The sequence below is a fragment of the Musca domestica genome, unplaced genomic scaffold (genome assembly GCF_030504385.1).
Source record: "Musca domestica strain aabys unplaced genomic scaffold, Musca_domestica.polishedcontigs.V.1.1 14, whole genome shotgun sequence".
Taxonomy (NCBI): domain Eukaryota; kingdom Metazoa; phylum Arthropoda; class Insecta; order Diptera; family Muscidae; genus Musca; species Musca domestica.
The window spans coordinates 6,651,723-6,723,811 of record NW_026712192.1 but is presented as its reverse complement, the minus strand read 5'-3'; the positions used below and the strand labels follow the sequence as shown (position 1 = coordinate 6,723,811).

The 72,089-nt window shown below is 35.3% G+C and overlaps 7 protein-coding genes across 10 annotated transcripts in view; 6 read left to right on the top strand and 1 right to left on the bottom strand.

The window, feature by feature from the left end:
* LOC131801091 (thymidylate synthase-like) overlaps window positions 1-1,942 on the top strand; it is a 3,138-nt gene extending 1,196 nt beyond the window's left edge. The window contains exon 2 of the mRNA XM_059119157.1: window positions 898-1,942. Coding sequence (XP_058975140.1) covers window positions 898-1,709 — 812 coding nt within the window. The 3' untranslated portion in view covers window positions 1,710-1,942. The remainder of the gene's footprint in view (window positions 1-897) is intronic.
* A 7,092-nt stretch (window positions 1,943-9,034) lies between these two features.
* LOC131801090 (thymidylate synthase-like) lies at window positions 9,035-12,168 on the top strand. Its single transcript, XM_059119156.1, has 2 exons — window positions 9,035-9,777; window positions 11,124-12,168. The coding sequence occupies exons 1-2, from the start codon at window positions 9,108-9,110 to the stop codon at window positions 11,933-11,935; spliced, it is 1,482 nt and encodes a 493-aa protein (XP_058975139.1). The 5' UTR covers window positions 9,035-9,107; the 3' UTR covers window positions 11,936-12,168.
* A 3,469-nt stretch (window positions 12,169-15,637) lies between these two features.
* Window positions 15,638-18,087, top strand: LOC131801089 (coiled-coil domain-containing protein 34-like). The gene is made up of 3 exons (XM_059119155.1): window positions 15,638-16,991; window positions 17,063-17,308; window positions 17,468-18,087. The coding sequence occupies exons 1-3, from the start codon at window positions 16,849-16,851 to the stop codon at window positions 17,997-17,999; spliced, it is 921 nt and encodes a 306-aa protein (XP_058975138.1). The 5' UTR covers window positions 15,638-16,848; the 3' UTR covers window positions 18,000-18,087.
* Window positions 18,088-20,016: 1,929 nt separating this feature from the next.
* On the top strand, window positions 20,017-23,245 carry LOC101896591 (thymidylate synthase). Its single transcript, XM_059119154.1, has 2 exons — window positions 20,017-20,913; window positions 22,201-23,245. Exons 1-2 carry the CDS (start codon window positions 20,100-20,102, stop codon window positions 23,010-23,012), a joined length of 1,626 nt encoding a protein of 541 aa, XP_058975137.1. The 5' UTR covers window positions 20,017-20,099; the 3' UTR covers window positions 23,013-23,245.
* A 3,999-nt stretch (window positions 23,246-27,244) lies between these two features.
* On the top strand, window positions 27,245-28,611 carry LOC101892985 (coiled-coil domain-containing protein 34). Its single transcript, XM_005189279.4, has 3 exons — window positions 27,245-27,532; window positions 27,592-27,837; window positions 27,992-28,611. Exons 1-3 carry the CDS (start codon window positions 27,390-27,392, stop codon window positions 28,521-28,523), a joined length of 921 nt encoding a protein of 306 aa, XP_005189336.2. The 5' UTR covers window positions 27,245-27,389; the 3' UTR covers window positions 28,524-28,611.
* A 3,062-nt stretch (window positions 28,612-31,673) lies between these two features.
* LOC101892814 (mediator of RNA polymerase II transcription subunit 8) lies at window positions 31,674-32,765 on the bottom strand. The gene is made up of 2 exons (XM_005189278.4): window positions 32,502-32,765; window positions 31,674-32,441 (listed from the first exon to the last, which is right to left on the bottom strand). Exons 1-2 carry the CDS (start codon window positions 32,664-32,666, stop codon window positions 31,842-31,844), a joined length of 765 nt encoding a protein of 254 aa, XP_005189335.1. The 5' UTR covers window positions 32,667-32,765; the 3' UTR covers window positions 31,674-31,841.
* Window positions 32,766-35,585: 2,820 nt separating this feature from the next.
* LOC101892636 (probable cytochrome P450 318a1) lies at window positions 35,586-42,035 on the top strand. 4 transcript variants are annotated; one of them, XM_059119152.1, is made up of 8 exons: window positions 35,586-35,885; window positions 36,031-36,222; window positions 38,146-38,340; window positions 38,414-38,483; window positions 39,051-39,183; window positions 39,274-39,453; window positions 41,066-41,594; window positions 41,658-42,035. In XM_059119152.1, the coding sequence occupies exons 1-8, from the start codon at window positions 35,750-35,752 to the stop codon at window positions 41,834-41,836; spliced, it is 1,614 nt and encodes a 537-aa protein (XP_058975135.1). In that variant the 5' UTR covers window positions 35,586-35,749; the 3' UTR covers window positions 41,837-42,035. The 4 variants fall into 4 exon arrangements, with proteins under 4 accessions (XP_058975135.1, XP_058975134.1, XP_005189334.1 ...); XM_059119151.1 differs by having other exon boundaries at window positions 35,586-35,903; XM_005189277.4 differs by having other exon boundaries at window positions 35,587-35,903; window positions 41,066-41,582.
* Window positions 42,036-72,089: the final 30,054 nt, after the last annotated feature.

Here is a 72,089-nt window from a genome sequence, read left to right as displayed (position 1 = left end):
TTCCATCCGCATAACCCGATTCTAACCAGTTCATTAAAACTATGTTTTCAATTAAAAAAAGGTATATTTCGCGTAAGCATCAAATTCAGAAATCTTTGGTTTGCGTTAGCCGGTGTTAGTCATACTCAGAGGAGAAAATCTCAAGAACCAGACGAAGGCCGGTTTTTTACAAAATGTGTCAAATTTAGAAAAGTTTGGTTCGCGTTAGCCGGTGTAAGACATACCCAGAGGAGAAAAACTCAAGCCCCGGCCGAAGGCCGACTATTTACAAAAAGTGCCGAATTTAGAAACCTTTTGTTCGCGTTAGCCGGTGTCGGACATACCCAGAGGAGGAAATCTCAAGGCCGGCTATTTACAAAAAGTGACAAATTTAGAAAACTTTTGTTATTCCGACGACTGCTACGCGAAATAAACCTTTTTTTATTGAAAAAATCATTTTAATGAACTGGTTAGTATCGGGTTATGCGGATGGAAAGACCCATATCTCTGGACCCGAAAAAGGTGTTACCACAAATTGTAGCATTTTGGAAAGGTAAAAGTGTCAGCTATAAGAAACAATTTTGTTGACCCCCGATAATTCGACTATAACTTCCGAACCGTAACATCTTACCCCATCTTGTGACCACTTGGATAGGTATTTTCATAAGCTTTCCAACGATATCTATATTGTCTATATCGGGTAGTTGGATCCGGGTCTAGTCGGGGTCTTAAACCCGGACTTTCGGGTCAAAAATCTGTGGTCCCAGGTCCGTCCCCCAAGAAAAAAATAGTTTCCCGGGATCAGGGTAAAAATACCTACCTCTGGAAAAAATTTCGAAAAATTCGAAGAGTTTTTACTAAACTAGAGTTGTTTCAATGTTTTTAAGTGGTACTAATACGGTTTGTTTCATATTTTAGGAGTCACAAAGGATGATCGCACTGGTGTAGGTACCTTAAGTATTTTTGGTGCACAAATGAGATTCGATATGCGCAAGAGCTTTCCTTTATTGACAACTAAACGGGTATTTTGGAGAGCAGTTGTTGAGGAATTGTTATGGTTCACACGTGGCTGCACTAATGCAAAGGAATTACAGGACAAAAATATCCACATCTGGGATGGTAACAGTACTCGCGAATTTTTAGATAAGCTTGGCTTTACAGATCGTAAAGAGGGCGATCTGGGTCCGGTATATGGATTCCAATGGCGTCATTTTGGTGCAAAATATCGCACTTGTGACGATGATTATACCAATGAGGGAATAGACCAACTTGCAAATGTAATCCACACAATACGCACAGATCCCGATAGCAGACGCATTATAATGACCGCTTGGAACCCTAGCGATATACATTTAATGGCTCTACCACCATGCCATTGTATGGCTCAATTTTATGTGGCAAATGATGAATTGTCCTGTCAGCTGACCCAACGTAGTGCTGATATGGGACTGGGCGTTCCATTCAATATCGCCTCTTACGCTTTGTTAACTTATATGATTGCCCACATAACAGGTCTTAAACCAGGCGATTTTATTCACTCATTGGGTGATACACATGTCTATTTAAATCACGTTGAACCATTAAAGGAGCAGTTGAAACGTGAACCACGTAAGTTTCCAAAATTAATAATCAAGCGTAAAGTTACGGATATTGAGGACTTCAAATTCGAAGATTTTGAAATTGTTGGCTATAACCCGTATCCGAAAATTCATATGGAAATGGCCGTTTGAAACAGCGTGATTTTTAAATTTCAAAAATACAAAAAACGGCTGTGGGATAAACGTTTTAAATACATATGAGAATGGCTGCAAAGACCTAAAATGGTAAAGACTAGACAAAATGCATTCTGAGCAAATGGTTTGTGGCTATACTACCTTGATTAACAGTTCATGACAAAGGCATGTTAATATAAAAAACACAATTATATGAAAGAGTGACAAATAAAAGTTTGGATAATCTAAAATATTAGTTTCAAAATTCAATTCCATATACCTTCCCAAATCATTACATACTGCCTTAGCGGTTTAAATTGCTTATATATATGTCTTTGATGGCTGTTTCAAACATCAGTATATTAAAATAACAATTGACAATATCAGAAAAAAATATTTTATATGTTGCACATTGAAATGATTTTTTAAATAAACAAAAATATAAAAAAAAAAACTGTTCTCCATTTTCACATTGAACTGTGGAATTCTGATTTTCATTTCTATTAATCAAATCATTTGCATCGGGTAATAATAGAAATTACAAAATATATTTCTTTCCAAAAGGACACAATATTTTCTTGCTTCTTACATTACGTCTGGTATCACCTCGTATGACCTTTACCTTTTCTTGCTCTTTTGGCCAAAAATTCCAAAAATAAAAAACAAATTTGCTGTATAGATGTTGAAACTAATTTCGATAGAAAGCGTAATCTGCGAATAAATCAGCTTTCCGTGCGAATTCCAAAGAAGTTGACTACCGACTAAACGTAAATATAAAACAAGCATTTGATTGGTTTACGAGTGCGGACACGAAGTGTCTACGTATACTCATACTCATGGTAGAATAATACAGGCAACAGCAATTGTTGTTGGACAACAATCGTAACAACAACCACATACAGTTTTGTTTTTGTACGTAATGCAAGTGTCTGAGTTATGTGTCCAAAAATGTAAACAAAATAAATAATTTTCAATAAATTATTTTAATTTCAGAATTATACATTTTTGGAATTTGGATTATTAAATTGAAAATGCAGAAGAATAGTTCTTAAAATATTCAATTTTAATGCTTTCACATCATTCCCCTGAATGTATAGTTGTTAGCTTTTGGTCCTATTCTCTCAACACTTCAAGCAATTGCTAGAAAATCGTGAAAAGGCAACATCCTTTCCAAGTTGAAACCAAACAGCACACATACATAAAGTATTCTACATTTTGCAATTTTAGAAAACATGAAATATAACCGCAAAAAAAAGTTTCCGAACCATCGCCTTTAGCGTTTCGTTAAATACAACAGTGAAATTTTATAACAAAAAAGGGTATGCCTATTGTATGTCTGATATGGAATTAAATTAAAAACGTCATATCGAATTTAACACTAGTATTACTATAGAGTCAAATCAGCTGGGACTTGCTGTTACCTGTAATAATTATACCATGGTACAATGAAGAGAAGGTAGGTGAACTTTGAAGGTCTACCTGTTTGGCTTGTAATGTCAAAAATAGTATCAAAACAATAAAAAATCAAACAACTTGTTGCATTTATTTTGAATAAATAATTTAATACCACGATAACTGAGTGAAAGGTCAACACCTCTTTTCAAAATCATGTACAATATATATCTATAAAAGATTATTTCGCTATAAAAATCTCTAGATTTTGTGATTAAATATTGAGATAATTTTTTTATTTCAAATTGTTCGAATGTATTAAAGTTATCTATACATAAAACACTTCCTGTCTGCTATACATTTCTCATAGCTATGCAAATAATATGGGTGGACTCACAGTAGACTCAGCCCCCTGTATCTTCTGCAATCTTTGATCCAAATCTTAAGTAAGCCTGAGGAGTAAATATACCCTAAAGTACCTTTTAGGTAGCATGTCACTACAGCGAGAAAGCTGACGATGTAGTAAAAGAAAAAAGGGTACACCCCACCAGAACCACCACAAAACCTAATTTTAAAGCACCAAAACTAATTTTCCGGATATTTTCTTGTAAAGAACATTATCGCTGTTGAATATGAAATCAACGTTGCCAACGTTACCAAGTGTGTTAGGATGATGAAGAGATAACAACGATTGGACATATATTATCGCAAATGTCCTTCGTTGGAGCGCTGGAGACTACGATCACTCCATTTCCAGTCTCTGTGATTTTCAAAAATGTTGTATTGAACGTGCTATAATCAAACCAAGATGCAGCGGCTTCAGCATTACTTTTAATCGATGTTGGAAGTTTTGAATATTTGCTTTTGTAATAGAAAAAACAACAATTTTGAAAATTTTTAATTCAATATTTTGATTGGAAAAATAATTTGCCCCAAATTTTGTACTTCAAATCAATTCGCCCTGACTACAACTTTGACACATCAAGTTTCCAAAAAAGTAGCTTTGTTGTAATTTTCGCCTATGTTGCTACTTGGTATTTCTACCATGGTTCTACCTTAGTATTGTATTTGAAATTTATTTTTCTGAAAAAAAAATCGTAAGCTAACGTCACTAAAGAACTAAAAATAAATAAAACAAATAATACGATAAACTCTGAAATTAATTTTATTTATACAATCCATTGCAATCGAACTATTTGAAAACATTTTCCATTTTCTTCCAGTACCTGCAAGAACCTATTATTTTTGCAATTTTCTTCAACATCATAAAGGGAAAATCGGTTATCGCAGTAAAAACTTTTATATTCTTGCAGTTCAGGAATAGATCAACCGTCTCCAACAAATACCTATTGTTCCTGCAAGTCCAATTGATTTAGTCATCCATGGATGCACAATTTTAGCTGGATTTTACACCATCATGAGCAATATAGGTCATTATCGGCTCTTAAAATATTTATTTCTTATATTTACTTAGGTTTTATCGTCAATTTTATGCTCTGCGAGAATCTACTAATTTTGTTGTGTATTAGTTTTTTTTTTTTTTTTCAATGACAGAGCATATGACAGAAATGCAATAAGGTGTGTCTGGTTACTTTTCCTGCAGGAATTGTCCAGCAACATCTTTCTGAGAGAGTGAGGTAGTTTTATTCTCTTTTGCAAGGAAATTGCGAAAAGTAAACAGACGGCATTCCTGCAGAAGCTTGCAACTAATCAGCTGATTTGTCAAAACAAACCAATTTGTCCCCCATTAAAAGAATTAAACGAAAGGAACCACCACCAATTTCACAAATTTTATAAATAAAAAGCAAATTGACAATAAAATAAAAATATGAGCAATAAAAGGAAGATAGATTTGATGTATTCCGCGGAATCCTTTAAACCTGTTGCTAATGTCATTTGTCTAAAAATGTTGGGAATAGTCTTTTATTTTCTTATTACATATTAATATTTATGTTTTTCACATTTTGTAAAGTTGTTCTCCAAAAACTATAAGTCTTGTTATTTCCAAAACAATATTTTCAAATTAAAAGCACAAAAAGAAATAAATAAACGATAGAAAACATCTGATTGAATGTCGATGAATGAGAAGAAGAAGATTGCAAGAATAGGTGTGTCCGGTTACCCTAAAATTTGTAACAATTGTTACAAATTGTTACTGGAAGTCGTCTGTTAACCCAAAAGTTCTGCAAAAGAGAGCGGTTGGAGAGAGAAATTTTGACAGTTCTTTCAGTGAGAGTTTGCAAATTCTTGCTGGAAAAATTTCTTCCAGCAATCTCTTGCAACTCTTCTTCTTCTCATTCATCGACATTCAATCAGATGTTTTCTATTGTTTACTTATTTCTTTTTGTGATTTTAATTTGAAAATATTGTTTTGGAATTAACAAAACTAATTGTTTTTGGAGAACAACTTTACAAAATGTGAAAAACATAAATATTAATATGTAATAAGAAAATAAAAGACTATTTCCAACATTTTTAGACAAATGCCATTAGAAACAGGTTTAAAGGATTCCGCGGAACACATCAAATCTATCTTCCTTTTATTACTCATATTTTTATTTTATTGCCAATTTCCTTTTTATTTATAAAACATGTGAAATTGGTTGTGGTTCCTTTCGTTTAATTCTTTTAAAGGGGTACAAATTGGTTTGTTTTGACAAATCAGCTGATTAGTTGCAAGCTTGTGCAGGAATACCGTCTGTTTACTTTTCGCAATTTCCTTGCAAAAGAGAATAAAACTACCTTACTCTCTCAGAAAGATGTTGCTGGACAATTCCTGCAGGGAAAGTAACCAGACACACCTAATAAATTTTTCCATCAAGAATTTGCAAACTCTCACTGAAAGAACTGTCAAAATTTCTCTCTCTAACCGCTCTCTTTTGCAGAACTTTCGGGTTAACAGACGACTTCCAGTAACAATTTGTAACAATTGTTACAAATTTTAGGGTAACCAGACACACCTAATATAAAAGTTTCTACTACGATAACCGATTTTCCCTTTATGATATCGAAGGAAATGGCAAAAATAATGTGGCGTTTCCATTGCACTTGATTCGCTCTCTATTCGTTGTTTGACCCTTAACTATGAAAAAACTACTTAATTCTTCACACAAAATTTCCTGAGCGAACAATCATATTTGTACATTGTTAAAATCAAATCACTCTCAGAACAACGAAAAAATATGTCCCATCCCTAACAAATGAGAGCATTTATCGAAAAAATTAATTATGACATTTAAAAATTGAAAATAGAATAATTTAATGAAATTTTGAAAATTTTTGGGAAGACTGAAATTTATGAATGAAAACTACAATGTAGAATAGCATATGTACATTCAAACGAAAGTAAATTTTGTTTTCTCTCTCATCCGAGGTACGCATTTTGTCCACGAGTTGAAATTACCACAGAAAACAGGAAACAAAAGAGGCAATATTTTCAAAATATTTGTATCGGCAGAAAAAATGTTTGACAAGTGTCTCTCCAGCAGAATTTAAAAATAGAAAAATACAAAAATATGTTCAAAATGTCAACATTTACACAAAAAGTTGGAAACGTGAATGAAAATTATAAAATTAATGTTTTAATAAATCTTTGGGAGAAAAATAATCATTTCTTCTATCCATATTAGTGAGAATTTAATGTATTTTAGTATAAATTCCCATTAAAATCAATAAACAAAATTTTGAAAAAAAGAAATTATTTTACTATGAATTACGAATCGTGCCGTATGAACGGGTTAATTCGTGTACCTAATTCTGAGAGCGAACAACGTTGTTCGGTTTCCAATGGAAACATGCTATAATACATGCGTGAAGTTAGCAGCGTTGCTAACTATCGATAACATCGAACTTCACCAAATCTACAGGGTGACTCAGAACATCGAAATTTCACATTTAATACCTTTTCTTCAACTGTGCGTCAGAGAAAAAAAATGGAACCGATTTGAAAACAAAATTAATTTATAAAATTATGAATGAAAAAGTCCATGAAATAAACAAATTTTGTTCCATAATGAATTCTCATACCCCAGTTATTAATTCCATAAAAACATCGCAAATCAGTTTATGATACAACAACATTTTCAAATTCTGATATTTCACTGGTGGTCAGGACGGAAATCTGCCTCTGGAATCCTCCATATAAAAACGTCCAAAAAACTGTGAATGCCAAATGAAAGTGGGAGCCCTTACGAGTATTTTGGCATATAAAATGTTCTCCAAGTCAGTTTTTGGTAGAACAAATTTTCCAATTTTCTCATATTCCACTGGTGGTTAGGACGGGAATCTGGCTCTGAAAGCCTCCATATAAAAACGTCCAAAAAACTGTGAATGTCAAATGAAAGTGGGAGCCCTTACGAGTATTTTGGCATACAAAATGTTCTCCAAGTCAGTTTTTGGTAGAACAAATTTTCTCATATTACACTGGTGGTCAGGACGGGAATCTGGCTCTGGAAGCCTCCATATAAAAACGTCCAAAAAACTGTGAATGCCACATGAAAGTGGGAGCCCTTACGAGTATTTTGGCATATAAAATGTTCTCCAAGTCAGTTTTTGGTAGAAGAAATTTTCCAATTTTCTCATATTCCACTGGTGGTCAGGACGGGAATCTGGCTCTGGAAGCCTTCATATAAAATCGTCCAAAATACTGTGAATGCCACATGAAAGTGAGAGCCCTAACGATTTTTTTGGTATATAAAATGTTCTCTAAGTCAGTTTTTGGTAGAACAAATTTTCCAATTCTCTCATATTACACTGGTGGTCAAGACGGGAATCTGGCTCTGGAAGCCCCCATATAAAATCTTCCAAAAAACTGTGAATACCAAATGAAAGTGGGAGCCCTTACGAGTATTTTGGCATATAAAATGTTCTCCAAGTCAGTTTTTGGTAGAAGAAATTTTCCAATTTTCTCATATTCCACTGGTGGTCAGGACGGGAATCTGGCTCTGGAAGCCTCCATATAAAAGCGTCCAAAAAACTGCGAATGCCAAATGAAAGTGGGAGCCCTCACGAGTATTTTGGCATATAAAAGGTTCTCCAAGTCAGTTTTTGGTAGAACAAATTTTCCAATTTTCTCATATTCCACTGGTGGTCAGGACGGGAATCTGGCTCTGGAAGCCTCCATATAAAAACGTCAAAAAAAAAAAACTGTGAATGCCAAATGAAAGTGGAAGCCCTTACGAGTATTTTGGCATACAAAATGTTCTCCAAATCAGTTTTTGGTAGAACAAATTTTCCAATTTTCTGATATGCCAAAATATTTGTAAGGGTTTCCACTTTCATTTGGCATTCACAGTTTTTTGGACATTTTTATATGGAGGCTTCCAGAGCCAGATTCCCGTCCTGACCACCAGTGGAATATTTGGAGAACATTTTATGTGCCAAAATACTCGTAAGGGCTCCCACTTTCATTTGGCGTTCACAGTTTTTTGGCCGTTTTTATATGGAGGCTTCCAGAGCCAGATTCCCGTCCTGACCACCAGTGGAATATGAGAAAATTTCAAAATTTGTTCTACCAAAAACTGATTTGGAGAACATTTTATATGCCAAAATAATCGTAAGGGCTCCCACTTTCATATGGCATTCACAGTTTTTTGGACGTTTTTATATGGAGGCTTCCAGAGCCAGATTCCCGTCCTGACCACCAGTGGAATATCAGAAAATTTAATTTGCGATGTTATATATGGAAATAATAACTGTGGTATGAGAATTCATTATCGAACAAAATTTATTTCATGGACATTTTCATTCATAATTTTATAAATAAATTTTGTTTTCAAATCGGTTCCAGGTTTTTTCTCTGACGCACAGTTGAAAAAGTATTAAATGTGAAGTTTCGATGTTCTGAGTTACCCTGTAATTTTTGGTGAAATTCAATGTTATCGATAGTTAGCAACGTTGCTAACTTCACGCTTGTGATTATCTTGTTGGCGCCAAAAAAATGCGATACTTTAGAGTTGGCATTATTTTCCCTCCAACTGTGCCTACTGGTCGAAATGTGGATCTAAGCTTAACACAAAATTCAAAATGGAAATACAAAATAAGACGTGTGAAATATTGGAAAAACCCTATGCTTCTGTCAATGGTGGCTCCCCGAAATGCAACGGAACAACAAATGGGAATTCAAAAGTAGAACGTGAAAATGCTTCTGTCAATGGTGGCTTCCCGAAATGCAACGGAACAACAAATGGGAATTCAAAAGTAGAACGTGAAAATGCTTCTGTCAATGGTGGCTCCCCGAAATGCAACGGAACAACAAATGGGAATTCAAAAGTAGAACGCGAAAATGATTCTGTCAATGGTGGCTCCCCGAAATGCAACGGAACAACAAATGGGAATTCAAAAGTAGAACGTGAAAATGCTTCTGTCAATGGTGGCTCCCCGAAATGCAACGGAACAACAAATGGGAATTCAAAAGTAGAACGCGAAAATGCTTCTGTCAATGGTGGCTCCCCGAAATGCAACGGAACAACAAATGGGAATTCAAAAGTAGAACGCGAAAATGCTTCTGTCAATGGTGGCTCCCCGAAATGCAACGGAACAACAAATGGGAATTCAAAAGTAGAACGCGAAAATGCTTCTGTCAATGGTGGCTCCCCGAAATGCAACGGAACAACAAATGGGAATTCAAAAGTAGAACGCGAAAATGAGGACGAAGGACAATACTTAAATCTGATAGAAAGGGTAATAAAAACAGGTAATGATGCGTATTTTCATATGTAATGTTTAATTTATTTTTACGTTTTAAAGCCTTACGGGGCCAATAAATGTTTTGGCTTAACTCGAGTTTAGTAAAAACTCTTAAATTTTTTCCAGTGGTAGGTATTTTTACCGTGATCCCGGGAAACTATTTTTTTCTTGGGGGACGGACCTGGGACCCCAGATTTTTGACCCGAAAGAAAGATAGATATCGTTGGAAAGCTTATGAAAATACGGTTGATGATAAGATGTTACGGTTCGGAAGTTATAGTCAAATTATAAATTATATTTTTTTAACCCGGATTTTTTATAAAACCCTCAAAAAGTCAAAAAAGGTTCCATTATGGGGGACAACAAAATTGTTTCTAAATTATAGCTGTCACTCTTACCTTTCCAAAATGCTACAATTTGTGCTAATACCTGTATTGAGTCCAGAGATATAGGTCTTTCCATCCGCATAACCCGATTCTAACCAGTTCATTAAAACTATGTTTTCAATTAAAAAAAGGTATATTTCGCGTAAGCATCAAATTCAGAAATCTTTGGTTTGCGTTAGCCGGTGTTAGTCATACTCAGAGGAGAAAATCTCAAGAACCAGACGAAGGCCGGTTTTTTACAAAATGTGTCAAATTTAGAAAAGTTTGGTTCGCGTTAGCCGGTGTAAGACATACCCAGAGGAGAAAAACTCAAGCCCCGGCCGAAGGCCGACTATTTACAAAAAGTGCCGAATTTAGAAACCTTTTGTTCGCGTTAGCCGGTGTCGGACATACCCAGAGGAGGAAATCTCAAGGCCGGCTATTTACAAAAAGTGACAAATTTAGAAAACTTTTGTTATTCCGACGACTGCTACGCGAAATAAACCTTTTTTTATTGAAAAAATCATTTTAATGAACTGGTTAGTATCGGGTTATGCGGATGGAAAGACCCATATCTCTGGACCCGAAAAAGGTGTTAGCACAAATTGTAGCATTTTGGAAAGGTAAAAGTGTCAGCTATAAGAAACAATTTTGTTGACCCCCGATAATTCGACTATAACTTCCGAACCGTAACATCTTACCCCATCTTGTGACCACTTGGATAGGTATTTTCATAAGCTTTCCAACGATATCTATATTGTCTATATCGGGTAGTTGGATCCGGGTCTAGTCGGGGTCTTAAACCCGGACTTTCGGGTCAAAAATCTGTGGTCCCAGGTCCGTCCCCCAAGAAAAAAATAGTTTCCCGGGATCAGGGTAAAAATACCTACCTCTGGAAAAAATTTCGAAAAATTCGAAGAGTTTTTACTAAACTAGAGTTGTTTCAATGTTTTTAAGTGGTACTAATACGGTTTGTTTCATATTTTAGGAGTCACAAAGGATGATCGCACTGGTGTAGGTACCTTAAGTATTTTTGGTGCACAAATGAGATTCGATATGCGCAAGAGCTTTCCTTTATTGACAACTAAACGGGTATTTTGGAGAGCAGTTGTTGAGGAATTGTTATGGTTCACACGTGGCTGCACTAATGCAAAGGAATTACAGGACAAAAATATCCACATCTGGGATGGTAACAGTACTCGCGAATTTTTAGATAAGCTTGGCTTTACAGATCGTAAAGAGGGCGATCTGGGTCCGGTATATGGATTCCAATGGCGTCATTTTGGTGCAAAATATCGCACTTGTGACGATGATTATACCAATGAGGGAATAGACCAACTTGCAAATGTAATCCACACAATACGCACAGATCCCGATAGCAGACGCATTATAATGACCGCTTGGAACCCTAGCGATATACATTTAATGGCTCTACCACCATGCCATTGTATGGCTCAATTTTATGTGGCAAATGATGAATTGTCCTGTCAGCTGACCCAACGTAGTGCTGATATGGGACTGGGCGTTCCATTCAATATCGCCTCTTACGCTTTGTTAACTTATATGATTGCCCACATAACAGGTCTTAAACCAGGCGATTTTATTCACTCATTGGGTGATACACATGTCTATTTAAATCACGTTGAACCATTAAAGGAGCAGTTGAAACGTGAACCACGTAAGTTTCCAAAATTAATAATCAAGCGTAAAGTTACGGATATTGAGGACTTCAAATTCGAAGATTTTGAAATTGTTGGCTATAACCCGTATCCGAAAATTCATATGGAAATGGCCGTTTGAAACAGCGTGATTTTTAAATTTCAAAAATACAAAAAACGGCTGTGGGATAAACGTTTTAAATACATATGAGAATGGCTGCAAAGACCTAAAATGGTAAAGACTAGACAAAATGCATTCTGAGCAAATGGTTTGTGGCTATACTACCTTGATTAACAGTTCATGACAAAGGCATGTTAATATAAAAAACACAATTATATGAAAGAGTGACAAATAAAAGTTTGGATAATCTAAAATATTAGTTTCAAAATTCAATTCCATATACCTTCCCAAATCATTACATACTGCCTTAGCGGTTTAAATTGCTTATATATATGTCTTTGATGGCTGTTTCAAACATCAGTATATTAAAATAACAATTGACAATATCAGAAAAAAATATTTTATATGTTGCACATTGAAATGATTTTTTAAATAAACAAAAATATAAAAAAAAAAACTGTTCTCCATTTTCACATTGAACTGTGGAATTCTGATTTTCATTTCTATTAATCAAATCATTTGCATCGGGTAATAATAGAAATTACAAAATATATTTCTTTCCAAAAGGACACAATATTTTCTTGCTTCTTACATTACGTCTGGTATCACCTCGTATGACCTTTACCTTTTCTTGCTCTTTTGGCCAAAAATTCCAAAAATAAAAAACAAATTTGCTGTATAGATGTTGAAACTAATTTCGATAGAAAGCGTAATCTGCGAATAAATCAGCTTTCCGTGCGAATTCCAAAGAAGTTGACTACCGACTAAACGTAAATATAAAACAAGCATTTGATTGGTTTACGAGTGCGGACACGAAGTGTCTACGTATACTCATACTCATGGTAGAATAATACAGGCAACAGCAATTGTTGTTGGACAACAATCGTAACAACAACCACATACAGTTTTGTTTTTGTACGTAATGCAAGTGTCTGAGTTATGTGTCCAAAAATGTAAACAAAATAAATAATTTTCAATAAATTATTTTAATTTCAGAATTATACATTTTTGGAATTTGGATTATTAAATTGAAAATGCAGAAGAATAGTTCTTAAAATATTCAATTTTAATGCTTTCACATCATTCCCCTGAATGTATAGTTGTTAGCTTTTGGTCCTATTCTCTCAACACTTCAAGCAATTGCTAGAAAATCGTGAAAAGGCAATATCCTTTCCAAGTTGAAACCAAACAGCACACATACATAAAGTATTCTACATTTTGCAATTTTAGAAAACATGAAATATAACCGCAAAAAAAGTTTCCGAACCATCGCCTTTAGCATTTCGTTAAATACAACAGTGAAATTTTATAACAAAAAAGGGTATGCCTATTGTATGTCTGATATGGAATTAAATTAAAAACGTCATATCGAATTTAACACTAGTATTACTATAGAGTCAAATCAGCTGGGACTTGCTGTTACCTGTAATAATTATACCATGGTACAATGAAGAGAAGGTAGGTGAACTTTGAAAAATTGCAAGTATAGAGGTCTACCTGTTTGGCTTGTAATGTCAAAAATAGTATCAAAACAATAAAAAATCAAACAACTTGTTGCATTTATTTTGAATAAATAATTGAAAACCACGATAACTGAGTGAAAGGTCAACACCTCTTTTCAAAATCATGTACAATATATATCTATAAAAGATTATTTCGCTACAAAAACCTCTAGATTTTGCCGATGCATACGCTGAAATAAACATTTTGAAAATATCCGAATTTGAATATTTTCTGAACAATTTTTTTGTTATTGAAAAGAAGACACATACATAAACAAATAAAGATGACATATTAAGCCAAGAAAATAAGAAAATTAAAATCATATGGTATCATAGCCCTACCTTGATATCATTGTACCATGGTATGCCTATTGTATGTCAAGATATGAAATTAAATCACAAAACGTCATATCGAATTTAACAGTAGTATTACTATAGTGTCAAATCAGCTGGAACTTGCTGTTACCTGTAATAATTATACCATGGCATATACTAAATATAATCTTACACTACTTCTGTTATCACCTCGATTAAGTTTTTGTTTCTTGTTACAACAATATTTAAATGCAATGAAATGTATTTGAAATGCAGGTTCGCGCAATCTATTGAAATGTGTTAGTATTTTTTTTAATGATAGGCAATATAACATTCGGATAAGATCAGTTCGGGTGCCTATGCCTTACTGATAACAGGGAGTTGTCGGTGCAATCAAATTTCGAGTCACAGTGGGTTCTTTGTGTGTGACCCTTTATAACCTTGTTGTTTATTTAGTCATAGTTCTACCCATGGTACAATGAAGAGAAGGTAGGTCAACTTTGAAAAAATTGCAAATATAGAGGTCTACCTGTTTGGCTTGTAATGTCAAAAATAGTATCAAAACAATAAAAAATCAAACAACTTGTTGCATTTATTTTGAATAAATAATTGAAAACCACGATAACTGAGTGAAAGGTCAACACCTCTTTTCAAAATCATGTACAATATATATCTATAAAAGAGTATTTCGCTACAAAAACCTCTAGATTTTGTCGATGCATACGCTGAAATAAACATTTTGAAAATATCCGAATTTGAATATTTTCTGAACAATTTTTTTGTTATTGAAAAGAAGACACATACATAAACAAATAAAGATGACATATTAAGCCAAGAAAATAAAAAAATTAAAATCATATGGTATCATAGCCCTACCTTGATATCATTGTACCATGCATGGTACAATGAAGAGAAGGTAGGCCAAGTTTGAAAAAATTGCAAGTATAGAGGTCTACCTGTTTGGCTTGTAATGTCAGAATTAGTATCAAAACAATAAAAAAAATCATACAACTTGTTGCTTTTATTTTGAATAAATAATTGAAAACCGCGAAAACTGAATGAAAGGTCAATACTTCTTTTCAAAACCAGGTTCTATATATCTATAAAGGATTATTTCGCTACAAAAACTCTAGATTTTGTCGATGCATACGATGAAATAAACATTTTGAAAACATTCGAATTTGAATGTTTTCTGAACAATTCTTTTGTTATTGAAAAGAAAACGCATACATAAACAAATAAAAATGACATATTAAGCCAAGAAAATGAAAGAATTGAAATCATATGGTATCATAGCCCTACCTTGATATCATTGTAACATGGTACCATGCATGGTACAATGATATCAAGGTAGGGCTATGATACCATATGATTTCAATTTTTTTATTTTCTTGGCTTAATATGTCATCTCTACTTGTTTATGTATGTGTTTTCAAAAAAAAATTGTTCAGAAAACATTCAAATTCGGATGTTTTCAAAATGTTTATTTCATCGTATGCATCGACAAAATCTAGAGTTTTTGTAGCGAAATAATCCTTTAGAGATATATAGAACCTAGTTTTGAAAAGAAGTGTTGACTTTTCATTCAGTTTTCGCGGTTTTCAATTATTTATTCAAAGTAAATGCAACAAGTTGTTTGATTTTTTTATTGTTTTGATACTAATTCTGACATTACAAGCCAAACAGGTAGACCTCTATACTTGCAATTTTTTCAAAGTTGACCTACCTTCTCTTCATTGTACCATGGTACCATGGTTCTACCCATGGTAGAATTACAAGGTAACCCTTTCAGGCCAGCTGGTATCTTTTTGATATGTCAAAAAATTGTTGTAATTTGAATTCGCCTTCAGTTACACATAAGAAAATTGTAGCATGATTTCAAACTTTAACAATGCTCTTGATAGAAAATCGAGATTTTACGTTTTTATAGAGTATGAGGGAAAAAGTGTATATTCAACATATGGTAGGCATAGGTAATATGGAGATCTGAAATTCGTGGATATTTGAAATAAGTGAAACAGGGAATCAATTTCATATAGTAGATAAACCGATACATGGAATTTCATCATCTTATTTGTACGGATTTTCAACTATGTTATACACTATAGGGCTTCAACTGTGAAAGGTGAATGATTCCAAAGCATATTGGATTGGTTTGGGGAACAAAACATTTGCAATTTTTGGGGTGTGATTAAATATTGAGATAATTTTTTTTATTTCAAATTGTTCGAATGTATTAAAGTTATCTATACATAAAAGACTTCCTGTCTGCTATACATTTCATAGCTATGCAAATAATATGCGTGGACTCCCAGTAGACTCAGCCCCCTGTATCTTCTGCAATCTTTGATCCAAATCTTAAGTAAGCCTGAGGAGTAAATATACCCTAAAGTACCTTTTGGGTAGCATGTCACTACAGCGAGAAAGCTGACGATGTAGTAAAAGAAAAAAGGGTACACCCCACCAGAACCACCACAAAACCTAATTTTAAAGCACCAAAACTAATTTTCCGGATATTTTCTTGTAAAGAACATTATCGCTGTTGAATATGAAATCAACGTTGCCAACGTTACCAAGTGTGTAAGGATGATGAAGAGATAACAACGATTGGACATCTATTATCGCAAATGTCCTTCGTTGGCGCGCTGGAGACTACGATCACTCCATTTCCAGTCTCTGTGATTTTCAAAAATGTTGTATTGAACGTGCTATAATCAAACCAAGATGCAGCGGCTTCAGCATTACTTTCCATCGATGTTGGAAGTTTTGAATATTTGCTTTTGTAATAGAAAAAACAACAATTTTGAAAATTTTTAATTCAATATTTTGATTGGAAAAATAATTTGCCCCAAATTTTGTACTTCAAATCAATTCGCCCTGACTACAACTTTGACACATCAAGTTTCCAAAAAAGTAGCTTTGTTGTAATTTTCGCCTATGTTGCTACTTGGTATTTCTACCATGGTTCTACCTTAGTATTGTATTTGAAATTTATTTTTCTGAAAAAAAATCGTAAGCTAACGTCACTAAAGAACTAAAAATAAATAAAACAAATAATACGATAAACTCTGAAATTAATTTTATTTATACAATCCATTGCAATCGAACTTTCGAGCTATGCCATTCCATATACCACGTCCATTTGGTAGAACAATGGCGAGAAGTGCTTCATCTGTTAGTTTGAATTCATGGCCATCGGAACAATTATCCAACGATAGTATTCTAAGCAGCCGTAGTTGTGAGCCTTCATTTCGTGTTAGGTATGCCAGAAATAATCTAACGTCAATTCGTTTTTAATATGTTATGTTATGCTTTATGTTTCCCCATAAAGAGATCCAATACAAATGTATGATCAGATCACATCGCACTATGGAATCGACTTTCAAAGGGAGAATGGTCTTACTATTGCCGAGGAATATAAAAAATCTATTGCATTTTCTGAAACACAGAGTGATATTGTACCACCACTAGATTTACAATCGGAAGAGAATTATCCAGCGGCCAGTGATATGACCTATTCAGTAAAAATTGATCGTCAACCAGAATTTTCTTATGCAACATGGCTATCGGCAAAAAGGTAATTGTGCTACTATAGGAAGCAGGAATGTATATTTTTTAGGAAACCAAGGGGTGTTTCATGGATGGATGGATAGTTTAAAGAAATTGATATTGCCTCTAGTTGCCGCGCAAGAATAAGATTTTAGAAATTAACAAAACACTTTTGTTCTTTATTTAGAAAACACCTTTCTGTAGAAGCTGCCCGTCGCAAAGAAGAAGCTGAGCGAAAACGTCAAGAATTAGAGGAACGAAAGCGCATATCCAAGGAAAAATATGAAAAGTGGCTGGAAAATAAGGCCAAACAACAAAATCAACAATATTCTCAACACAGTATAAACGAATTAAATTCGAATAAAACGCATAATAGTCAAACATATTTTCCAAATGTTTCACAAAAGTCATTACGTTCCTCTGACAATGATGAAAGGCCGAAAGCTCATCTAGATGAATGGGAACGTACGAAACGGTTGCAGGAAGAACGTCGACGTATGCGAAAACAACAGGAAGAACAACAACGTCGTGAATTAGAGGAACAGCGTCGTAAGGCTGCCGCAGAAGCCTGGGATAAATGGTTGGCCGATGCGGCTAAGAAACCAAAACCTGTTCCATTGAATCGCGGCATATTTACATTACGTGGGACAATTTCAGATATTTTTGTTAATCCCAATGAATGGAAACCAATATTGCCCAATGGTGATGACAATAATTAAAAACATCTTCAGGAGATTCTAACTTTTTTCATATATTTTGTGTATCTTGTTTACATTGAAATATATTTTTTAATCTGAGCAAATTCGATTCGATTGGCTTAGTTTTTGAAACTTGATATGGAAATGAACCCAACACGTATACAATTATAAACTGGTAAAAATAGGACAGACCGACCGAACATACCGACTAAATGAAACCCTACCCCATGAAAGCTATATCTTAATCGATTTCCAGTAAATTTGGTGGATGTATTTTAATGTCGAATATAACCTTTCATTCAAATATGGCTTCTATTGAGTATACGTTAGGAATTTGGGAAGGTTTATATCAGGGCAAGGAAGAGAGCCTCAAAAATTGTTTGTGATTGTATGTGTTTTGAAAGAACAAAATATTGCAAGTGTTTTTTTGCCTCTCTTTACAGAGTGAGAAATAATAGGTTATCTTCAAATTTTCAATTGAAAATTTTCCGTTTTAAAAACAACTTCGTTGTTAAAAATTAATATTTTGATCAGACAATTCGGAGATATATTTGCAAAGTTTTTTCAATTATGTTTCATTTCAAAATAAAAAAAATATATAAGTTGAAGTTTAAAAATTTTATTAAAAAAAAATTATTAAACACAAATAATAATTTCGGACTTAACATCCTAACCATCTAAGTTGATCCTTTAAAAATTAATACCGATTACCACAGGCTGACATACGCAAATAGTTGTAGAATTTTACACTGATCAGAAACGCATATTCTGCGTTGGGTCCTAAAATATTATGTCTATGGATTACAAACAGAATGACAAACATCACATCCTGTTATTTTCCCTAATATTGACTAAGAACGTACATATAATTTCAGAGAAATCAAGGGAAATGTCCATTAATTTGGAAGGACAATAAATTTGTCTAACAATATGAAGTAAATTTCTATTCCTAACATGTGAATTCGCATGCAAATTTTGTCAAATAGAATTCAATTAAAAAAGATAAATCTTTAAATTTATGATTTTTACAAATTCGGAAATATTTGTTCCGAATATGTAGTAAGATATATTTGTGCTCCAATACTTCTTACGGTGTATTCATAAAAAAAATCCGACAGCACCTTCCTCAACGACTGCTCGAACAAAACTAAATATTCTCCCTAAACCATTTTGACAGTAATATAGGCCATGATTGTGTTGGTGAACACACAGATATCCCATGGGATACTCTTGGCCTAGCCTTGGTTTATATATAAAATCGGGAATCTGGCTCTGGAAGCCTCCATATAAAAGCGTCCAAAAAACTGCGAATGCCAAATGAAAGTGGGAGCCCTTACAAGTATTTTGGCATATAAAATGTTCTCCAAGTCAGTTTTTGGTAGAACAAATTTTCCAATTTTCTCATATTCCACTGGTGGTCAGGACGGGAATCTGGCTCTGGAAGCCTCCATATAAAAACGTCAAAAAAACTGTGAATGCCAAATGAAAGTGGAAGCCCTTACGAGTATTTCGTTCACAGTTTTTTGGCCGTTTTTATATGGAGGCTTCCAGAGCTAGATTCCCGTCCTGACCACCAGTGGAATATGAGAAAATTTCAAAATTTGTTCTACCAAAAACTGATTTGGAGAACATTTTATATGCCAAAATAATCGTAAGGGCTCCCACTTTCATATGGCATTCACAGTTTTTTGGACGTTTTTATATGGAGGCTTCCAGAGCCAGATTCCCGTCCTGACCACCAGTGGAATATCAGAAAATTTAATTTGCGATGTTATATATGGAATTAATAACTGTGGTGTGAGAATTCATTATCGAACAAAATTTATTTCATGGACATTTTCATTCATAATTTTATAAATAAATTTTGTTTTCAAATCGGTTCCAGGTTTTTTCTCTGACGCACAGTTGAAAAAGTATTAAATGTGAAGTTTCGATGTTCTGAGTTACCCTGTAATTTTTGGTGAAATTCAATGTTATCGATAGTTAGCAACGTTGCTAACTTCACGCTTGTGATTATCTTGTTGGCGCCAAAAAAATGCGATACTTTAGAGTTGGCATTATTTTCCCTCCAACTGTGCCTACTGGTCGAAATGTGGATCTAAGCTTAACCCCAAATTCAAAATGGAAATACAAAATACGACGTGTGAAATATTGGAAAAACCCTATGCTTCTGTCAATGGTGGCTCCCCGAAATGCAACGGAACAACAAATGGGAATTCAAAAGTAGAACGTGAAAATGCTTCTGTCAATGGTGGCTCCCCGAAATGCAACGGAACAACAAATGGGAATTCAAAAGTAGAACGCGAAAATGCTTCTGTCAATGGTGGCTCCCCGAAATGCAACGGAACAACAAATGGGAATTCAAAAGTAGAACGTGAAAATGCTTCTGTCAATGGTGGCTCCCCGAAATGCAACGGAACAACAAATGGGAATTCAAAAGTAGAACGCGAAAATGCTTCTGTCAATGGTGGCTCCCCGAAATGCAACGGAACAACAAATGGGAATTCAAAAGTAGAACGCGAAAATGCTTCTGTCAATGGTGGCTCCCCGAAATGCAACGGAACAACAAATGGGAATTCAAAAGTAGAACGCGAAAATGCTTCTGTCAATGGTGGCTCCCTGAAATGCAACGGAACAACAAATGGGAATTCAAAAGTAGAACGTGAAAATGCTTCTGTCAATGGTGGCTCCCCGAAATGCAACGGAACAACAAATGGGAATTCAAAAGTAGAACGCGAAAATGCTTCTGTCAATGGTGGCTCCCCGAAATGCAACGGAACAACAAATGGGAATTCAAAAGTAGAACGCGAAAATGCTTCTGTCAATGGTGGCTCCCCGAAATGCAACGGAACAACAAATGGGAATTCAAAAGTAGAACGCGAAAATGAGGACGAAGGACAATACTTAAATCTGATAGAAAGGGTAATAAAAACAGGTAATGATGCGTATTTTCATATGTAATGTTTAATTTATTTTTACGTTTTAAAGCCTTACGGGGCCAATAAATGTTTTGGCTTAACTCGAGTTTAGTAAAAACTCTTAAATTTTTTCCAGTGGTAGGTATTTTTACCGTGATCCCGGGAAACTATTTTTTTCTTGGGGGACGGACCTGGGACCCCAGATTTTTGACCCGAAAGAAAGATAGATATCGTTGGAAAGCTTATGAAAATACGGTTGATGATAAGATGTTACGGTTCGGAAGTTATAGTCAAATTATAAATTATATTTTTTTAACCCGGATTTTTTATAAAACCCTCAAAAAGTCAAAAAAGGTTCCATTATGGGGGACAACAAAATTGTTTCTAAATTATAGCTGTCACTCTTACCTTTCCAAAATGCTACAATTTGTGCTAATACCTGTATTGAGTCCAGAGATATGGGTCTTTCCATCCGCATAACCCGATTCTAATTCAGAAATCTTTGGTTTGCGTTAGCCGGTGTTAGTCATACTCAGAGGAGAAAATCTCAAGAACCAGACGAAGGCCGGTTTTTTACAAAATGTGTCAAATTTAGAAAAGTTTGGTTCGCGTTAGCCGGTGTAAGACATACCCAGAGGAGAAAAACTCAAGCCCCGGCCGAAGGCCGACTATTTACAAAAAGTGCCGAATTTAGAAACCTTTTGTTCGCGTTAGCCGGTGTCGGACATACCCAGAGGAGGAAATCTCAAGGCCGGCTATTTACAAAAAGTGACAAATTTAGAAAACTTTTGTTATTCCGACGACTGCTACGCGAAATAAACCTTTTTTTATTGAAAAAATCATTTTAATGAACTGGTTAGTATCGGGTTATGCGGATGGAAAGACCCATATCTCTGGACCCGAAAAAGGTGTTAGCACAAATTGTAGCATTTTGGAAAGGTAAAAGTGTCAGCTATAAGAAACAATTTTGTTGACCCCCGATAATTCGACTATAACTTCCGAACCGTAACATCTTACCCCATCAGGTGACCACTTGGATAGGTATTTTCATAAGCTTTCCAACGATATCTATATTGTCTATATCGGGTAGTTGGATCCGGGTCTAGTCGGGGTCTTGAACCCGGACTTTCGGGTCAAAAATCTGTGGTCCCAGGTCCGTCCCCCAAGAAAAAAATAGTTTCCCGGGATCAGGGTAAAAATACCTACCTCTGGAAAAAATTTCGAAAAATTCGAAGAGTTTTTACTAAACTAGAGTTGTTTCAATGTTTTTAAGTGGTACTAATACGGTTTGTTTCATATTTTAGGAGTCACAAAGGATGATCGCACTGGTGTAGGTACCTTAAGTATTTTTGGTGCACAAATGAGATTCGATATGCGCAAGAGCTTTCCTTTATTGACAACTAAACGGGTATTTTGGAGAGCAGTTGTTGAGGAATTGTTATGGTTCACACGTGGCTGCACTAATGCAAAGGAATTACAGGACAAAAATATCCACATCTGGGATGGTAACAGTACTCGCGAATTTTTAGATAAGCTTGGCTTTACAGATCGTAAAGAGGGCGATCTGGGTCCGGTATATGGATTCCAATGGCGTCATTTTGGTGCAAAATATCGCACTTGTGACGATGATTATACCAATGAGGGAATAGACCAACTTGCAAATGTAATCCACACAATACGCACAGATCCCGATAGCAGACGCATTATAATGACCGCTTGGAACCCTAGCGATATACATTTAATGGCTCTACCACCATGCCATTGTATGGCTCAATTTTATGTGGCAAATGATGAATTGTCCTGTCAGCTGACCCAACGTAGTGCTGATATGGGACTGGGCGTTCCATTCAATATCGCCTCTTACGCTTTGTTAACTTATATGATTGCCCACATAACAGGTCTTAAACCAGGCGATTTTATTCACTCATTGGGTGATACACATGTCTATTTAAATCACGTTGAACCATTAAAGGAGCAGTTGAAACGTGAACCACGTAAGTTTCCAAAATTAATAATCAAGCGTAAAGTTACGGATATTGAGGACTTCAAATTCGAAGATTTTGAAATTGTTGGCTATAACCCGTATCCGAAAATTCATATGGAAATGGCCGTTTGAAACAGCGTGATTTTTAAATTTCAAAAATACAAAAAACGGCTGTGGGATAAACGTTTTAAATACATATGAGAATGGCTGCAAAGACCTAAAATGGTAAAGACTAGACAAAATGCATTCTGAGCAAATGGTTTGTGGCTATACTACCTTGATTAACAGTTCATGACAAAGGCATGTTAATATAAAAAACACAATTATATGAAAGAGTGACAAATAAAAGTTTGGATAATCTAAAATATTAGTTTCAAAATTCAATTCCATATACCTTCCCAAATCATTACATACTGCCTTAGCGGTTTAAATTGCTTATATATATGTCTTTGATGGCTGTTTCAAACATCAGTATATTAAAATAACAATTGACAATATCAGAAAAAAAATATTTTATATGTTGCACATTGAAATGATTTTTTAAATAAACAAAAATATAAAAAAAAAACTGTTCTCCATTTTCACATTGAACTGTGGAATTCTGATTTTCATTTCTATTAATCAAATCATTTGCATCGGGTAATAATAGAAATTACAAAATATATTTCTTTCCAAAAGGACACAATATTTTCTTGCTTCTTACATTACGTCTGGTATCACCTCGTATGACCTTTACCTTTTCTTGCTCTTTTGGCCAAAAATTCCAAAAATAAAAAACAAATTTGCTGTATAGATGTTGAAACTAATTTCGATAGAAAGCGTAATCTGCGAATAAATCAGCTTTCCGTGCGAATTCCAAAGAAGTTGACTACCGACTAAACGTAAATATAAAACAAGCATTTGATTGGTTTACGAGTGCGGACACGAAGTGTCTACGTATACTCATACTCATGGTAGAATAATACAGGCAACAGCAATTGTTGTTGGACAACAATCGTAACAACAACCACATACAGTTTTGTTTTTGTACGTAATGCAAGTGTCTGAGTTATGTGTCCAAAAATGTAAACAAAATAAATAATTTTCAATAAATTATTTTAATTTCAGAATTATACATTTTTGGAATTTGGATTATTAAATTGAAAATGCAGAAGAATAGTTCTTAAAATATTCCATTTTAATGCTTTCACATCATTCCCCTGAATGTATAGTTGTTAGCTTTTGGTCCTATTCTCTCAACACTTCAAGCAATTGCTAGAAAATCGTGAAAAGGCAACATCCTTTCCAAGTTGAAACCAAACAGCACACATACATAAAGTATTCTACATTTTGCAATTTTAGAAAACATGAAATATAACCGCAAAAAAAGTTTCCGAACCATCGCCTTTAGCGTTTCGTTAAATACAACAGTGAAATTTTATAACAAAAAAGGGTATGCCTATTGTATGTCTGATATGGAATTAAATTAAAAACGTCATATCGAATTTAACACTAGTATTACTATAGAGTCAAATCAGCTGGGACTTGCTGTTACCTGTAATAATTATACCATGGTACAATGAAGAAAAGGTAGGTGAACTTTGAAAAATTGCAAGTATAGAGGTCTACCTGTTTGGCTTGTAATGTCAAAAATAGTATCAAAACAATAAAAAATCAAACAACTTGTTGCATTTATTTTGAATAAATAATTGAAAACCACGATAACTGAGTGAAAGGTCAACACCTCTTTTCAAAATCATGTACAATATATATATAAAAGATTATTTCGCTACAAAAACCTCTAGATTTTGCCGATGCATACGCTGAAATAAACATTTTGAAAATATCCGAATTTGAATATTTTCTGAACAATTTTTTTGTTATTGAAAAGAAGACACATACATAAACAAATAAAGATGACATATTAAGCCAAGAAAATAAAAAAATTAAAATCATATGGTATCATAGCCCTACCTTGATATCATTGTACCATGGTATGCCTATTGTATGTCAAGATATGAAATTAAATCACAAAACGTCATATCGAATTTAACAGTAGTATTACTATAGTGTCAAATCAGCTGGAACTTGCTGTTACCTGTAATAATTATACCATGGCATATACTAAATATAATCTTACACTACTTCTGTTATCACCTCGATTAAGTTTTTGTTTCTTGTTACAACAATATTTAAATGCAATGAAATGTATTTGAAATGCAGGTTCGCGCAATCTATTGAAATGTGTTAGTATTTTTTTTAATGATAGGCAATATAACATTCGGATAAGATCAGTTCGGGTGCCTATGCCTTACTGATAACAGGGAGTTGTCGGTGCAATCAAATTTCGAGTCACAGTGGGTTCTTTGTGTGTGACCCTTTATAACCTTGTTGTTTATTTAGTCATAGTTCTACCCATGGTACAATGAAGAGAAGGTAGGTCAACTTTGAAAAAATTGCAAATATAGAGGTCTACCTGTTTGGCTTGTAATGTCAAAAATAGTATCAAAACAATAAAAAATCAAACAACTTGTTGCATTTATTTTGAATAAATAATTGAAAACCACGATAACTGAGTGAAAGGTCAACACCTCTTTTCAAAATCATGTACAATATATATCTATAAAAGATTATTTCGCTACAAAAACCTCTAGATTTTGCCGATGCATACGCTGAAATAAACATTTTGAAAATATCCGAATTTGAATATTTTCTGAACAATTTTTTTGTTATTGAAAAGAAGACACATACATAAACAAATAAAGATGACATATTAAGCCAAGAAAATAAAAAATTAAAATCATATGGTATCATAGCCCTACCTTGATATCATTGTACCATGGTATGCCTATTGTATGTCAAGATATGAAATTAAATCACAAAACGTCATATCGAATTTAACACTAGTATTACTATAGAGTCAAATCAGCTGGGACTTGCTGTTACCTGTAATAATTATACCATGGTACAATGAAGAGAAGGTAGGTGAACTTTGAAAAATTGCAAGTATAGAGGTCTACTTGTTTGGCTTGTAATGTCAAAAATAGTATCAAAACAATAAAAAATCAAACAACTTGTTGCATTTATTTTGAATAAATAATTTAAAACCACGATAACTGAGTGAAAGGTCAACACCTCTTTTCAAAATCATGTACAATATATATCTATAAAAGATTATTTCGCTACAAAAACCTCTAGATTTTGTGATTAAATATTGAGATATTTTTTTTATTTCAAATTGTTCGAATGTATTAAAGTTATCTATACATAAAAGACTTCCTGTCTGCTATACATTTCATAGCTATGCAAATAATATGCGTGGACTCACAGTAGACTCAGCCCCCTGTATCTTCTGCAATCTTTGATCCAAATCTTAAGTAAGCCTGAGGAGTAAATATACCCTAAAGTACCTTTTAGGTAGCATGTCACTACAGCGAGAAAGCTGACGATGTAGTAAAAGAAAAAAGGGTACACCCCACCAGAACCACCACAAAACCTAATTTTAAAGCACCAAAACTAATTTTCCGGATATTTTCTTGTAAAGAACATTATCGCTGTTGAATATGAAATCAACGTTGCCAACGTTACCAAGTGTGTTAGGATGATGAAGAGATAACAACGATTGGACATATATTATCGCAAATGTCCTTCGTTGGAGCGCTGGAGACTACGATCACTCCATTTCCAGTCTTTGTGATTTTCAAAAATGTTGTATTGAACGTGCTATAATCAAACCAAGATGCAGCGGCTTCAGCATTACTTTTAATCGATGTTGGAAGTTTTGAATATTTGCTTTTGTAATAGAAAAAACAACAATTTTGAAAATTTTTAATTCAATATTTTGATTGGAAAAATAATTTGCCCCAAATTTTGTACTTCAAATCAATTCGCCCTGACTACAACTTTGACACATCAAGTTTCCAAAAAAGTAGCTTTGTTGTAATTTTCGCCTATGTTGCTACTTGGTATTTCTACCAAAAATTGCAAGTATAGAGGTCTACCTGTTTGGCTTGTAATGTCAGAATTACTATCAAAACAATAAAAAACCAAACAACTTGTTGCATTGATTTTGAATAAATAATTTAAAACCGCGAAAACTGAATGAAAGGTCAACACTTCTTTTCAAAATCATGTACTATATATCTCTAAAGGATTATCTCGCTACAAAAACTCTAGATTTTGTCGATGCATACGTCGAAATAAACATTTTGAAAACACTCGAATTTGAAGTTTTCTAAACAATTTTTTTTTGTTATTGAAAAGAAAACACATACATAAACAAATAAAGATGACATATTAAACCAAGAAAATAAAAGAAATTAAAATCATATGGTATCATGCCCTACCTTGATATCTTGTACCATGGTTCTACCTTAGTATTGTATTTGAAATTTATTTTTCTGAAAAAAAAAAAAAAAAAAAATCGTAAGCTAACGTCACTAAAGAACTAAAAATAAATAAAATAAATAATACGATAAACTCTGAAATTAATTTTATTTATACAATCCATTGCAATCGAACTTTCGAGCTATGCCATTCCATACACCACGTCCATTTGGTAGAACAATGGCGAGAAGTGCTTCATCTGTTAGTTTGAATTCATGGCCATCGGAACAATTATCCAACGATAGTATTCTAAGCAGCCGTAGTTGTGAGCCTTCATTTCGTGTTAGGTATGCCAGAAATAATCTAACGTCAATTCGTTTTTAATATGTTAGTTTTCCCCATAAAGAGATCCAATACAAATGTATGATCAGATCACATCGCACTATGGAATTGACTTTCAAAGGGAGAATGGTCTTACTATTGCCGAGGAATATAAAAAATCTATTGCATTTTCTGAAACACAGAGTGATATTGTACCACCACTAGATTTACAATCGGAAGATAATTATCCAGCGGCCAGTGATATGACCTATTCAGTAAAAATTGATCGTCAACCAGAATTGGCTTATGCAACATGGCTATCGGCAAAAAGGTAATTGTGCTACTATAGGAAGCAGGAATGTATATTTTTTAGGAAACCAAGGGATGTTTCATGGATGGTAGTTTAAAGAAATTGATATTGCCTCCAGTTGCCGCACAAGAATAAGACTTTATAAATTAACAAAACACTTTTGTTCTTTATTTAGAAAACTCCTTTCTGTAGAAGCTGCCCGTCGCAAAGAAGAAGCTGAGCGAAAACGTCAAGAATTAGAGGAACGAAAGCGCATATCCAAGGAAAAATATGAAAAGTGGCTGGAAAATAAGGCCAAACAACAAAAGCAACAATATTCTCAACACAGTATAAACGAATTAAATTCGAATAAAACGCATAATAGTCAAACATATTTTCCAAATGTTTCACAAAAGTCATTACGTTCCTCTGACAATGATGAAAGGCCGAAAGCTCATCTAGATGAATGGGAACGTACGAAACGGTTGCAGGAAGAACGTCGACGTATGCGAAAACAACAGGAAGAACAACAACGTCGTGAATTAGAGGAACAGCGTCGTAAGGCTGCCGCAGAAGCCTGGGATAAATGGTTGGCCGATGCGGCTAAGAAACCAAAACCTGTTCCATTGAATCGCGGCATATTTACATTACGTGGGACAATTTCAGATATTTTTGTTAATCCCAATGAATGGAAACCAATATTGCCCAATGGTGATGACAATAATTAAAAACATCTTCAGGAGATTCTAACTTTTTTCATATATTTTGTGTATCTTGTTTACATTGAAATATATTTTTTAATCTGAGCAAATTCGATTCGATTGGCTTAGTTTTTGAAACTTGATATGGAAATGAACCCAACACGTATACAATTATAAACTGGTAAAAATAGGACAGACCGACCGAACATACCGACTAAATGAAACCCTACCCCATGAAAGCTATATCTTAATCGATTTCCAGTAAATTTGGTGGATGTATTTTAATGTCGAATATAACCTTTCATTCAAATATGGCTTCTATTGAGTATACGTTAGGAATTTGGGAAGGTTTATATCAGGGCAAGGAAGAGAGCCTCAAAAATTGTTTGTGATTGTATGTGTTTTGAAAGAACAAAATATTGCAAGTGTTTTTTTGCCTCTCTTTACAGAGTGAGAAATAATTGGTTATCTTCAAATTTTCAATTGAAAATTTTCCGTTTAAAAAACAACTTCGTTGTTAAAAATTAATATTTTGATCAGACAATTCGGAGATATATTTGCAAATAATTTCGGACTTAACATCCTAACCATCTAAGTTGATCCTTTAAAAATTAATACCGATTACCACAGGCTGACATACGCAAATAGTTGTAGAATTTTATACTGATCAGAAACGCATATTCTGCGTTGGGTCCTAAAATATTATGTCTATGGATTACAAACAGAATGACAAACATCACATCCTGTTATTTTCCCTAATATTGACTAAGAACGTACATATAATTTCAGAGAAATCAAGGGAAATGTCCATTAATTTGGAAGGACAATAAATTTGTCTAACAATATGAAGTAAATTTCTATTCCTAACATGTGAATTCGCATGCAAATTTTGTCAAATAGAATTCAATTAAAAAAGATAAATCTTTAAATTTATGATTTTTACAAATTCGGAAATATTTGTTCCGAATATGTAGTAAGATATATTTGTGCTCCAATACTTCTTACGGTGTATTCATAAAAAAAATCCGACAGCACCTTCCTCAACGACTGCTCGAACAAAACTAAATATTCTCCCTAAACCATTTTGACAGTAATATAGGCCATGATTGTGTTGGTGAACACACAGATATCCCAAGGGATACTCTTGGCCTAGCCTTGGTTTATATATAAAATCGGATGAAAGAAATTAATTGGATAAACATATCTTCGTTGGTTTAACATTCTCATCAAATTAAATAAAATATATGTGGGAGCAATATGTAAATCTAAACTGATCTCCACAAATTGTGTTTCAGATATACAGTGGTGGCCATATCATATGCAACTGAAATCTAACCTTTACCAAAAACCGTGAAAAATTTTTCTGAAAACAAAATTATGCAATTATTTTTTTAAATATTATTTTTGATTGCTTGTAGTTTAAGAAAAAAACATATACTCCATAGATATTCAATTCATTTATAAAAAAAAATTAGAAAAAGATATTCAGTCTTATTATGAAGTGGCCAAAACATATGCAACTAATTAAATCGAGCTCAGTAAAGTGCAAATAAAGTTAATATTTTGTTGCAAATCCGTTGTTGTCGATTACAGCCTGACATCTTCGAGGCATTGACGCTATAAGATTGTCAATGACGCTTTTTGGAATTGATTTCCAGGCATCTTCCAGCCGGCAAAATAAAACATCTAAACTTGTACAATTTTCTCGATCAATTTTTTTGTTTACGATTTCCCACAGGTTCTCTATTGGGTTTAAATCTGGGGATTGGGGTGGCCATTCCATTACCGTAACTCTATTATCGGCAAACCACGATTTGACCACCTTCGAAGCGTGTTTGGGGTCGTTGTCCTGTTGAAAGACCCACCGCAATGGCATATTATATTCTGCGAATGGGAGCATTACCCTTTGCAATATGTCTTTATACATAAATCTATCCATAATACCAACAATTCTATGTAGGGGGCCAACTCCAGCACCAGAAAAACAACCCCACACCATTATATTGCCCCCTCCATGCTTGACCGTTTTTTTACAGTAACGTGCTTCGAGTCGTTTTCCTTCTGGTCGCCTTACATAGCACATGCCATCGCTACCAATGATGTTAAATTTGGACTCATCACTAAATAATATAGTTCTCCATTTACTCTCTGTCCAATTTATATGAGCTTTAGCAAATTCCAAACGCTTTTTCTGGTTTCGCTTCGATATCAGTGGTTTTTTTGCAGGACGTCTTGCGCAGAGGGAGGCTTGTAAAAGTCTTCTACGGATGGTGCGAGCAGAAACTGGCAACTGAAATCTTTCCACTATCTTAGAGGAAGATATAAATGGGTCTTTTTCACGTGTCTGATTATTAATTTGTCCGTCCGATCGCTTGTTTTTCGACTTCGACCACCACGGTGTATAACAGAGACTTGTGAATTTTTTTTGTAATTATTAATGATGCGCGATATGGAGCTTTTATGAACGGTATATTTCTCGGCAATACATTTCTGTGATAATCCAGAAGAATACGCAGTCACAATTCGTTGTCTGAGCTCAAATCCAAATTTATCGCGTGCCATTTTTGACCAAACTCTATTGTAGCTTTGTGAAAAAACAACGCAATAAAAATGTGAAGGTAGCTTTAAATCTCTTTACGCAGTGTCTCTAGCTAATAATAAGAAGAACAATAGAACAAAGGAAATTGTAAAAATGCCGTTATTTAAACCAAATATATAAAGTTGCATATGTTTTGACCACACCAAATTTCATATTTGTCAACAAAACACCTGTGAACATAGAGATATAAACAAAAGCTGCACATTTTGATAATAATTTGAAATCGTAAGAACGTATTGACTATAATTAACCCATCTTTATATACTTCGTTGTGAAATTTACAAATTTATATAGCCTTTTAACGTAGATGAATCTTAGTTGCATATGATATGGCCACCACTGTATATGAGACGTATACCCAATCTAAAGTATCTAAAATCTCGTACCGAATATGATTCTTATGGAGAGCATATTACGGGTTTTGACTAGCTTGATCTAACTTAAGAGTATATTAGGCATTTAGTGCACAAAAAACGGTAAATTTAAAAAAATATTTATATGAGAGCTATGTTTAAATTACATCCGGTAATCAACAATAATATTCTTCATAAAAAAAAATGTCAGAAAAAAAAAACAAGTTTGGGGGCCAGGCCTTACGCCACGTACTTTTGTAAGTAAATTCTATTGTTTTTTTCTTTTTATTTTATTTAACTATTTTATTAAAATTGAACTGCAATTATAATTTCTTAAGCTTACAATTACGATTTTTTTTCTCTCTAAACTATTATAAATAACAGCTACACTATTTACCTTTGGAAGGGATGGACTTGCATGGCTGATTTTATATTTGTCTTGATAGCCGACGGTGCTTTGCCCAGTTGACTTACGCCACCAGGACTGACTGAACTCATTGGGGCTGGAGGACGTATTGCCGGAGGTACCATCATGCTGCCGGGCCCTCCACCAGGCACAGACATAGGCATGCCCATTTTCAAACCCTTACCCATTCCAACGGCTGCCACAAGGGCATGAGTGTCCGCCATGCTGCTGGTTTGTTGTATACCAGCTCTAGACGAAGATTCGATATCCCATTCCTCACGTTTTTTACTGACCATATCAAGAATGTGTGAGACTACTTTGTTGTGTTGTGCCACTTGTTTTGCTGCTGCTTCAGCCGACAAATTCGCTGCTTTTTGTTCATTTTGTAACATTTTTTGTTCAGCCATTGGTTCGGGTTTTGTACGCAAATAATCCGGCACAATATCATGTGAAAACACTGGTACCCTACCTTGTGTTAGTTGGATCAAAGCTTCATCTCTTTCGGGGGACAACATTAGGGGAAGAACTGTCCGGTTACGTAGCGGGGGGCATATTTCTTTGGATAAAATTTTAGAAAGGCCAGTAAGCTGTGAAAGAAGTACATTATGTGGTTAAAAGCAAAAAACAAACTTAAAAGTGAGACCTACATGACTTGATATCAGGGCAAAATTGTCCAGAAATGTTGGCCAATTGATGAACTCGTATTCTGTTTCTAATTTATGTACCATGGCTCCGATGGAAACTTTTAAATCGTTTAAACGATTTTGTACCGCATCTAGGGTCATTTCCAATTGCTTCTCTTCGCGGGACATGGCTGGATACTTGGATACTCCTTTTTGCAATTGCCTTACAAATCTATGTGCAACATCAACAAAACAACAGGGATATGAAAGGCAAATCACGAAGTGACACTTTTTTTGTCGGCGATGGCAGCTATTCAGGTTTACACCAACGGCGGCGGCGCGCTGTAGTTTCTGTGAACTCTGCATACAAACACATTAGTTGTGTTCAAGAGCTAAACTGTTTCTCCTTAACCAGCGGTGCTCAAGAAGAAATATCTCTTTTCAAATGTCTCTTGCTTATTTAAATCAAGAACAAAACAGTGTTAAGTCATTATTTATACAAATATTTTTTATCCATTTGCTTTATAAATTATTTTGGCAAACATTCGTGTTTAAAAACAATTAAATAGAACCGTAAAATATAAAGAAAGACAGAACTTTAATTTTCTCTTCAATTATCTCTTTTTTCTCTTCATGTTCTAGAACACGGTTTTGAGCATAGATGCCTTAACATTGCAAAGTGTTCACTTCTCCTCAAACAAAATTAGTGCTCTCCCCTACAATTTGTATGTTCTCTTTAGAGACTTTTTATACCATAATGTGGGTGAGCAAGAGTGGAACAGCTGTCAAACATCGAATTTAACATAGATCATATGACAAAAAAGTTTGAAATTTCGCTCCATTCACCATAAAAAAATCTGGAACATTAACATTAATTAACATATTTTATACAAGTATACAGCGAACCTACGAACCTTCGCCTAAAAATCTGAAATCTATTATAAAAATATAATTATTACAAGGCAACTGCAAGTGAGGAACTTTTCTTGAAAGTAATAGCATTGTCAATTTATTTTCAACCAATATGAATCAAAAAAAAAAAAATAAATAAATAAATAAATAAATAAAAATAAAATAAAGCAGTTTACAGAATAAAATGTTTTTATTTTGCCTATACCAGAACAGTAAGAATGTAAAAGTTTTTACTACGATAACCGATTTTCCCTTTTTAATATCAGAAAAAATGCAAAACAAGTATATTCTTGCACGTTTCAGGAACAGCCCAATAAATTGAAGAAATATGTTTTTTATGATCGTAGAATGGCAAAATTATAAAAGGTATTCAATTTTTTCATAAAGTTTTATCGATAATATTTAAGAGCACGCTCACGTTGGAGCTTTTTCCGGATTAACCTTTTTTATGAAGATTTATTAGAGGTACACATATGCAATGAAATTGACTATTTAAGCCGACTGGATTTTCTAAATCCGTTAAGGTGAGAATACATAAAACGCATTTTTGACTGGCTTAAGTCATCGGCTGGTTACTTCGGAAAAGAACAAAGAACAAAATCGAACTAAGTCTACCTAAAACACCTTTGTTCAAAGACATAGAAATGTAAAGATAGGACAAGACAGAGTCAAGATATGGTAACCCTGTGAAAATACCTCTATTGTTACGATATCATAACAACATAGTTACCAATGTTAACTGATTTAAACCGCTAAGGCAATGTTCAAATTTTCGGAAAGGTCTATGGAATAGATTTTTGAAGCCAAAATTTCGGATTTTTCACATTTTTATTTGTAATTGTGGTTTTTATATTAACATGTCTCTGCCATGAGCTGTTACTCCATATATTGCAGACACAAACCATTTGCTCAAAATGCATTTTGTCTAGTCTTTACCATATTAGGTCTTTGCTTTGTTCCTCTACGCAGAAGCCAGCCGAAGACTTAAGTCAGTCAAACAAGCGTTTTATGTATTTTTCCCTTTACAAAGAAAGCGTAAAATGGTAAAATTAAGAAAAAGGTGAAGGCATTTCAAATAAGTGCAACCATTTCTGCATTTCCTTTAATTTAACTTGTCAAATTTCACTACGTAGAAAACAGGATAACATCTCTGATGTGTGTTGCGTGTAGCCATTGAAAATATATATCTTTTAATTTATTGAAAGAAAGAAATTGGCAGCAATTTTCCAAAGTCCCCGTCTTTTGCTGCCGGAAAATGTGCAAAATTTCAGCGTTGCCACCTATAATTTTCTGTAGATAGGGAAATACAAGTCTGCAAAAGTGTAGGGATTTGTAGGTGACTATAAAGTGATAAACAGGAAAAATTCTGGAAAATATGAGAAAAGAGAGAAAATCAGAATCAAAATATACAGTCCAAGAGTTTTGTTTTAAAATTAATACCAAAGACATTGGTTTGTTGTATTGTTTATTGTGTTTGACGTGACTGGTTTAATTGAAGTAAGTGTGTGACAATAACAGAAGTAAGTACGGTATTTCACGTTAAAGGGCCTTTTATGCAATGTGTATTTTGGTTTAAGGTCTCGCCAAGGATAGCCAAAAAATAAAAATACTCGCAAATTATCAAAAAATCTTGATATTTTAAACAAAAAACACGTTGCGCGTCCATTCTGCTATGACCATATTTGTCTTTTACCAAATAGTCGCAATTCGCAGTGGGTGGGTGCCGAAAGAGACAAAACCTATGAAATATTGAAATTTATCACAGTTTGCAGTAAATGATTTTCTGCAGTTATCTTCGACAGCGCCATGGTAAAATTAAGGTAAACCATTTCAAATAAGCATTTCCATCTTTGCATTTTCTGTACTTTACCTTGTCAAATTCATGGTAGAATTAAGAAGGTAAAGTCATGCAATCGTATATTTACAATTTTTTTTCAAAATTGGGCATTTGACAACATCTCATTGTCAAAATGTTTTTTTTTTTATAAATCCATTGTACCTACACAAATCAGAGATGGGAACCTACTTTCTGTGCAGTGAAATTAGACCATGGTAAAATGAAGAAGTTAAAATCATTTCAAATAAGCATATCAATCTCTGCATTTTTTGTAACTGAGCTTGTCAAATAGGACAGCACTTCCGTATAAAAGACAATATGAAATTGCATTTGAAGCCAATTGTTCACGTACATTCAAAGTGTTAACATCTCCGAACAGTGTTTTGAAAAACTTAAAACATTTAGAATATTTAGAAAAAAAAAATAAATATCATACCTGCATCGTGCAAAATTACATACAAATTACCAACTTAAAAACTATTTTGATACCCGCTGTGCCCATTGCAATGCCCAAAACGTGATCATGCAGCTTTATGAGTATTTATTGCTATTGATGATGTTAATCGTTTTTCTACAACGAAAATGTTGGCGCCTTGTATGGCAAGTAAACGGATGGCGTGGCATTATCCAGCAACCGATATTATGGATACTATTGATTTGTAATATTGATCCAAAAAGTTAAGAAATTTTCTATGGACAACAAATACTATTGATATTGCTTACTAAAATTGCTATCGGCAGAGAAATATAATTATTAAATTATTTCTAATTTCACAAAATATTTCAAAATAATTTTTTTTTCAGATATTATGTCCAGTATTCATCGATATGGTCGATTCATGGAAGTTCCCCTGGCCATTGTACTCTTCGATCGAATTCTTTTATACATGGACGATCCAGTATCTATAGAAGGTGTTCTCACGTCCCCTGAATGTCTAAACAAGTCTTTTCTGCACAATGGTTTCTATGCAAATAAGGGTATTTTGCATGCCAAAGGTACAAAGCATGGTAGAACCATGTTGAAATTTAGAAGGTAAAGTCTTTTCAAATAAACATAGCCATCTCTGCATTTTCTGTAATTTTTCTTGTCAAATTTCACTGCACAAAAAATTGGTTTCCATTTCTGACTTATGTACTATTTACAACGGATTTATAAATATATATTTTGACAATAAGATGTTATAAAACGAATAATTTGGAAAAAATTGCAAACAAATTGTTGGCGTGATACCGGGACAAATAAACCCAAAAATAATAGAAAATAAAAACAAGGATTATGCAGTTTATATGTATTTTCAAATGGTTTATTTGTAAAGTGTATTGGTTTCAAACGAAACGAGACTTTACCTTTGTGTGTGATTTTAACGAGAGCGAGAGAGCAAGTGTAGTAGCAGATGAGCACAATAGCGGAACAAGGTCGTGACCAGTACCGACGACCGCAGCATTGGAAAGTGCCTCTCTGCGTCCAAACTGAGTGAATATAACTTTTAGGAGAAAGTGCAGTCCATGGGTAGAGCTAAGAAGGTCATTTGACAACATCTCAGTATAAAATTGTTATTTCCAATTCATTGTATATTCACAAATCAGAGATGGGAACGTGTATTCTATGCCTTAAAATTGGACAAGATAAATTACAGAAAATGCATTTGAAATGGCTTTACCTTCTTAATTTTACCATGGTACGAAGCGACTTAAATTAATTTTTGATTTGTTCCAGAATCTACTAGTTTTGCCATTCCCTCCAATGTCATAACGGGAAAATCGGTTATCGTAATCAAAACTTTTACATTCTTGCAGTTCTGGAACATACCATTTAAACACATAACACAAAATGACACCGGCTAAAACTTTTGTCCATATTGAATGAATTTAAATTTGTTGTTGTAGCAGCTCATAATGCTGTGTTCGTTCGGACTCCTCTCAATCGGGTTCTGCTTCTAAGTAGAGTCTCCTAGTACAGTATTCATTCTATATTCTTCCATGACTTCTGAGACCGCGTCAGAGTGAATACTATTCAGTCCTGCTTGATAGGCCTGTTTATCTAGAGGCTATCTCTTATACCTCTGTACCTCTCCCTCTAGATCATGAAGGTCTTTCGTTACGTGCCTGGGCGGAGGTTGCCTACTCCCCAGATGGTGATTCGAATGGCTCAGCTGTTTTTTTGAAAGGTCATTCATATGCGCTTGCCTATTCAAAGGAGCGTATGGCAAATAAGTATAAATGATGGGCCAAAATCAAACTAAGTCAACATAAAGTTCCTTTGTTATTTTACGAAGAAGACAGCGGAAAAAAGCTTTTTATGTGTTCTAACCTTAAAAGTGAGAATGCATAAAAAGGTGAGAATACATAGGTTGACTTAGTTTGATTTTGGCCCATTATTTATACTTATTCGCCCTACGCTCCTTTGAATAGGCAAGCGCATAGGAATGACCTTTCAAAAAATATACAAATTCGACCATCTACATGAAGAGGCGACGATCTTACGGTGCTGTCAATGCAATACCTGCTTGAGTGTTACAGACAGAGCCATCCTAATCACCATCTGGGGAGTAGGCAACCTCGGCCGAATAAGCCATCCGATGACTTAAGGCAGTCAAATGTTTTATGAATTCCCATATTAAAGGTGAGAGAACATAAACATCTTTTAGTCCTCGCATGGCATATTTTGTGACATATCATAACGGGATACAAGAGCCGCACTCAAATTCTGCTATTGTTTCCCTACATAGTTTGACACTAATATGCATAGCCATGATGACAAGCTGTTTATGTACCCTCAACTTAACAGGCGCTCTGGAATTCTTATGCCGTTGCGTCTTAAAAATTGGCTTCAACGAAGCAAGAAATCTGACTCTGTTTCACCCACCAATGCTCGATCAAATTTAACGCTGTTTCTTTTTATTTCTGTTTTAATTTTAGATGAAAAATGGAAAATCCGACGTAAACAATTAAATCCCGCATTCAGTCATAACCTACTTTTTAATTTCTTCAGCGATTTCAATCGGGTTGGAAATGAACTGAGTATAAAAATGAAAATGGAACTGAAACAAAATCATATTTCATTTGATAATTTGGCAGATTTAGTTAATCGAGCGGTTTTAGAAGCATCGTGTTGTGAGTATAAATTTGTATTCCCTTAAATTTACTTTACTTTTCTAACATGGCATTTATTGTTTTTTGTTTTCAGTGACCATAATGGGTGTATCAACACGTTTCACACAAAACGATGATAAACGCATTGCAGGAGCATATCGCTAGTAAGTTAAAAGTGAAGATGAATAACTTTCGGGGATTCTCGTGGCGTTAACCGATATCGTAAAATAACTAAACACAAGAAGAAAAGAACACTAAAGGTGAGAGTACATAAACAGCTTGAAGTCTTCGCATGGCATATTTTTTGATATACCATAAAGAGATGCCGAAGCTGCACTCAAATCCAACATCAAATCAAATAATTTGACATTAATATGCTTAGCCATGATGCCAAGCCGCTTATGTACTCTCATCTCAAAGGTGAAAATACATACGATACGGAAGACCTTCTCGTGAGAATACCAATTCCTTCTGGCTTTCTATGAAAAGATTTTCAGATCATCTATGAGAAGACCTCTACGAAGAAGCCAGCCGATGACTTAAGCCAGTCAAAAATGCGTTTTATGTGTTTTATGACAAGGTGCTTATGCAACCTCACCTTAAAGGTAAGAATACATTCAACGCTTTTTTGACTGGCTTAAGTCTTCGGCTGGGTTCTTCGAAGAGGACTGAAATTCCATTAACAAAATGTTCGTGCACTAACTTTTCATTGTATTTTTTTTTTCGAACAGTTTAATGGATCTTACAGCACTGAAAATGTTAAAACCTTGGTATCAAATCGACTCGATATTTCGGCTTTTGGATAGGCAGAAGTACGACGTTACTATGAAAACTGGTAAATTAGTAGATGAATTTGCTACAAATGTAAGTCTTAATCAAATTTGTCTCTTAATATAAAATTGTGTAATTTTTATGTTTGAATATACACGTTTATGCAATTTATGATTTTTCTAGATTGTTCGCGAAAAGTATTCTGAATGGCAGAAGAAGCGGCAAGAGAATTCCGATTCTTACGAAAATATAGAACAAAATAATGAAAAACATATTTTCATTGAACAACTATTTCACTTGGCCGATCAAAACAAAATAAGCTCGCAAGAGATTATGGACGAAGCTCAATCAATGGTAGTTGTGGTAAGTTAAATATAAAACGAAAAACACTCAAGGCCATAGCAGAATGAACACGTTGAACCATTTTACGTGGAAAATAATATCGACAAGAACAACTACAACGAGGGTACGTGTTTATGATGGTTGTAATAATAGCTCTATATATGCATGGTACAATAAGGTGACAGAACAGCAATTAAGGGAATACAACTCCTGAGACTGTGCCTTCTTAAGATATGGCCGACGATATCGCAAAGTGATTCAAGCAAGAACCACTGGAGAGGCGCAGCGGAAATTGCGACAAACAATGATACGCACTAAGGCCTGGCTAGACTCTCACGCCCTAGAATTGGCTATGCAAAAACGCGAAGTTCTACTCCTTACAAGGCAGAACATTAACGTAGAAATAGACATCCCTATATCAAATCATACCAACGAAATCGTGCATTAAATACTTAAACAGATTGATTGCTCAAAAACGAAAGCGGCCAAAATAATAGCTCAGCTAAGCAGATTGATGGCGAACATAGGCGGTCCACTCCCTAGCAGAAGGAATATGCTGATGGAAGTTATAAAAGTATTTTTCTGTATGTTTCAGAGGTCTGGGCATCAACGCTGGAGACGCGAAATTGAGCAAAAAAATGCTTGCAGCACTTCGGGTGAAATCAACCGAACAGTATCCACCGATGTAGTTCTGGTTATAGCCGGAATAGATTTGCAGGCTTTTGAGTGAAAAGAGGCCTTCAACGCGAGGTATCAAAGTTCAATCCAACCGGAGGTGGAATCTGCAATAAAATTAGAGACAATTGAGTTTTGGCAACGCAGGTGGGCAAACAGCACAAGAGGCAGATTGAGGCACAAATTGATTCCCGACGCCTAGATATGGTACAAAAGGAAAGTAGGGGACACGGATACTTTCGTAAATACCTTAATTAAATGGGAAAATGCGACGCACCATATTGTATATACCTGGATACGGAAGTTATTGATGACGTAAAATACACCTTCTTTCAGTGTGGACGTCGGGCAAATGTGCGCGAGATGTTGGAATTATATATTGGCCCATTATCGTGCAAAAATGTCACTGAAAAAATGATGTATAGTGAGAAAATCTGGGAAATGGTAAGAGTATTTGTCGAAGGTGTGTTAAAAGCCAAGAAAAAAGACCTTGGCACAACCGTCTAAGACACAACAGCGGAGTCTGGATGCAGGCGTAAAATGATGAAAAGAGTGAGCTGCACTAAATAAGGGAACCACCTCGAAGTAATGCGAAAGCGGGGCCAAGATGGAGCACTTCCGGGCGGCAGGAGGTGGTTTTTAGCCGGTAGCATTGGAGTCCGGTATAGGACGTTTTGTGACATCATCGTCTAATGCGTAAAGCATTTTCCGTACTGTCTTTTTTCCTTATAATTTGACATTAATATGCCTAGCCGTAATGCCAAGCTGCTTGTGTAGCCTCACCTTTAAGGTGAGAAAATATAAAATGATTTTTTGAATGACTGAAGTTATCGGCTGGCTACTTCTAAAATGCTCTTCTTTGAGTTTTATATACTCTCACCTTTAGTTTTATTACATATTGTAAACCAAAACTATAACTTGTCATAACTTTTTGCTATTTTCCTTTTTATCATTTCAGTCATTTGAAACTGCATCAACATGTGTCATTAACGCATTACTACTCTTGGCCATGTATCCCAAATATCAGGATAAATTACGTCAGGAAATTAATGAAATATTGTCACTCGATAAATCTTCAACAAATTGCAGTGAAATAAATACTACGGCAAATAATGAACACAACACTATCACTACCGTCCATCTACAAACAATGCCTTACATGGATATGATTTTAAAAGAATCCCTACGCCTACTGACCACTGTTCCGATTATTTTGCGAAATGTTGATAAAAGTTTTCCACTGAAAATTAAAAATGGAAAATACAAAACGAAACTTGTAGAAGTGCCGAAGAACACAATAATAGCCGGTGATATATTTAACATGCATCGTAGTGCAGATGTTTGGGGGCCAAAGTCTCTTGATTTTTATCCCGAACATTTTGCAAAGGATTCAAATGTTGAAAGTATGCAAAGTGAATTGAAGCGACATCCATACTCGTATATACCGTTCTTGAAAGGTATACGTACGTGTATTGGTAAGTTGAAAGGTCAAATCTTGGATTTATTCATAAAAACATTCGATTTAATTGTAACTTTTCTTCTTTTTACAGGAAGCCGCTATAGCATGTACTTGGCTAAAGTTCTGTTGATCAAATTAATTGGATCGCTAAATTTCTGTACATCCACCCAACTACATGAGTTAGAATTTTGCGAAGGCGTCTCCTTAAAGTATCGGAATTCGAAAGATATATTCTTTCAAGTAACTTCAACGGCTAATGCTCAGAAATAGAATATTTTCTCGCATTTTTATTACTTCGACATTAATATCTAGTCTGTTCCAGACCTGTAAGAATTTAAACATTTTTACTACTATTTAAACATTTTTACTACCCTTTTGCAAAACTAGTAGATATTAGCTGGACCTGGAACAAAACAATCAATATAATACCCATTTTAACTGTAAAACTAGTAGAAAAAAAGTTTTTTTTTTCAACAATGTTTTTCAGAAAATAAAAACATTTCTTGAGGTGAGGGCACATAAACAACTTGCGAAATGGCTAGGAATATTAATGTCAAATTATAAAGGGAAACGACGGCAGAATTCGAATGCGGCTCTGGCATCTCTTTATGATATGTCACAAAATATGCGATGCGAAGACTTCAGGCTGTTTATGTACTTAAGGTGGGTATACATAAAGCGCTTATTTAGCTGCTTAAGGCTGGAAATACATAAAGCGCATATTTGGCTGGCTTAAGTCATTGGCTGTCTTCTTCGTAGATGAACAAAGGAGTATTAGGTGGGCCTAGTTCGATTTTGTCCCAAGGCTCCTTTGTTCATTTCCGAAGAAGCCTGCTGATGACTTAACCCAGCCAAATAAGCGCTTTATGTATTCCCAGCTTAAGTCATCGGCTGGCATCTTCGTAGAGGAATAAAGGAGTTTTAGGTTGGCTTTTCGATTTCGGACCTAGGCTCCTTTGTTCATTTCCGAAGAAGCCAGCCGATGACTTAAGCCAGCCAAATAAGCGTTTTATGTATTCTTCTGTTCAGTTCATTTAAATGATGCTTTGAATAAAAAAAAAATAAGTTAGAATAGTCGGTGATGGACATACCTAGAGGAGAAATTCCAAAATCCGGCCGAAGACTGGCTTCTAAAAAATATATCAAATTTACGAAACACTTGTTCCCCTTTTTTTGAAATTTTTACCCTGATTCCGGAAAACAATTTTATTTGGGGGACGGACCCGGGACCCGGGTTCAAACGGTCTGGACCCGGATACACTTACCCGATATAAACAAAAAATACTCCAGAAAGTCGGAAAAGGGCTAATTATGGGCGGTGATGCTACAATTTGTGCTAACACCTTTCAAAGACATTTGATAGGTCAATTGTGCCATACTGTTTGAGGACGTGCAGGGAATCACACTCCGGCCAAGTTTGAAAAGTTGGGTAATCAACTATATGTGTGGACGCCAGTTGTACGTAGGATTCCGGAACAAGAAGTCCAAAGCCCGTAGAGTAAGTAGAGAACAGGGAGTTCCCCAAGGTGGATTGATTCTCCGGAACTGTTTAACCTTTTCCTTTCCGGAATTCCTCGCCCTCCAGACCGCATAGAGATCGTAACGTATGCGGATGATTGTGAAATGAAAACTCTTTTGGGTTTGTTGGGGAATCCGCAAAATGCGACTTCCCCTTACTTTATTCAAATCAGAACCGAACTTATATTATCTTACAAAAATTAACTTAAGCTAATCGAAAAATAAAGTGAGCGTTGGAAACGCTTAGTAAGCATAATGCATGCTTAGGCTTAAATTTATAGAATTAATGTCTTATTATTTATTCATATAAATCTGCATTTGCTGCGTTCATTTAAAGATAGTTCGCTCTTGTTAGTTTTAAAATTTAGTTTAATGTTTACAATTTACACATATTGGTTTCTTTTGTATAGAAACTAATGCATACAACTATAACTAACGCAACTTTTTTAAATACGCTTACAATGTTTATTCTATAATATATTTTGAAGTAGAAAAAATTATCAACTAAAGAGAAAAAAATAGAATATGTTGTTTTTTTTTTCTTAAGTGATATTTTCAAAATATAATTTATGTTTTGTAAAAATTAAATAGTGTTCTATGAAATATATAACATTGTGTTGTGTGGCTTAAATTTTACTTTAAGTGATTTAATATGTTTTGTTTTTCATTTTTTTATGTGTTTCACAGGATCGCCATGAAATGAAACTCTTTTGGGTTTGTTAGGGAAGTCGCGTTTTGCGACTCAAATTAGAACTGAACTTATATTATCTTACCCAAATTAACTTAAGCTAAACGAAAAATAATGTAAGCGTGGGAAACGCTTAGTAAGCATAATGCATGCTTACTATCTCGGAGTAGTGCAGACAACACACCTCAATAAAATGAGGGTGTAAAGTTACATACTGAAGGTATTGTAACTTGAGTAAAATCATATCAACGGTTCAAATTGGTCATTCTCTAGGTGCGCTTTGCTACCCCTTTTGATTTTAAATGCATAAAATGTAACATACGAAAATTTTGTGAATTTTAAAATTTTATTAATTTTATGTTTGTATGTATTTATGCACCTTTATATGTATGTAATAAACTGTAGTAAAAAACGACATTTAAAATTAAAAAAAAAGACAAAAAATAAATATTTTTAAGAGGAGTTTTCTCTTATAATTTCACTCACATCTTAAATGATTTTTATTGTTTCCATTCTATTAATGGTCACATTGTAACGGAAAACATATCCGATTATAGTTTTATACAGATACAATGCCCCCGGGACGATCGTAGTGAACAAGTATTCAAAAGGCTAACAGAAAATTTTCCAGATTTTGCAAAAAAGCGTTTAACTGACTTATGTACTGAATTCTCAGACATTTTTGCTCTCAACTAATAATTTTTGTAAACAACAGTTCCGAGTAATGGATGGATGAAACTGTAGTAAAAAACAACAACAATTATGCGTTCACTAGGTGCGCTTTGCGACCCCTTTTGATTTTATATGCATAAAATGTTATATACGAAAATTTTGTGGATTTTTAAATTTTATTTACAAAGACAAAAAATAAATATTTTCAAGAGAAATTCTCTCTTATAATTTCACTCACATCTTAAATGATATTTATTGTTTCCATTCTATTAATGGTCACATTATAACGGAAAACTTATCCGATTATAGTTTTATACAGATACAATGTCCCCGAGACGATCGTAGTGAACAAGTATTCAAAATGCTAACAGAAAATGTTCCTGATTTTGCAAAAAAGCGTTTAACTGACTTATGTACTGAATTCTCAGACATTTTTGCTATGGAAACCGATAAAATCTCAACTAATAATTTTTGTAAACAACAGTTCCGAGTAATGGATGATACCCCTGTTTATATAAAAAATTATAGAATTTCACATAGTCAAAACAGGAAATAAAAACTCACGTTGACAAATTAATACAAGATGATATTATAGAGCCATCATTTTCATGTTACAACAGTCCGGTATTATTAGTCCCAAAGAAAGATGGCGACTAGTTGTAGACTACAGACAAATTAATAAAAGGTTAATAGCGGACAAATATCTATTACCAAGAATCGAAGATATTCTAAACCAAATATATTTTTCCTGTCTGGATTTCATCAAATAGAATTAAAAGAGGAGTTTAGGGATATAACTCCATTCTCCGAGAATGAAGGATCATTTTGCTTTAAACGTCTCCCTTACGGAATCAAGGTAACGCTGAACTCCTTCCAAAGAATGATGTCAATAGCATTTTCTGGTCTTAAGCCTGAACAGGCATTCCTGAATATGGATGATCTTATCGTAATTGGATTCTCAGAAAAACATATGATTCAAAATTTGCGGGATGTCTTCACGACGTGCAGAAAATATAATCTGAAGCTGAATCATGAAAAGTGTATTTTTTCAGACATGAAGTAAACTTTTTGGGAATTCTTCCCGTTAACTCAAAAAATGAAACCATCCAAACATATCCTACCCCAAAAAGGGCGGATGAAACTAAAAGGTTTGTTGCATTTTGTAATTACTACAGAAGATTTATACCGAATTTTGCAGAATACTCTGCCATTAACAAAACTAACTAGGAAAAATGCAGAGTTTATTTGGACTGGAAAGTGCCAAAAATGCTTTGAGTATTTAAAGAATTCACTTTTAACCCCAAGAAAACTCCAGTACCCCGATTTCAATAAAAAATTTTGCATTACTTCCGATGCAAGTAAATACGCATGCGGTGCCGTTCTAAGCCAAGTGCATAAGGGTGTACAGTTACCCGCATATGCATCAAGATCCTTTACCAAAGGTGAAAGCAACAAATCTGTAATTGAACAAGAACTCGCAGCAGTACATTGGGCAATAAAATACTTCAGACCATACATATATGGTACAAAATTTTTGGTGAGAAGTGATCACCGCCCATTGACCTACTAGTTCTCTTTGAAGAATCCATCTTCAAAATTAACCCGGATGAGATTAGACCTCGAAGAATATGACTTTGAAATACAGTACATAAAAAGAAAGGACAACTGTGGAGCCGATGCCCTCTCCAGAATTGATTTTGAACATATTAAGAATATAAAGAGACTCTATATGGTAACAACGCGGTCTAAATCAAAGAAAGACCAAACACAAAAATATAAAAAATTAACAAGCGTGTCAGACATTCCTAGGGTCTACGAACCACTAAATGCAACGGAGGTAAAGAAAAGTGTTCTCTCAAATATTCCTCTCTCTGGTACAAAGTGTACCCTTAAATATGGGAGAAAAACTTGAGAAAATGTAAAGATTGATGACCTTATTGCTAATGGAAGCTTTGATCTAAGTCAATTCATTCCTAGGTTGGAGAATATAACCGGTAATAAGGGAATATTCAAATTGCAACTCTCATTAAATGAGGATTTATTCAATATGATTCGAATCAATGATTTCAAAAACTGTACGAACCAGTTATTAAAGAATCTAACAATAGCTTTAACGCCAAAATTAGAGAAAATATCTGCTGAAGTGCAGAAAAGAAAACTCCAAGAAACGTATCATAATGACCCATTATACGGAGGTCACGCTGGCATCAAAAGAATGTCAGAAAAACTCCGCACTACATATCGTTGGAAAGAAATGTCTAAAGACATCACAACTATGTTAAAAACTGCAGTAAATGCCAAGAGAACAGGCCCCTTAAAAGGACGAAAGAACCTATGTGTATAACGGGAACCCCAGCAAGCGCTTTTGATATTCTCGTTATTGATACAATAGGTAATTTTTTTAAGTCAAACAGCGGTAACGAATACGCTGTGACAATAATATGTGATCTCACCAAGTACCTGGTAACTATACCATTACCCGATAAAACGGCAAAAACTATAGCTACGGCAATATTTGAAAACTTTGTACTTACATATGGGCCAATGAGAGCGAACTATCTTTAAATGAACGCAGCACTGACTGTTAAATGCAAATTTATATGAATAAATAATAAGGCATTAATTCTTAAAATTCAACTAAGAATAGTCAATTTAAACCGATAATTATTCTTTGTTAAAAAGGGAGGTGTAGTGCGTTTGCTTCATCCATGTTGCCATACCTTCCTACTACAACGTATCACACTGGTTGACACATATGTCCAAGTTGGCATACCTTCTGTATTCGACTAATAGTATGATTTTACTCAAGTGGCGTTAACTGGATGAAAATTAATCCGCTGATACAATAGATGACTGCTGCAGCTGCTGATATTGTTGTAAGGATTTGTTCTGTTAATGCGATTCCGGCTCTAACTCCAAGTTTAAAAGTTCCGCTACTTCGATGGGCTGTAGCCAGGAATCTTTGCGATTATGTTGGGTACGTTTGAGATTACCGAACTACAAGGACGGAATTCCAAATGTATTGATTTGCGATAAAGTATTGATGTTTTGCCATTAGTAGGTGACGTTTTGGTTGTGGGTCCGTTCAGACACTGGATCCCGTCTTGCGCCAACATTACAGTGGTACTTGTAGCGAAACATGCTAACGAACATGTATGTTTAATTAATTTACAGGCTTTAGGCTCCATTCTTTACTGTTTGGTTACTTGAAAATTGTATTATTATAATTGTTGTTGATATATAATTTCATTAGTTGTTTTTTTAGAGCCATTGTTTTGTTGTCTTTTTTCTTTGTCTTTTTTTTAACAAACCCGAGGCCTTTTTCTTTCTTATTATGGTGCACCGCTTTTGTAGATTTTAAAGTTTTTTTGTTTGGCAGGATCGTCATGAAATGAAAACTATTTTGGGTTTGTTGGGGAAGCCGCAAAATGCGTCTTCCCCTTACTTTATTTAAATCAGAACTGAACTTATATTATCTTACAAAAATTAACTTAAGCTAAACGAAAAATAAAGTGAGCGTGGGAAACGCTTAGTAAGCATAATGCATGCTTACTATCTCGGAGTAGTGCGGACAACACACCTCAATAAAATGCAGGGTGTAAAGTTACATACTGAAGGTATTGTAACTTGAGTAAAATCATACTATTAGTTGAATACAGAAGGTATGCCCACTTGGACATATGTGTCAACCAGTATGATACGTTGTCGTACGGAAGGTATGGCAACATGGATGAATCAAACACACTACAATTGTACGATCATGGCGTCGAGCCTAGTGGTCGATGACATATGTGAAAGGCTGAAACTATCTCGCGGAGCTTGCCGCATACTTACACGCGAGGAATTGAAAATATCCACCATTAACGGCCACACTCTTTACCACATGGTTTGCGGAGATTAGAACACAGCTGAATGTGCAGGTCGAGGGTCAAGATGAAAAGGTCCTCAAGGCGCTAACCGGCAGCCCTTGGGTCCTCGAGGCGCTAGCCGGCAGCACTTGGGGTGCGTACAAGGAAACCTTGTTGACCTCTTATGAAGCGATAGGTCGGTCTGTGGTCAGCAATGCGGCTCCAGTGTGGTGTGCGAATACTAGTGCCTCCTCATGACATCAGTGGACCATTTACATGAGGAGGCGAAAGTCCTTCCCTTACGTCAGCATAATCATATGCTTTCGTTGCAGTCTGTTTGGGTGTTACCGTGAGAGTTATCCCAGGTGTGTCAGGAAGGACACACACGATCTAGAGAGGGAGGTCCAACGCTACAATAGAGAACATCTAGATCAAGAAGCATATCGGGCAGGTTTGAGTGGCATTCATACCGATGCAGTCGCGGATGCTATTAGCAGTTACAAAATGAATGCCGTCCTCGGAGTCCACCCCCCCCCCCCCCATCCATTGCAGTTGAAGAACGTCAACTGCCTAGAGAAACAAGGGTAGTTTTGGCACAATTATGTTCAGGATGTTGTAGTCGTCTCAATTCGTATTGGACACGAATTGATGAAGATGAGCACAATACGCTGCACCTCTTTAATTGCACAGCCAAACCTACCCAACTCACTCCAGAAGATCTCTGGCTACAGGCCATTAAAGTATTTGAATTTCTAAACCTGGAGCTGGAACCAGATTAGCAGAACGCAAACACTTGCTACAACAACAACGAACCAAAATTTTTTAAATTCGTGCAACTCGGCTCCGATATATATATATATATATATATTTTATGCATAGTGGTGTAGAGTATCATATAGTCGGCCCCACCCGACATTTAACAATTCCTTACAGGTTTAAATCATAATTTTCACAATAATACCATATGGCATGACATAAAATAGCTTTCTATACCTCAACGCCTCTCTGTACAGATGGCATTTACAATCAAGGATTCTGCAATACATTCTGCTTATATTTTAATGTAGTCAAATTATAAGAAATTTCTGTAGGATATCATTTGTATTCTGTGCATAAATTTACAGATATTTCTTGGATGCGCATAAAAACTCTCACTTGCTCAAAGAGTGGCATAACTCAAAAAATGCGTATTTTTTCTAAGAATTTTACTATATCTTCTAATCAAATTTGATATCTGTCGAACTGAAGGAGATACATATGTTTTACATGGAGTTTGACATCAAACATCAAAACATATTAAGTAATGAAGCACTTAGATTCCTCAAACCATGTTTGATCTTTAATACAAATCGAACAGTGATATCTGGTGACCTCTTCATAAATAATAGTCTTCGTTCTTATTTTACAGGAAGTCGAACTGCTATCGATAGCTTAAATTTAGTTCTTTTCGAACAGAATTATTTGAGATGTGACACTTTTTGAATAAATGAGCGGTATGTATTTCAAAGTATGCATATCATATTAAAATTCAAACATTTGTCGACTTCTATACAAATGCAATTGCATGGAAAGATGGAGAAAATGTCTATGCTTACACTCAGAACTAGTTTAACAGAGGTTCTGTTACGAAATTAATGTGAAAGTTTTGCATTCTTATGGGTGTGACATTTTCTATTCTTCTAGGTGTATTCTTATAGGAGTGATATCAGATGTATTTGATCCCGCTAAAAATGTGAGCTCATAAAGTATAACTTCGGACAACATAGCAACATTTTGTGCTGGCAAAACATAAAGAGGCCTTAGTGTCTTTAGGGATACATTGACGGATCATTTTATACCCTCCTCCATTCTATGGAGGTTATATTAATTTTGTCATTCCGTTTGTAACTCCTCGAAATATTCATAATGGACCCTACAAAGTATATATATTCTTGATCAGCGTAAAATTCTAAGTCGATACAACGATGTCCGTCTGTCTGTCCGTCTGTTGTAATCACGTTATCTTTCGAACGAATTGAGATAGAAGGCTAAAATTTTGCATACATGCATAGTTTACCAGTAGGCAGTGGGCCATGTCGGTCCATGTTTTCGTATAGCCCCCATATAACGGTACCTCCCAATATTCGGTATTTTGATGATTTTAGAAACATTATTCGCCGGAATCGTTTCAAATTTCGTACTGGAATATCCTAATGGGTACTACAGCCTTTGCCAAAAATTTTTGTATGCAGGTCCACGTCTTCGTATAGTCTCCATATAACGGTTTTCATTTAAGTGGTAGTTTTCTGATTTTTTTTTTAATTTTTCAATTTCCTTCGAAATGGTGGAGGGTATTGAAAGTTCGGCCCGGCCGAACTTAGCTTCTTCTTGTTATATGGGGGATTTGCGATTAAAGTGCTCACAAATATCATCTTGTGTGGATTTTCAGACAATACCATTGGAAAATATAGCTAAAATCATAATATGGGGGCTATACGATATCGTTAGCCTATGTGTGGAATTTCAGACAATTCCATTGAAAAATGTGGCTGAAAGCATCAAAATAACGAATATCGGACCTGCAGATAAAAGAGAGATTTGTGCAAAATTTTAGCTTCCTATCTTAATTCGTTTAGACTGTAGCGTGATTACAACAGACGGACAGACGGACGGGCAGGGCTAAATCGTCTTAGAATTTTACGCCGATCAAGAAAATATAAACTTTGTTGGGTCTCAAATGATCATTTCGATGAGTTACAAACGGAATGACGAACTTAATATACCCTCCATACTATGTATGGAGGAGGGTATAAAAATATTTATTGGAGCAATAGATATACCGGACCGAGTTTCACCAAATGGTAAAATTCAGTTAAATATGAAAAAATCTATTCAATTTGACCTGATTTTAGAAATATGGTGAGCAATAACCGTAAAATCAGATGAAAATGTATATCGAAACTACATAAAAATCTAAACCGATCTCGATCAAATTTGGCAGAGATATATTCAAGCGGTATCTGATATCATTGTAGTGGAGTGCATATTACGTATGTCAGTGACTTAAAATCTCAAATCGGATGAAACATATGTATGGGAGCTATAGCTATATCTGAACTGATTTTCTCCAAATTTAAAGTACTTTCTAGGATGAATTCTGTCGAAAGTGCCAAGATTCAGTCCATTTGGTGCATAATAAAAATGAAATCGGATGTGGGAGCTATATCCAAATCTGAACCGATCCTGACAAAATTTTACGCAATTATTTCTGAGCAGTATCTGATAGCAGGTAACAAAGATTATTGTAGTGGAGTGCATATTATGCATGTGAATGACTTAAAACCTCCAATTGGATGAAACATATGTATGGGAGCTATAGCTATATTTGAACCGATTTCCCTCCACCATAGTACGGAGGGTATATTAAGTTTGTCATTCCGTTTGTAACACCTCGAAATATACCTTTTAGACCCCACAAAGTATATATATTCTTGATCAGTATAAAATTCTATGTCGATTTAGCGATATCCGTCCGTCTGTGGAAATCACTCTAGTTTTTGAACGAAATGAAGTAGGTTGATAAAATTTTACTCAAATCTATGTTATGTATGCAGGACTTTTGATATTGAAAATGGGACCACGTTTTGGTATAGCCCCCATATAAATATACCTCCCGATATTGGGTATTTTGACGATTTTAGAGACATTATTCACCGGAATTGTTTCAAATTTGGTATTTAAAGTTCGTAATGGGTACGTATAGCCCCCACATAACGATACCTCCCGATATTCGGTATTTTGATGATCATAGGGAAATTATTCTTTGAAATTGTTTCAAATATCGTATTTAAAGTCCGTAATGGGTGTAATGTTGGCTGCAACCTGTTGTTGTTTTTGTGAAGACATGTACGTGTATGTGGGTGAAAAATTAGGACCTGCCTCAATTTGTTTGCCGGTGCTTCCAAACGCCACTTGGCCAAAAAATTATGTTTTAATTTTTTTCCGAAGGCACAACAAGCTTTCTGTTTTTTTTTTTTACTTTCGCTGAAGTTTTAAAGCTTGTTTAGGCTCTTTGTAACTTCTGAACTTTATTTTCCAATTCATCGTCCTTACATATAAAATACAACGGTACTTAGTCCTAGATTTTGTTTTCTTAATATATCCTAAAAAAATAACAATCCTTAAAATTACAGCTGTTAATCAGCTGATCTACTTAGCCTAGCTACAGGTGATCAATACAAGGGTAGTTCGCATGCATTAATTTATCGTAACATTACAGCCTACGGCAAAAAATTAAGTATGCAGGTCCTCGTCTTCGTATAGCCCCCACATAACGGTCCCCCCGATATTCGGTATTTTGATGATCATAGGGAATATTCACTGAAATTGTTTCATATTTCGTGTTTGAATTTCCTAATAGGTACTACAGCCTGTGGCAGAAAATTGGCTATGTAGGTCCACGTCTTCGTATAGAACGGTACCTCCTATATTCGGTATTTTGCTGATTTCAGCGACATTATTCATCGGAATCGTTTCATATTTCGTATTTGCAATTCGTACCGGGTTTCGCAGCCCGTGACAGAAAATTGCAGCTCCACGTCTTTGTATATTTTTGAGATTCTAACAGAATTTATAACAAATTTTAATTTTATACCCTACACCACATAGTGGTAAGGGTATTATGTCTTTGTGCATTTGTTTGTAACATGAAGAAGGAAACGAGGTAGACCCATAGTTCCTTTTGGTGATCAGCATAGAATCACATTTTGAGTCCATCCGTCTGTCCGTCCGTTCGTCTGTCCATGTATTTTTGTAAATAAAATGCAGGTCGTATTTATAATTCGATTGAGATAAAATTTTGCACAAGTCATTTGTTTGGCCCAAGGACGAACCCTATTGAAATTGGAGATAATCGGTCAAAATTTAGATATAGCTCCCATATATATCTTCGTCCGATTTGCCTTTTATTGTGCACCAAACGTGTAATATCAGTCCGAATAGTATGGAATTTTGCACATACAATCGAATTAGGCCTCAAAATAAGTATGCCAAATTTTATCGAAATCGGTTCAGATATAGCTATAGCTCCCATATATATTGTTCCTCCGATTTTTTATTTTTGTCCTCCGCAGCCGTAATATGCACTCTGTAACAACAATATTTGGGGAAATATATCAAATACAGCTCAGAAATATATTTGCTAAATTTTATCGAGATCGGTTCAGATTTGGATATAGCTCCCATATATAACTTCGTCCGATTTACCTTTGATTGTGCACCAAACGTCTAATATTTGCCTAAATTGGATGAAATTTGGCACTTACGACCGAATTGAGTCTAGAAGCTAGTATGTCAAATTTGGTGAAGATCGGTTCAGATATAGCTATAGCTCTCACATATATTGTTCATCCGATTTGTTGTATTTGTTACTCACAGCCGTTATATGCACTCCGTAACAACGATTTTCAGGGATATATATCAAATATAGCTCAGAAATATCTTTGTCAAATTTTATCGAGATCGGTTCAGATTTGTATATAGCTCCCATATATATCTTTATCCGTCTTTATAGTCCTTTGAACTTTAAATTATAATTATAATCATAGCCTGTATTCTCCCATAAAAACTTTTAATTGTTATGTGGAGCTCTACTAAATTAGCAAAGTGGTGTAGGGTATCATAAAATCGGCCCCGCCCGACTTAAGGATTTTATTTACTGGTTATATATAGATTATTTTTTTTGAAAATTTCCAAATTATTTGCAAATGGTGGGGGGTATTCCATGTTCCGGCCCGGCTGAACTTTTTCTTGCAAAAAATATCGAACCTTAAATATTCCGGCAATTTCCGTGTAACCGAATTTTCCCCTTGCATTTGCACTCCAATAATCCCATGGGGACACTGTGTCATCTCTTACATGATAAATTTATCATCTGTGCGTTATGAGTTGTATCCTATCCTAGTCCAAGTGCACTTTCCTTTGTGTAAGTGATAATTTGAAAATGTTATCAACACAACGAATACAACCCCTTCTTCCACAGCACTTCGTTCCCATCAAACTAGGCAACCGACCAACCAGACAGACATCGTTTGTCTTTCACATTGTGAAACTTTCTTCAATGGAAGGTTTTTTTTTTGTTTTGTGCAAAATGCATTCTCGGAATTAAGTATGGCACCGATAGGAAGAAGTAACTGTAGTTCCTGAGAGCAGATAGGAACACAGTTTTTCGAACAACCTGCACAATGAAACGACGAAGTAAGTGGGGGGGGGTGTCGAAGTTGCAGTATTTCTTCGTTCATGGCATTGTGTGCAAAAACCAAGTCATTGTATGCGAACACAAGGCTGCAAAGATTAAATTACAACTAAGGTATTTCTTGTCCAGTATTTCTGGCAAAGCCATCACCAACAATAAAGGGACTACTACTTCCGAGCACTGCTGAGTTGAGTGGCCATAGAGTGGTTATTTTGTTACTAAATGATATTTGCAAAATGGATGTGCACTTTCATTGTCATTACCAAAGAACCAAGAGTGTTACACGCACACACACTCACATCGATGAAAGGTAGAGTAGGAAAGGGCGAAAGCAGGGGGGTTATTGTTAACAAAATTTAAACTCAAAGTAAAATCGTTTTTTGTCAATGCAAAGCGAACCAAATCGGCTAGAACCTTTATTACGTATACCTCTTAAAGTTTAAGGTTAAAGATTAAAGGCCGGTCGGTGTAAAATAGACTTAAACATAAGCATCTTTAATTTCTGAATATGAACGTTAATTAATGTCTGAAAGTCATTAAAAAAAGTAAGGAAAAGTCCAAAACGGGCGGGGCCAACTATATGGTACCCTACACCACAATGCATATTTAGTAGAGCTCCCGTAACAAAAGAATTTATTTCAAGTTGATCATGACACCTATCAACTTTTGGCTTTAGAGCAGTTATAGTTGGCTATAGAGTGCGGGATATAACTTGAAGAATGATTTTATTAAAAACCAGTAAAGAAAGTCTTAAAGTCGGGCGGGGCCGACTTTATGATACCCTACACCACTTTGCTCATTTGGTGCACAATTAATTTGAAATCGGATAAAAATATATATGGGAGCTATATCCAAATCGGAACCGATCTCGATAACATTTGGCAAAGATATTTCTGAGCTGTATTTGATATATTTCCCTGAATATCGTTGTTACGGAGTGCATATTACGGCTGTGCGCAAAAAATATGACAAATCGGATGAACAGTATATATGGGAGCTATTGCTATATCTGAACCGATCTTCACCAAATTTGACGTACTAGCTTCTAGACTCAATTCGGTGGTAAGTGCCAAATTTCATTCAATTTGGGCAAATGTTAGACGTTTGGTGCACGATAAAAGGTAAATCGGACAAAGTTATATATGGGAGCTATATCCAAATCGGAACCGATCTCGATAAAATTTAGAAAATGTATTTCTGAGCTATATTTGATATACTTCCCCAAATATTGTTGTTACAGAGTGCATATTACGGCTGAGGAGGACCAAAATAACAAATCGGATGAACAATATATATGGGAGCTATAGCTATATCTGAACCGATTTCGATCAAATTTGGCATACTTATTTTCAAGCCTAATCTGGTCATATGTGCAGAATTCCATAATATTTGGGCTAATATTGTACGTTTGGTGCACAATAAAAGGCACGAAGATATATATGGGAGCTATATCTAAATTTTTACCGATTATCTCCAATTTCAATGGGGTTCGTCCTTGGGCGAAACAATTGATTCGTGCAAAATTTCATCTGGATAGGGCAATAAATGCGAACTGTACTTTGTTTACAAAAATACATGGACAGACGGACGGACGGACAGACGGACGGACATGCATAAATCGACTCAGAATGTGATTCTATGCAGATCATCAAAAGGAACTATGGGTCTATCTCGTTTCCTTTTGCCTGACCACCTTGTGGTGTAGGGTATAATAATGACGCTAAGATCATCAAAATACTGAATATTGGGTGGCACCGTTATATGGGGGCTGTACGAAGACGTGGAAGACGTGGACGCATAGACAAGTTTCTGTCTTAGGCTGTGGTATCCATTTCGAACTTCAACTATTAAATTTGAATAAGTTTAGATTTATTCGAATTGCTCACCTTTGGCACGAATTATGCCCTTCAAACGGCCAATGAAACCGTCACACATTCTGCCCGAATGTTCCTCTGCGGTATTTTGGCCCATTCCCGGCGAAGCGCTTGCTTGAGGTTATCGACACTTTGGTATTTTTTAGTGTCAACCTTGCTTTCCAAAATACTCCAGACACAATAGTCCAACGGATTGGTATCCGGAGATTTTGGTGACCATTATGTGCTTGAAATGAAGCGAGTAACCACATTTTGTAACCATTCTTGGGTGGCACGTGCTGAGTCCTGTTGGAATGTCCAAGCTCTGCGGCCAAAATATTTGCGTACCCAAGGCTTTAATACACCCTCCAGAATATTTTCGCGATAATTTACGGCATTTATTCTGAAGCCACGGTCGATTAATACGAGCGGAGAGCGACTATCGGCTGTTATGGCGGCCCACATTATCATCATGGCCGGGCTTAAGTTCTGGTGGCCAAACGAAGGTGCGTATTTTCAGCTGACCTCTTCGACAGGTAAACACGATCATTTTGTTTGTTTACAAACTGCTTTACAACGAATGTTTTCTCATCAGAGAAAACCAAATTGGGTAGTTCGTCGCCGGGCTTAAGTTCTGGTGGCCAAACGAAGGTGCTCATTTTCAGCTGACCTCTTTGACAGGTTAACACGATCATTTTGTTTGTTTACAAACTGCTTTACACCGAATGTTTTCTCATTAGAGAAAACCAAATTGGGTAGTTCACCACTTTCGACCAAGCGAAGCAACTCTTTAGCTCTTTTGAGCCTATTTTCTTTCTGTTGCGGTGTAAGTTCTTGTACTTTTTGGAATTTCTATGGCTTTATCCTAAGCTCATTTTTCAATATTTGCCGAATGGAGTATTGCGATATGTTCAGCTCATGATCAAGTCGCTTTTTTACTATTCGAACCATTTCTGCTGATATTGCTGTTTTCTTCCGTCCACTTCCTTGACGTCGGGCTACGCTGCCAGTATCACGGTAACGAGCGTTGGTACGAGACACAAAAGATTTATTCACATTTAAATGCTGTAGTGCTCTAATGATTGTGGGTTTCCAGTCAAATAAAAAGAAATCACACGATCACGCTTGAAGTCCATCACGAATAACTTTTTTTCTGGAAAATTCTCACCAAAATGCTTTTGTACGATTGTAAACAATACAATGGGCTGTCACTGGAATAATTTTAACAGCTGTCGGACAAGTGGCTTAGAAATGACAGCTGTATGAAGTTGGTTGCAGTTATTTCATCTCACCTTGGGAGATGAATATATATATACGATATCGTAGACCGATGTATTGAACTTTAGCTTCCTTTTTTAATTATTTTGGACTCTAGCGTGATTTGAACAAATGGACAGGGCTAAATCGTCTTAGGATTTAACGCTGATCAAGAATATATATACTTTGTTGGGTCTGACATTAGTATGTCGAGGAGTTACAAACGGAATGATAAAGTTATTATGTCTGTGCATTGTTTCAAATTACGTATTTAGAGTTCGTAATCGGAACTACAGTCTGTGACAGAAAATTGTCTATGCAGGTCAAGGTTTTGGTATAGGTCGCATTTATCAGTACCTCCCTATATTCGGTATTTTGACGAGTTTAGGTACAATACCCACCGAAATTGTTGAGGTGTTAAATTTGACGTTCGTAATGGATGCTATAGCCTGTGACAGAAAATTGTCTATGCTGGTCCAGGTCGTCGCACAGCTCTGATATAACGGAACCTTCCTATATACGATATTTTGATGATTTTAGCTATTTCAAGTTTCGAATTTGAATATGGTAATGGCTTATGACAAACAATGCCCATGTAGGTCTACGTCGTATAGACCCCAATATAACAGCTATATTCGGTATTTTTAAAATTTTAACCGAATTTTTTAAGGATTTTATTTTTTGAAAATTTCTAAATTCGTTCCAAATGGTGGAGGGTATTCAAAGTTCGGCCCAGCAGAACTTACTGCTTTTTAACTTGTTCTGAATGCATTTGTGGCTTCTGCAGTGCTTCTGACTGAACTTCACTCCAAAATCGACAATTCTGCTTATTTACGTACCCATTGAGCCAAAAATTTGCTTTGTCGACTTCAACTTTTATTTATTTTTTTCTCAATCCTTCCAGTTATTTTTTCTCTGGTGTATAAGAAAATATTTACAATTACTTCTGCTTAATGGTATGACCTTACTTTCCCACTATCGGAAATATTTCCTCTGAAACTGTTGCACCTGCTACGGCTAGAGAACTCCATGTCGAGAATAACAAAATTCATGACGTGACACTGATTTGAATCAAAAACACACCTCTTTTTGATGAGATGGACTTGCTGCATCCAATTATAGGTGGTTTTCATTTAACCTTTGCAGCAGAATACACGAACGAACGATCAATAAGGAGATGGGGGTGGTAGTAATGTTTGTTTGTTGGATTAATACGATTTTTTGGGGTTCTAGTTTTTTCGAGTACACCATCATTAACATGATTTTCATTAACCTTCCTTTTTTCTTTTGCTATTCATGGCAAATAATAGCCACAAAACTTCATGGCAAAGATTTGTTTTAAATTACAGAAGCATTTCTTGAATCTGAACTGTGTGGGAGCTGTTTATAACGAGATAATTAATACCAACAATACAACGAAATGATTAAGATTGAAGTTAGCAGTGCAGAGGTTGGCAGCGATAATGTTCTCTTGAAAATTGGGAAATTTTTGTGAGGAAACCAACAACGATATTTATGTACCATTACGTTTATTCTCTTTGCAGACAACCTCAATTGTTGCTATTTCAAACTGCAGATGCAGTAAACATTTAGTATCGAAAGATGGAGTATGTTCAGGGCAGGAAAGCTAAGATTGCTGCCAATTGTGTGATGAGAACAATTCTTTTTTCTAAACGAACGAAGCTCTTTAATTCGAAATACTTCCGTTTGTAACACCTCGAAATATACATTTTAGATCCCGCAAATTATATATATATATTCTTGATCAGCGTAAAATCCTATATCGATTTAGCGATGTCCTCCGTCTGGGGAAATTCCTCTAGCTTCCGAATGAATTGAAGTAGATTGATAACATTTTACATAAATGTGTGTCTGCAGGACTTTTGGTATAAAAAATGGGCAACATAAGTCCACGTTTACCTATAGGCCCCATATAACTGTACCTCCCTGTATGCGGTATTTTAATTATTTTAGCGGCACTATTTACCGAAATGGATGCAAATTTCGTATTTGAAGTTCCTAATAGGTACTACAGGACTGTGGCAGAAAATTGCCCATGCAGGTGTCGGTCTTCCATATAACGATATCTCCCTATATTCGGAATTTTTGTGATATCAGCGGCTTTATTCATCGAAATGGCTTTAATTAGCGGGGAAAGAAGACCCTGTTGAGCTTGAATACTATAATAGGCATTAAAACAAGTTAAAAAGTATCAGTCGGTTTAGCCGACAGATGCATACCTTCAGCGAATGTTCGATTATTTAAATATATTTAGATTTCTGTTATTATTTTTCAAATTGTTGACCCTCTATGTAGTAAGTTCCGAAGGTATGGGCCAATATTGTCCATTTCGTATCGGTCCTAAATAAATATGATATAAATATTGCAACGTGCCAGGTTTGGACTCTATTGGGTACTTCCTTTACTTTGTATGAGATATGTGATAATTTTTTTTGAAAATGTTAAAATGTGCGTGATGTACCAAATACATCACAAAACTGCAACCAACTTCAGACTGCTGTCATTTTTAAGCCACTCATCCGACAGCTGTTGAAATTATTCCAGTGATAGCTCTTTATATTTCTTACAAGCGTACAAAAGCATTTTGGTGAGAATTTTCCAGAAAATAAGTTATTCGTGATGGAATTCAAGCGTGATAGTATGATTTCTTTATATTTGGTTGGAAAAGAGCACTCCAGCATTTAAATGTGAATAAATCTGTTGTGTATCGTACCATAGTTCGTTACCGTGATACTGGTAGCGTAGCCCGAAGTCAAGGAAGTGGGCGGAAGAAAACAGCAACATCAGCAGATATGGTTCGAAAAGTAAAGAAGCGACTCGATCGGAACCCGCGTTACAGTGGCCGAAAAATGGCTCGTGAGCTGAACATATCGCAACACTCCATTCGGCAAATATTGAAAAATGAGCTCGAGGTAAAGCCATTCCAAATTCCAAAAGGTGCAAGAACTTACACCGCAACAGAATGAAAATAGACTCATAAGAACTAAAGAGTTGCTTCGCCTGGCCGAAAGTGGTGAACTGCCGAATTTGGTGTTCCTCAATGAGAAAACATTCGTTGTTCAGCAGTTTGTAAACCAACAAAATTATCGCGTTTACTTGCCAAAGAGGTCAGCTGAAAATGTGCACCTTCGGTTGGCCATCACAACTCAAGCGCCAGCCACGGTGATGGTGTGGATCGCCATAACAGCCGATGGTCGCTCTCCGCTCGTGGAATTAGAATAAATGCAGAATATTATCGCGAAAATATTCTGGAGGGATGATATTGAGGGGTTTGACATGATTATCGCCTTGACGGCTTCAATAGGCCTTGACGGTCTATTTCACAGGTACCAATTCGAAGATCAGCTATATGGGCTCCACTTCCCTCTTGGTAAGGGGTTGAGGACTATCTTACACCTCTGCTGCTCTATGGGTCGCAGCACCCGGTTGAGAATGCAACACCACATCGAGCCGAAGCTCTACCCGCGATTTGGGTATAAACCACAACCAGCGCGTTGTCAGGCTAGATCAACAGATTTAGGGGCTCCTGACACTCGCAGCACCAGAATAGTCTGCGGTCAGACATTGTAGTCGAAACTACTACCAGTTTTTGCTCCATACAGCACGGAACTGGTCACCCAAAATGAGAGAAAAATTTGAGGCACGATCAGGGAATAGGACGAGTGCAACACAAGTGTTATACTGATGTTCACATGGACGTAGCTTTCTCACTGCGAAGAGTGAGGCCTATTCACCTCTTCCGCTCTGACGCTGGCGAACGGCGGTGAAGGTTATATTAAAACCTTCCATTTCAACAGGACTCAGCACGCGCCACCCAAGAATGATCACAAAATGAGGTTCCTCGCTTCATTTCCAGCGCACAATGGCCACTAAAATCTCCGGATACCAATCCGTTGGACTACAGGGTTGTCCATATTCGACGGACCCATCTGGTAACTTTTGACAGAGATGTCACATCGCTTAATGACATGCCGCGTTTGAAGCGTCAGTCCAAGCAGATTTTTACCATGAACCAATACACGCCACTCGAGTGCTCTGAAATAGTTGAAATTTACATTCAACAGAAGAAGTCAATTGTGACAACTCAACGTGCTTTTAAAACATTAAAAAATGTGAGAAGCGCGCCTTCTAAGAACACCATTAAGCGTTTATACGAAAAATTTTCGACTGGTAAGGCTCTTTCTAATCCGAAGAGACCATATAAAAGTCGACCAAGGCGATCGGCCGAGAATATCGCTGCGGTACGAGCCAGTGTTGAGAGGTCCCCAAGAACATTCCAAAAACGCCGTTCTTAGCAGTTGGGCATGGCTCGGTCCGGATTATTCGCATTAATTTGCATTTGTTCCCGTACAAAATTCAATTGACGCAAAGTGTCGATCACCCCAAGCAAGCGCTTCGCCCGGAATGGGCCAAAATACCGCAGAGCAACATTCCTTTTTTATTGCTTTTATTCAATAAAATTAAAAAAAAAACAAGTAAGCAAAGGCTACAGTCGAGCGGGGCCGACCGTTGAATACCATACAACACTATAATAAACGATACAGTTTATATAGGCGAGATACTCGAAAGAATTCCACAAGATATTGTGACATATAATAAAAGAAACCATCAGGTTTCGTTCTTTAATTTTCGAATAATAGCAACTTATACTAATTTGCTCATTTCGAATTTATTGGTAGATGTTGCACGTAAATGGTCTTCCTAGATCTGGAACCAATATTTCCCAAAGACCTATAATCTCTCAGAAGTGGCAAAGGATTAATATTTATTATTGGTTTTTGACTGAACGAAATCAACGTTAACGAAATAGTCGGAAGTGCGTCTTTCCTGTATTTGTGAATTCTCCAAAAAGTCACTGGAATGGACATTTTCGTATTTTGTCTACAAAAGTTGGCAAACTATTTCACACATTAAATATTTTTAGATGGCCATCCAAAACTGCTTGGCTTTTGTAATGTCCGGTAACTCCCATTCAAATGTGCGTGAGGATCGGGCGATAATTACGACCTGCAGACAATTTTGCAGTTTTTTGGTCCATTTCAATCCCTAAATATATGGCGATCATCTCCAAAAAGAGTAGGCTTCTATTCTGACCCTCATCTTATCTCCATGCAAAATTTCGTAAGGATCGGGCCATAAATGCGATCTGTATATGATATCCTGATATCCTAACTACTTAGTTTTGTTAGCTGTAGAAATATTACCAAATGTTTAATTCAAAATGAAAATATGCCAAAAAATATGACAAAATTGAAAAAATATGAGAAAATTTTACAAAATCAATATTTTCATCTTTAGAGAGATATTTTTATTCGATTTTTTAGACGTTGTTTCTTTCCTGTCAAGAGGCCATTCTGAATTAATGAGAACTGTCGAAATCAGTTCAGCCGTTCACGACATATAAGAGATTTTTCAAGCATATCTTCTTTTATAGACATATATATCGCACATATTTTGCTATATATCCAATTTGTTGGATGTTAACATCAATGTAAAGATCAGAAGTAACCTTGTCATGGCTTGGTGATTTCGCCGGGATTTAAAATATTCGCGGTTTAATGAAAAATTTTAAATTTTTTCAACACAAAAGATTTGGTCTATTTTACCCGCTATATATTATCCGATGACCACCCAAATTGGTAGGCTTCTTCCCCGCCCTAATCTCTAGCTACATTCGAAGTTCCGCGTCGATTGGTCTATAATTGCGACCTGTATAGCTACTGCAAAATCCGACATTTTTTCAGTTTTTGGTCCATTACGACCCCTAAATATTATGCGATCATCTCCAAAAGAAATAGGGTTCTATTCTGACCCTAGCCCCACCTCCATTCTAAATTTCGTGAAGATCGGGTCATAATTGCGACCTGTAGAGTGATTACAAATTAACATGGACAGACGGACGGACGGACATACATAGCTAGATCGACTCAACTCGGCGAGATAGGAAGATCCATATATACTTTCCTATGTGGGAAATCAATATTTCGAGGTGTTACATAATTTTTGGCCCAATCAAACTTATAATACCCCCAACACATAGTGTTGTAGGGTATAAAAATGGAAAAATTATGGCGTTTGACTTTGTTGCAGTTTACCTCACCCTGTAGGTCCACGTTTAGCTATAGCCCCCATATAACTGTACCTGCCTATTTTCGTAATTTTGATGATTTTAGCGACATTAGTCACCGAAATTGTCTCAAATTTCGTATTTGAAATTCGTAATTGGTACTGCAGCCTATGACAGAAAATTGTCTATGCAGGTAAAGGTCTTCGTATAACCTCCATATAACGGTACCTACCTATATTCGGCATTTTGATGTTTTAAGCTACATTATTCTCGGGAATTGTTTCAAATTTCGTGTTTGCACTTCGATATGGGTACTACATCCTGCGACAGAAAATTACCTATGCGAGTCTCCGTCTTCGCATGGATCCAAAAATAACGGTAACTCCCCATATTCGGGTTTTTAAGATTTTAACAGAATTTTAATGGATTCTATTTATACTCTACAACACTATGTGTTGGGCCAAAAATTATGTAACACCTCGAAATATTCGTTTCCCATATAGGAAAGTATATATGGATCATCCTATCTCGCTGAGCTGAGTCGATCTAGCTATGTATGTCCGTCCATCCGTCTGTCCATGTTAATTTGTAATCAAGCTATAGGTCGCAATTATGAATCGATCCTCACGAAATTGAAAATGGAGGTGGGGTTAGGGTCAGAATAGAAGCCAATTGATTTTGGAGATGATCGCATAATATTTAGGGGATGAAATGGACCAAATGGACCTGCTCTACAGGTCGCAATTATAGATGGGGCTAGATCTTAGGGCTGGGCAGGAGTCTTCCAATTTTGATGGTCATCGGGTAATTTTTAGTGGGTGAAATAGGCCATAACATTTATGTTAAATAAAAGTCAAATTTGGCATCAAACCGCGAATATTTTTAATCCCGGCGAAATCACAATCGACCAACAGCACAATTCTGACCGTTACATAGATGCCAATAATAAATATATCGGGTATATATTGCGAAATATATACAATGTCGGACATTGAAAAGGGATGTTAGCTAGAATGCTTATATCTCAAGAATGGCTGGACCGATTTTAACATATTTTGTCAATTCAAAATGTCACAAAGGACACGAAATCTCGCATGAAGTTAGAGTGTAGGACAGCGGGTAGAATGAACCACTACTTTTGTGTGAACAAATACCAACATTTCGAATCTACCGAAACGCTGGCAAATTCCAAAATACTCAAATGGCGAACTTCTGGCTTTTTATACCCTACACCACAAGGTGGTCAGGGTATTATGTCTTTGTGCATTTGTTTGTAACAGGCAAAAGGAAATGAGATAGACCCATAGTTCCTTTTGATGATCTGCATAGAATCACATTCTGAGTCGATTTATGTATGTCCGTCCGTCCGTCCGTCTGTCCATTATTATATTCGGTAGAAAATTTAGATATAGCTCCCATATATATCTTCGTCCGATTTGCCTTTTATTGTGCACCAAACGTGTAATATCAGCCCGAATAGTATGGAATTTTGCACATGCAACCAAGTTAGGTCTGCAAATAAGTATGCCAAATTTGATAGAAATCGGTTTAGATATAGCTATAGCTCCCATATATATTGTTCATCCGATTTGTTATTTTTGTCCTCCGCAGCCGTAATATGCACTCTGTAACAACAATATTTGGGGAAATATATCACATACAGCTCAGAAATATATTTGCCAAATTTTATCGAGATCGGTTCAGATTTGGATATAGCTCCCATATATAACTTCGTCCGATTTGTCTTTTATTGTGCACCAAACGAGATGGAATTTGGCACTTACGACCGAATTGAGTCTAGAAGCTAGTATGTCAAATTTGGTGAAGATCGATTCAGATATAGCTATAGCTCCCATATATACTGTTCATCCGATTTGTTATATTTGTTACCCACAGCCGTAATATGCACTCTGTAACAACGATATTCAGGGAAATATATGAAATACTTCTCAGAAATATCTTTGCCAAATTTTATCGAGATCGGTTGCGATTTCGATATAGCTCCCATATATATCTTTATCCGATTTCAAATGAATTGTGCACCAAATGGGCAATACAAGTACGAATTTCAAAAAGATACAAATGCTTCGGCATATTTAGTCCTTTGAACTTTAAATTATAATTATAATCATAGCGTGTATGATTGAATTCTCCCATAAAAACTTTTAATTGTTATGCGGAGTTCTACTAAATGTGCAAAATGGTGTAGGGTATCATAAAGTCGGCCCGTCCGACTTTAAGACTTTCTTTACGGGTTTTTATACCCTACAACACTATGTGTTGGGGGTATTATAAGTTTGATTGGGCCAGAATTTATGTAACACCTCGAAATATTGGTTTCCCATATAGGAAAGTATATATGGATCTTCCTAGCTCGCCGAGCTGAGTCGATCTAGCTATGTATGTCCGTCCGTCCGTCTGTCCGTCTGTCCATGTTAATTTGTAATCACTCTACAGGTCGCAATTATGGCCCGATCTTCACGAAATTTAGAATGGAGCTGGGGATAGGGTCAGAATAGAACCCTATTTCTTTTAGAGAAGATCGCCAAATGTTTAGGGGTTGAAATGGACCAAATACTAAAAAAATGTCGGATTTTGCAGTAGCTATACAGGTCGCAATTATAAACCAATCGACGGAATTTCGCATGTAGTCAGAGTTTAGGGCAGGGAACAACCGTACCAATTTGGGTGGTCATCGGATAATATTTAGCGGGTAAAACAGATCATATCTTTTGTGTTGAAAAAATGCAAAATTTTTCATTAAACCGCGAATATTTTAAATCCCGGCGAAATCACAAAGCCATGACAAGGTTACTTCTGACCTTTACATTGATGTTAGCATCCAACAAATCGGATATATAGCAAAATATGTGCGATATATATGTCTATCGAAGAGGATATGTTTGAAAGATCTCTTATATGTCGAGAACGGCTGAACTGATTTCGACAGTTCTCATTAATTCAGAATGGCCTCTTGGCAGGAAAGAAAAAACGTCTAAAAAAATCGCATAAAATATCTCTCTATAGATGAAAATATTGATTTTGTAACATTTTCTCATATTTTTTCAATTTTGTCATATTTTTGGCATATTTTCATTTTGAATTAAACATTTGGTAATATTTCTACAGCTAACAAAACTAAGTAGTTAGGATATCAGGATATCATATACAGATCGCATTTATGGCCCGATCCTTACGAAATTTTGCATGGGGATAAGATGAGGAAGCCTACTCTTTTTGGAGATGATCGCCATATATTTAGGGTTTGAAATGGACCAAAACACTGCAAAATTGTCAGCCGGTCGTAATTATCGCCCGATCCTCCCGGGGGGTTACCGGACATTGCAAAAGCCAAGCAGTTTTGGATGGCCATCCAAAAATATTCAATGTGTGAAATAGTTTGCTAACTTTTGTAGACTAAATACGAAAATGTCCATTCCAGTGACTTTTTGGAGAATTCAGAAATACAGGAAAGACGCACTTCTGACTATTTCGTTAACGCTGATTTCATTGAAGAATATAGTCAAATGTCTGTATCTCATATAGATGCGCTTCAGTCAAAAACCAATAATAAATGTTAATCTTTTGCCACTTCTGAGAGATTATAGGTCTTTGGGAAATATTGGTTCCAGATCTAGGAAGACCATTTAAATTAGTTTAAGTTGCCATTATTCGAAAATTAGAGAACGAAACCTGATGGGTTTCTTTCATTATTTGTCACAATATCTTGTGGAATTCTTTCGAGTATCTCGCCTATATAAACTGTATCGTTTATTTTAGTGTTGTAGGGTATTCAACGGTCGGCCCCGCTCGACTGTAGCCTTTGCTTACTTGTTATTATTATTATTATTATTATTTTTTTTTTTGAAAATTTCCAAATTCGTTCCAATTGATAGAGGGTATTAAAAATTCGGCCCGGCCGAACTTAATATTTTTTTACTTATTTTTAAATGACGAAGAATCTCCGAATGGTGAACATGCTGCTTTAGCCGCATTTAACATAACCCCCTATTCCTTTTTCAATTTCATGCAATTTTTCGTTTGAAAAGTTCTTGAATAAAAGAAACAATGTCGAATTGACATTGTTACCCACCACAGGTGCTATGATCAACAACAAAACTTGAGAAAATTGTTAGTCATACGCAGCCAAGTACAAATAAATTAAATATGTACGACACAACAACAAAAAAAAAGTCACAACGACAGACAGCCATGCACTCTTTCTCAGTCTTCCTTGCTTCCGTCCGTTTGGCTTTGTTTAATTAGCTGGTTATTTTTTTGTTGTTGGTTAATTTATTTACTTTCCTTTACAGGGACATGAAAATCCCTTAAGAAAACTTAAGAAAAACAAACGGCAACAACAACAACAGCAACAACAATGTGTATGAATATGAAACAAAGTCTGTAAAGTTTACTTTGCAAATTCTTAAGCAAAAGTTGACTTTCTTTACATAGTCCTTTCGTTTGGGTTAGTAGTAGTCGTGGGTGTTCTGTTCTGTTCTTCTGAAAGTGCGATAAGACAGGACGATACATAATAAATTGAAAGTCCTGGCATGATAATGTTGTATGGGGGACATTCGAATAAATGTAATATTGCAGGTGTAGATAATAAATTTTAGATTTTAATATATTTACTTAAATACTTTTGATAAATTATTTCCCCCTTTTTTGTTGCCAATTAATTGGCTAAATAAAAGAAACCGATGCAATGTCTTCGTTGAGTGCCACTTTTTCTAACCAGTAAGTAACAATTATTCAGAGTCAACTGTATGAACTTTAAGGATTGAAAAGTAAAAAAAAAAACATTTTTAAGAATTAATCTGCCGTAGGGCTTAGTTTATGACAGAATATTACTTCTTTGTTTTTTTTTTTTTTTTTTAATTCCTCGCGCATAGCTTAAAAAAGTTTGAATAAATCAATTTTGGGTAAACTCTTTGTCTTAATTTCATTGCTCGGTTTTATGTTATGTTCTGCATTTTTTGGAGTGCAATTTGAAAATATGAAGAAAAAGGTATAGGAATTGTTTTTTTCGATCACCACCTCCTCATAACGTAGGGAGCACGTACACCCCATAGTCCGGATTAGGGGGGTTAGTAGACTTGGGAAACCGGCTACATTAGAACATCAGCCGGTTTAACAATTAAAAAGAATTAAAGTATCTAAACTAAACTACATTAAAACTAAACAATACAAATACTTAATCACAGAAATTAACTCCGGCAACTATTTTATAAACTAAGAACGTAGGATATAGTTTTTTTATGACATGCAAGGGTTCGCACGAAGACATCGTGTTATATAATTTATTATAATCAGCACATAAACTTCGGAGAGGATTATTTATTTCATAGTTCGATTTTGCTAATGTTAGATTAAGTGGTATGTAATAACGCGTATTTCGCGAGGGGACGTTGAATGTAATTTCCCCAGTTAAAAACTCAGAATCAAGTTGACCACGCAAATGTTTGATGATAAAAATACATCCAAGCGTTAATTCACTTTTCTCTAGTGTAGGAAGATCGATAAGTTTAAGCCGATTCTTATAAGGTGGGAGAAGTTCATTTGAACACCATCCCAAAACCTCTCAGAGCAAACAAAAGAAATTGAACCTGTACAGACTCTATCTTTTTTGAATATATTTTATAGAAAGGACTACAAAGTACGCAGCCATATTCTAACGTAGGTTGACATTGATATTTTTTGAAAAAATTGACAGTTAAATTATATTGTTATAAAAATTAAATTCAAAAATATTCACAAAACCTTTGTTAGAATTGATTCTATTTTAGACTATTCTATTCTAGATTATTTCATAAAATTTGACCGTTGATCGCGGCTCAAATGTTCTATCACCTTACTCTCCGACGAGTCAAAATATTTTTGGTTCTTTTTTAAATAAACTAAAAACTTTCGTAGGGAGTCAAAATATTCTACAAAATTTTTCGTCATGAAATTTATCTATAAGAGTTTAAATTTTACCTAAATGCCAGGAACTCATATACAAAAGTCGGGCGGGGCCGACTATATGATACCCTACACCACTATGCGTATTTAGAAGAGCTATGTAACAAAAGAATTTATTTCAAGTAGATCATACCACATATTTTCGGCTTTAAATCAGCTATAGTTTGCTATAGAGTGCATGATGTCACTTGGGGAAGGATTATATTAAACAAGTTGAAAAGCAGTAAGTTCGGCCGTGCCGAACTTTGAATACCCTCCACCATTTGGAACGAATTTAGATAATTTCAAAAAATAAAATCCTTAAAAAATTCTGTTAAAATTTCAAAAATATCGAATATAGCCGTTATATTGGGGTCTATACGACGTGGACCTACATAGGCATTGTTTGTCATAAGCATTACCACATTAAAATTCCCAACTTAAATAAACGGTGAATAATGTAGCTAAAATCATCAAAATATCGTATATAGGGAGGTACCGTTATGTCAGAGCTGTGCGAAGACCTGGACCAGCATAGACAATTTTCTGTCATAGGCTGTAGCATCCATTACGAACTTCAAATACGACATCTCAAACAATTTCGGTGGGTATTGTACCTAAACTCGTCAAAATACCGAATATAGGGAGGTACTGGTATATGGGGCTTATACGAAGACCTGGACCTGCATAGACAATTTTCTGTCATAGGCTGTAGTATCCATTATGAACTCTAAACACGTAATTTGAAACAATTCCGGTTAATAATGTCGCTAAAATCATCAAAGTATCGAATACATTGAGGTATCGTTATATGGGGGCTATACGAGGTAGCCTGCACAGACAATTTTCTGTCTTAGGCTGTAGTATCCATTTCGAACTTCAAATACCAAATTAAAATTTCTAAAACGATTTAGCCTTGTCTGTCCGTGCGAAGTAAAACCGCTAGAGTCAAAATGAATTGAGATAGGAAGCTTGTCAGGTGTGGCAACCTATTTACACCCTAAAAAAAGTTCTATCGATATACATTTTTGACTGATTCACATATTTGAAATTTGGAATGAGTGACGGAATTCGGTACAAAAATAAATTTCACAATTTATATTGAAATCGGTTTAGAATGGGATATAGCTCCCACATATATTTTCGACCGATTTCGTTTATTTGATGCACCAAACACGATATGTATGACCGATTTTAATGAAATTTGAATATCGTTGTTACGGAGTGCATATTACGGTTGTGGGTAACAAATATAACAAATCGGATGAACAATATATATGGAAGCTATAGCTATATCTGAACCGATCTTCATAAAATTTGACATACCAGCTTCTAGACTCAATTCGGTCGTAAGTGCCAAATTTCATCCCATTTGGACATAGACGTTTGGTGTACAATAAAAGGTAAATCGGACGAAGTTATATATGGGAGCTATATCCAAATCGGAACCGATATCGATAAAATTTAGCAAATGTATTTCTGAGCTGTATTTGATATATTTCCCAAAATATTGTTGTTACAGAGTGCATATTACGGCTGCGGAGGACAAAAATAACAAATCGGATGAACAATATATATGGGAGCTATAGCTATATCTGAACCGATTTCGATCAATTTTGGCATACTTATTTTCAGGCTTAATTTGGTTGTATGTTCAAAATTCTACACTATCCGGGCTGATATTACACGTTTGGTGCACAATAAAAGGCAAATCGGACTATGATATATATGGGAGTTTTATCTTAATTTTGACCGATTATCTCCAATTTCAATAGGGTTCGTCCTTGGGCCAAACAAATGTTGTTTGGAAAATTTCATCTCAATCGGATAATAAATGCAACCTGCATTTTGTTCACAAGAATACATGGACAGACGGACTGACATGTATAAATCAACTCAGAAAGTGATTCTATGGAGATCCCCAAAAAAGGGTATAAAAATCGCATGCGATAAAAAATATGACAAAAATTGAAAAAATGTAAAAAAAATATTCACTTTTTTATTGTCATATTTTTATGCGATTCTCTTAGATATTATCCTTTTCTGGCAAGATACCATTCCGAATTGATGAGAATTGTGAAAATCTGTCCAGCGATTCTTGAATATAAGGAGAATAATTAAGATATATTTCTTTTACATATATATTGTACGTATTTTGCTACATATCTGATATCTTGGCTATTAGCATAACTGTAATGGTCAGAAGTGACCTTTTAATGTATTTGCGATCTGGCCAGGATAAACAATATTTGCGGTTTAGTGGAAATTTTGACATAAAATTATATTTTTGACATAAAATCTATGGTTTATTTTACCCGGTAAATATTGTCCGATTACCATTAAAAATGGTAAGCTTCTGCCCAGCCCTGAACTCTATCTCCATGAAAAGTTCCGCGTCGATTGGTTCATAATTGTGGCCTATAG

Excerpts from the sequence above, each read along its gene's own strand:
- LOC131801089 (XM_059119155.1), top strand. The coding sequence starts at position 16,849 with ATGCCATTCCATATACCACGTCCATTTGGTAGAACAATGGCGAGAAGT. Across the intron at positions 16,992-17,062 it reads GAGCCTTCATTTCGTGTTAG|AGATCCAATACAAATGTATG; the intron begins GTATGCCAGAAA and ends TTCCCCATAAAG. Across the intron at positions 17,309-17,467 it reads ACATGGCTATCGGCAAAAAG|AAAACACCTTTCTGTAGAAG; the intron begins GTAATTGTGCTA and ends TTCTTTATTTAG.
- LOC101892814 (XM_005189278.4), bottom strand. The coding sequence starts at position 32,666 with ATGTCCCGCGAAGAGAAGCAATTGGAAATGACCCTAGATGCGGTACAA. Across the intron at positions 32,442-32,501 it reads TTGCCCTGATATCAAGTCAT|CTTACTGGCCTTTCTAAAAT; the intron begins GTAGGTCTCACT and ends CTTCTTTCACAG.
- LOC101892985 (XM_005189279.4), top strand. The coding sequence starts at position 27,390 with ATGCCATTCCATACACCACGTCCATTTGGTAGAACAATGGCGAGAAGT. Across the intron at positions 27,533-27,591 it reads GAGCCTTCATTTCGTGTTAG|AGATCCAATACAAATGTATG; the intron begins GTATGCCAGAAA and ends TTCCCCATAAAG. Across the intron at positions 27,838-27,991 it reads ACATGGCTATCGGCAAAAAG|AAAACTCCTTTCTGTAGAAG; the intron begins GTAATTGTGCTA and ends TTCTTTATTTAG.
- LOC131801090 (XM_059119156.1), top strand. The coding sequence starts at position 9,108 with ATGGAAATACAAAATAAGACGTGTGAAATATTGGAAAAACCCTATGCT. Across the intron at positions 9,778-11,123 it reads AGAAAGGGTAATAAAAACAG|GAGTCACAAAGGATGATCGC; the intron begins GTAATGATGCGT and ends TTCATATTTTAG.
- LOC101892636 (XM_059119151.1), top strand. The coding sequence starts at position 35,750 with ATGCAGCTTTATGAGTATTTATTGCTATTGATGATGTTAATCGTTTTT. Across the intron at positions 38,484-39,050 it reads ATTGCAGGAGCATATCGCTA|TTTAATGGATCTTACAGCAC; the intron begins GTAAGTTAAAAG and ends TTTTTCGAACAG. Across the intron at positions 41,595-41,657 it reads GTGTATTGGTAAGTTGAAAG|GAAGCCGCTATAGCATGTAC; the intron begins GTCAAATCTTGG and ends TTCTTTTTACAG.
- LOC101896591 (XM_059119154.1), top strand. The coding sequence starts at position 20,100 with ATGGAAATACAAAATACGACGTGTGAAATATTGGAAAAACCCTATGCT. Across the intron at positions 20,914-22,200 it reads AGAAAGGGTAATAAAAACAG|GAGTCACAAAGGATGATCGC; the intron begins GTAATGATGCGT and ends TTCATATTTTAG.